At 43.3% G+C, this 72089-nt stretch overlaps 2 protein-coding genes across 2 annotated transcripts; both read left to right on the top strand.

The window, feature by feature from the left end:
- Positions 1–27555: 27555 nt before the first annotated feature.
- Positions 27556–33582, top strand: GSTK1 (glutathione S-transferase kappa 1). The gene is made up of 8 exons (XM_075611768.1): positions 27556–27702; positions 29777–29858; positions 30977–31105; positions 31739–31839; positions 32036–32071; positions 32726–32842; positions 33051–33144; positions 33429–33582. The coding sequence occupies exons 1-8, from the start codon at positions 27634–27636 to the stop codon at positions 33473–33475; spliced, it is 675 nt and encodes a 224-aa protein (XP_075467883.1). The 5' UTR covers positions 27556–27633; the 3' UTR covers positions 33476–33582.
- Positions 33583–36675: 3093 nt separating this feature from the next.
- On the top strand, positions 36676–64467 carry LOC142501628 (Y-box-binding protein 3-like). Its single transcript, XM_075611767.1, has 9 exons — positions 36676–36923; positions 45207–45270; positions 54865–54898; positions 57019–57108; positions 58779–58901; positions 60651–60745; positions 61309–61489; positions 62567–62651; positions 63733–64467. Exons 1-8 carry the CDS (start codon positions 36827–36829, stop codon positions 62624–62626), a joined length of 744 nt encoding a protein of 247 aa, XP_075467882.1. The 5' UTR covers positions 36676–36826; the 3' UTR covers positions 62627–62651; positions 63733–64467.
- The last annotated feature ends 7622 nt before the right edge of the window (positions 64468–72089 follow it).

Genomic DNA, 72089 nt, shown 5'->3' with positions numbered 1-72089 from the left:
AACTTGTCTTTGAGATTTTTTTGACCAAAGAACTGCCATTTTTGACAAAAACTGAAACCTTTCAAAAATGTTCCAAACATAATTAAAATTACTCTACAATATCAATCTTTAAATTCTGTGGTGTTAGAACCCTATTTTAACGCCTGTATTTCAAATGAGAAGATTTTTCCCAACAAGTCTCTGAGATGTTTTTTTGACCAAAGAACTGCCATTTTTGAGAAAAAAGAAAATGTTTCAAAAATATTTCAAACATAGTTTAAATTATTCTATAATATCAATCTTCAAGTTCTGTGCCGTTAGAAATCTATTTGAACTCCTGGATTTCAAATGAGAAGATTTTTCCCAACTAGTCTCTGAGATGATTTTTTGACCAAAGAACTGTCATTTTTGAGAAAAAATTAAATCTTTCAAAAATATTTCAAACATAGTTTAAATGATTCTACAATATCAATCTTCAAGTTCTGTGGCGTTCGAAATCTATTTGGACAACTGGATTTCAAATGAGAAGATGTTTTCCAACTTGTCTTTGAGATTTTTTTTGACCAAAGAACTGCCATTTTTGACAAAAACTGAAACCTTTCAAAAATATTCCAAACATAGTTAAAATTACTCTACAATATCAATCTTTAAATTCTGTGGTGTTAGAACCCTATTTGAACTCCTGGATTTCAAATGAGAAGATTTTTCCCAACTAGTCTCTGAGATGTTTTTTTGACCAAAGAACTGCCATTTTTGAGAAAAAATAAAATGTTTCAAAAATATTTCAAACATAGTTTAAATGATTCTACAATATCAATCTTCAAGTTCTGTGGCGTTAGAAATCTATTTGGACAACTGGATTTCAACTGAGAAGATGTTTTCCAACTTGTCTTTGAGATTTTTTTTGACCAAAGAACTGCAATTTTTGACAAAAACTGAAACCTTTCAAAAATGTTCCAAACATAGTTAAAATTACTCTACAATATCAATCTTTAAATTCTGTGGTGTTAGAACCCTATTTGAACTCCTGGATTTCAAATGAGAAGATTTTTCCCAACTAGTCTCTGAGACGTTTTTTTGACCAAAGAACTGCCATTTTTGAGAAAAAATTAAATCTTTCAAAAATATTTCAAACATAGTTTAAATGATTCTACAATATCAATCTTCAAGTTCTGTGGCGTTAGAAATCTATTTGGACAACTGGATTTCAACTGAGAAGATGTTTTCCAACTTGTCTTTGAGATTTTTTTTGACCAAAGAACTGCCATTTTTGACAAAAACTGAAACCTTTCAAAAATGTTCCAAACATAATTAAAATTACTCTACAATATCAATCTTTAAATTCTGTGGTGTTAGAACCCTATTTTAACTCCTGGATTTCAAATGAGAAGATTTTTCCCAACAAGTCTCTGAGATGTATTTTTGACCAAAGAACTGCCATTTTTGAGAAAAAAGAAAATGTTTAAAAACATTTCAAACATAGTTTAAATGATTCTACAATATCAATCTTCAAGTTCTGTGGCGTTCGAAATCTATTTGGACAACTGAATTTCAAATGAGAAGATGTTTTCCAACTTGTCTTTGAGATTTTTTTTGACCAAAGAACTGCCATTTTTTACAAAAACTGAAACCTTTCAAAAATATTTCAAACATAGTTTAAATTATTCTACAATATCAATCTTCAAGTTCTGTGGCGTTAGAAATCTATTTGAACTCCTGGATTTCAAATGAGAAGATTTTTCCCAACTAGTCTCTGAGATGTTTTTTTGACCAAAGAACTGTCATTTTTGAGAAAAAATTAAATCTTTCAAAAATATTTCAAACATAGTTTAAATGATTCTACAATATCAATCTTCAAGTTCTGTGGCGTTCGAAATCTATTTGGTATACTGGATTTCAAATGAGAAGATGTTTTCCAACTTGTCTTTGAGATTTTTTTTGACCAAAGAACTGCCATTTTTGACAAAAACTGAAACCTTTCAAAAATGTTCCAAACATAGTTAAAATTACTCTACAATATCAATCTTTAAATTCTGTGGTGTTAGAACCCTATTTGAACTCCTGGATTTCAAATGAGAAGATTTTTCCCAACTAGTCTCTGAGATGTTTTTTTGACCAAAGAACTGCCATTTTTGAGAAAAAATAAAATGTTTCAAAAATATTTCAAACATAGTTTAAATGATTCTACAATATCAATCTTCAAGATCTGTGGCGTTAGAAATCTATTTGGACAACTGGATTTCAACTGAGAAGATGTTTTCCAAATTGTCTTTGAGATTTTTTTTGACCAAAGAACTGCCATTTTTGACAAAAACTGAAACCTTTCAAAAATGTTCCAAACATAGTTAAAATTACTCTACAATATCAATCTTTAAATTCTGTGGTGTTAGAACCCTATTTGAACTCCTGGATTTCAAATGAGAAGATTTTTCCCAACTAGTCTCTGAGACGTTTTTTTGACCAAAGAACTGCCATTTTTGAGAAAAAAGAAAATGTTTCAAAAATATTTCAAACATAGTTTAAATTATTCTATAATATCAATCTTCAAGTTCTGTGCCGTTAGAAATCTATTTGAACTCCTGGATTTCAAATGAGAAGATTTTTCCCAACTAGTCTCTGAGATGATTTTTTGACCAAAGAACTGTCATTTTTGAGAAAAAATTAAATCTTTCAAAAATATTTCAAACATAGTTTAAATGATTCTACAATATCAATCTTCAAGTTCTGTGGCGTTCGAAATCTATTTGGACAACTGGATTTCAAATGAGAAGATGTTTTCCAACTTGTCTTTGAGATTTTTTTTGACCAAAGAACTGCCATTTTTGACAAAAACTGAAACCTTTCAAAAATATTCCAAACATAGTTAAAATTACTCTACAATATCAATCTTTAAATTCTGTGGTGTTAGAACCCTATTTGAACTCCTGGATTTCAAATGAGAAGATTTTTCCCAACTAGTCTCTGAGATGTTTTTTTGACCAAAGAACTGCCATTTTTGAGAAAAAATAAAATGTTTCAAAAATATTTCAAACATAGTTTAAATGATTCTACAATATCAATCTTCAAGTTCTGTGGCGTTAGAAATCTATTTGGACAACTGGATTTCAACTGAGAAGATGTTTTCCAACTTGTCTTTGAGATTTTTTTTGACCAAAGAACTGCAATTTTTGACAAAAACTGAAACCTTTCAAAAATGTTCCAAACATAGTTAAAATTACTCTACAATATCAATCTTTAAATTCTGTGGTGTTAGAACCCTATTTGAACTCCTGGATTTCAAATGAGAAGATTTTTCCCAACTAGTCTCTGAGACGTTTTTTTGACCAAAGAACTGCCATTTTTGAGAAAAAATTAAATCTTTCAAAAATATTTCAAACATAGTTTAAATGATTCTACAATATCAATCTTCAAGTTCTGTGGCGTTAGAAATCTATTTGGACAACTGGATTTCAACTGAGAAGATGTTTTCCAACTTGTCTTTGAGATTTTTTTTGACCAAAGAACTGCCATTTTTGACAAAAACTGAAACCTTTCAAAAATGTTCCAAACATAGTTAAAATTACTCTAAAATATCAATCTTTAAATTCTGTGGTGTTAGAACCCTATTTGAACTCCTGGATTTCAAATGAGAAGATTTTTCCCAACTAGTCTCTGAGATGTTTTTTTGACCAAAGAACTGCCATTTTTGAGAAAAAATTAAATCTTTCAAAAATATTTCAAACATAGTTTAAATGATTCTACAATATCAATCTTCAAGTTCTGTGGCGTTAGAAATCTATTTGGACAACTGGATTTCAACTGAGAAGATGTTTTCCAACTTGTCTTTGAGATTTTTTTTGACCAAAGAACTGCCATTTTTGACAAAAACTGAAACCTTTCAAAAATGTTCCAAACATAATTAAAATTACTCTACAATATCAATCTTTAAATTCTGTGGTGTTAGAACCCTATTTTAACTCCTGGATTTCAAATGAGAAGATTTTTCCCAACAAGTCTCTGAGATGTATTTTTGACCAAAGAACTGCCATTTTTGAGAAAAAAGAAAATGTTTAAAAACATTTCAAACATAGTTTAAATGATTCTACAATATCAATCTTCAAGTTCTGTGGCGTTCGAAATCTATTTGGACAACTGAATTTCAAATGAGAAGATGTTTTCCAACTTGTCTTTGAGATTTTTTTTGACCAAAGAACTGCCATTTTTTACAAAAACTGAAACCTTTCAAAAATATTTCAAACATAGTTTAAATTATTCTACAATATCAATCTTCAAGTTCTGTGGCGTTAGAAATCTATTTGAACTCCTGGATTTCAAATGAGAAGATTTTTCCCAACTAGTCTCTGAGATGTTTTTTTGACCAAAGAACTGTCATTTTTGAGAAAAAATTAAATCTTTCAAAAATATTTCAAACATAGTTTAAATGATTCTACAATATCAATCTTCAAGTTCTGTGGCGTTCGAAATCTATTTGGTATACTGGATTTCAAATGAGAAGATGTTTTCCAACTTGTCTTTGAGATTTTTTTTGACCAAAGAACTGCCATTTTTGACAAAAACTGAAACCTTTCAAAAATGTTCCAAACATAGTTAAAATTACTCTACAATATCAATCTTTAAATTCTGTGGTGTTAGAACCCTATTTGAACTCCTGGATTTCAAATGAGAAGATTTTTCCCAACTAGTCTCTGAGATGTTTTTTTGACCAAAGAACTGCCATTTTTGAGAAAAAATAAAATGTTTCAAAAATATTTCAAACATAGTTTAAATGATTCTACAATATCAATCTTCAAGATCTGTGGCGTTAGAAATCTATTTGGACAACTGGATTTCAACTGAGAAGATGTTTTCCAAATTGTCTTTGAGATTTTTTTTGACCAAAGAACTGCCATTTTTGACAAAAACTGAAACCTTTCAAAAATGTTCCAAACATAGTTAAAATTACTCTACAATATCAATCTTTAAATTCTGTGGTGTTAGAACCCTATTTGAACTCCTGGATTTCAAATGAGAAGATTTTTCCCAACTAGTCTCTGAGACGTTTTTTTGACCAAAGAACTGTCATTTTTGAGAAAAAATTAAATCTTTCAAAAATATTTCAAACATAGTTTAAATTATTCTACAATATCAATCTTCAAGTTCTGTGGCATTAGAAATCTATTTGGACAACTGAATTTCAAATGAGAAGATGTTTTCCAACTTGTCTTTGAGATTTTTTTGACCAAAGAACTGCCATTTTTGACAAAAACTGAAACCTTTCAAAAATGTTCCAAACATAATTAAAATTACTCTACAATATCAATCTTTAAATTCTGTGGTGTTAGAACCCTATTTTAACGCCTGTATTTCAAATGAGAAGATTTTTCCCAACAAGTCTCTGAGATGTTTTTTTGACCAAAGAACTGCCATTTTTGAGAAAAAAGAAAATGTTTCAAAAATATTTCAAACATAGTTTAAATTATTCTATAATATCAATCTTCAAGTTCTGTGCCGTTAGAAATCTATTTGAACTCCTGGATTTCAAATGAGAAGATTTTTCCCAACTAGTCTCTGAGATGATTTTTTGACCAAAGAACTGTCATTTTTGAGAAAAAATTAAATCTTTCAAAAATATTTCAAACATAGTTTAAATGATTCTACAATATCAATCTTCAAGTTCTGTGGCGTTCGAAATCTATTTGGACAACTGGATTTCAAATGAGAAGATGTTTTCCAACTTGTCTTTGAGATTTTTTTTGACCAAAGAACTGCCATTTTTGACAAAAACTGAAACCTTTCAAAAATATTCCAAACATAGTTAAAATTACTCTACAATATCAATCTTTAAATTCTGTGGTGTTAGAACCCTATTTGAACTCCTGGATTTCAAATGAGAAGATTTTTCCCAACTAGTCTCTGAGATGTTTTTTTGACCAAAGAACTGCCATTTTTGAGAAAAAATAAAATGTTTCAAAAATATTTCAAACATAGTTTAAATGATTCTACAATATCAATCTTCAAGTTCTGTGGCGTTAGAAATCTATTTGGACAACTGGATTTCAACTGAGAAGATGTTTTCCAACTTGTCTTTGAGATTTTTTTTGACCAAAGAACTGCAATTTTTGACAAAAACTGAAACCTTTCAAAAATGTTCCAAACAGTTAAAATTACTCTACAATATCAATCTTTAAATTCTGTGGTGTTAGAACCCTATTTGAACTCCTGGATTTCAAATGAGAAGATTTTTCCCAACTAGTCTCTGAGACGTTTTTTTGACCAAAGAACTGCCATTTTTGAGAAAAAATTAAATCTTTCAAAAATATTTCAAACATAGTTTAAATGATTCTACAATATCAATCTTCAAGTTCTGTGGCGTTAGAAATCTATTTGGACAACTGGATTTCAACTGAGAAGATGTTTTCCAACTTGTCTTTGAGATTTTTTTTGACCAAAGAACTGCCATTTTTGACAAAAACTGAAACCTTTCAAAAATGTTCCAAACATAGTTAAAATTACTCTAAAATATCAATCTTTAAATTCTGTGGTGTTAGAACCCTATTTGAACTCCTGGATTTCAAATGAGAAGATTTTTCCCAACTAGTCTCTGAGATGTTTTTTTGACCAAAGAACTGCCATTTTTGAGAAAAAATTAAATCTTTCAAAAATATTTCAAACATAGTTTAAATGATTCTACAATATCAATCTTCAAGTTCTGTGGCGTTAGAAATCTATTTGGACAACTGGATTTCAACTGAGAAGATGTTTTCCAACTTGTCTTTGAGATTTTTTTTGACCAAAGAACTGCCATTTTTGACAAAAACTGAAACCTTTCAAAAATGTTCCAAACATAATTAAAATTACTCTACAATATCAATCTTTAAATTCTGTGGTGTTAGAACCCTATTTTAACTCCTGGATTTCAAATGAGAAGATTTTTCCCAACAAGTCTCTGAGATGTATTTTTGACCAAAGAACTGCCATTTTTGAGAAAAAAGAAAATGTTTAAAAACATTTCAAACATAGTTTAAATGATTCTACAATATCAATCTTCAAGTTCTGTGGCGTTCGAAATCTATTTGGACAACTGAATTTCAAATGAGAAGATGTTTTCCAACTTGTCTTTGAGATTTTTTTTGACCAAAGAACTGCCATTTTTTACAAAAACTGAAACCTTTCAAAAATATTTCAAACATAGTTTAAATTATTCTACAATATCAATCTTCAAGTTCTGTGGCGTTAGAAATCTATTTGAACTCCTGGATTTCAAATGAGAAGATTTTTCCCAACTAGTCTCTGAGATGTTTTTTTGACCAAAGAACTGTCATTTTTGAGAAAAAATTAAATCTTTCAAAAATATTTCAAACATAGTTTAAATGATTCTACAATATCAATCTTCAAGTTCTGTGGCGTTCGAAATCTATTTGGTATACTGGATTTCAAATGAGAAGATGTTTTCCAACTTGTCTTTGAGATTTTTTTTGACCAAAGAACTGCCATTTTTGACAAAAACTGAAACCTTTCAAAAATGTTCCAAACATAGTTAAAATTACTCTACAATATCAATCTTTAAATTCTGTGGTGTTAGAACCCTATTTGAACTCCTGGATTTCAAATGAGAAGATTTTTCCCAACTAGCGACCCCCCCCAGCCTTAGGCGGGGGGGTTTCATGACCGGGGGGGGGGCGGCCTTCCCCCCCCCTCTGGCCCGCCCCTGCATCGCCCTCCCCCTGCCCAGGGGAGGGCCATCCGTGGCCTCTTAAGGCCAAGCTGGCGGGGGCAAGTCCTCTTTGCCTCCCGCCAGCGAATGCAGAAGGACCTCCAGTGGATCTCTCCCGCACTCCCCTGGACTTCGGCCAATGTAAGTTTTTCTTCCCCCGGGGTGGGGGGCCCTCCCTTCTCCGTTTGAGAGCGCTTTTCCTGTTGGGAGCGCAGCGCGGGGGGACCCCCCCCTCCCCCTTCCTCCCTTCTCAGGAGGATAGCGTGGGGCCGTGGCGGACGCCGAGGGATTCGATCCCCTCCCGCCCGGCGGGGAATAGTGGTCGGGCCAGGGGGTTTGGGTGCGTGGAGAGGGGGGCTGGCGGAGGCACGCCGTCGCAGTGCGTGAGGCCCAGGGTGATAATCCTGGGCCAGGCAATAGGCGCGACCCGTGCAAGCAGGGCCGGGTAGGGACGGGCCGGAGCCCCGTCGCGGAAGGTTTGGGGAGCAGGCATACGGGAGGCGGGCTGCCCCCCCCCCCTCCCTTTCCTACCGGTGCCTCGGTTTCTCCCGCAGCCGTGGGGCTAACGGCTCGCGCTCCCCACGTGGAATGGATAGGCGCACGCGGTGGGGGGAGGGGGGAGTGGAGCGGCCAGCCATGCAGCGGGAGAGGCGGCTGCTCTCGCGGTTCCCCCTCCCATCCCCTTCGTTCAGGGGGGATTTGAAAAATAAATAAATAAGCAGGGGTATATATGTATGTGGTATATGTGTGGATGAGTATGTATAAGTATATAGGAATAGATTATGTGGGCATGCAGGGGTATGTATATGTAGATGGGTGGACACACATGCATGTATGCCTCTGGGAGGTATAATATATATATATATATATATATATATATAATGTGCGTGCAATATGTATATGGATCGATTAGATGTGTATATATATATGTATATGGATGTATGTATGTACACTTATTTATGGGTGGGATATGTACATGGGTATATTATATATGTGTGTATGTGGTATACGGATATATATATATATATACATGCATATGTATTTATAGGTGGGCGCTTATATATATATATATAGACATAGGTATGTGTCTGGGTGTAGGTGCACAGATAAAGATGGGTAGATGCATGTATATATGTATGGGTAGAGGCATGTATAGGTATGTATACGGGCATTTATGTACATGTGTGCGTAGACGGTGTTACATATGTGTGTATGTGCGCCCCAGGTGTATATTTATGTATATATGGGTGTATGTGTACACGTGTACACGTGTATATATGGTGTGGTTCGTAGAGAGATGCGTACATATGGGTTTGTGATCATAGTTGTATATAGGTGTAGAGATGCAGTTATGTGTATACATATGGGTTTGTGATCATAGTTGTATATAGGTGTAGAGATGCAGTTATGTGTGTGCATATGGGTTTGGGATATGGGGGCACACGGGTAGGTATATACATATATACGTGGACATGGGTATATGTAAATATCGCACGCCGGGCGTTGATGCATATAGGGGATAGGGGGGTTTGTTAGTTGTAAGATGTGGTTATGTGGTATAGGCGGTTGGATAGGCGGGGAGATCGGCAATAAGCTGGGCGTTGGCTATACTGGGGCAGCTAAACATGTGGTCCCAAAAAATTAAAAAAATTAATAAAAAAAGAAAAAATTCTGGTTATCCCCTTTCCAAGCCGCACAAGGATTCACCGCTCTGATGTTTACCGTGGCATGTCTTACTTTTTCAGTGGTGATCTTCGTTCTCCCCCTATTGGAGCTGTGTCTGTGTGGGGGCTGCGTAGCGGCGATAGGCTTAGAACAGCTTGGCAAGCGCACACGCAGCTCTTGAATAGCTCAGGGCCCAGCTAAAGCACCGGAAGTTAATCGAGAATCCCCCACACAGCAGCATGGCATCGATGGCAGAGCAGTTCCGCCTTCTTCAAGCCGAGGCGGAAAACCATGACGAGGCATGGTTGGATCGGCGGCTGCAGGCGTTGTTCTCTGCGAAACCAGCACGTGGCACTAAGGCTGCTCCCCGCGGGAAGGGGAAGCAGAGGGCGCTGCAGCACAACGCGTCAGGCGAGAGTCCTCAGGCAGCATGGCGCACTAGACAGGCGACAGGCAGAGAGGCCGCGCTCCACAGGAAGGGAGCGCGGAGGGTGCTGCAGTGCAAGGCGGCAGGCGATGTTCAGCAACCGCACGCAGGGCGGCAGCCCTCGGTCACGGTACCGCGAGGCAGGGCGTCACAGCGGCCAGGACGGGCCTCAGCGATGGTGGGGAGGACGTCGACCGCTGGGACGCAGGACACGGCGTATCGGCGCGCAATTCGGCCAGCCAAGGAGGGGCGGCGACTTCCAGCCACCGTGACGCAGAACAGGGCGTCACGGCACGCCACACGGCCGCCCGTTGCTGACGCGGGCGGTGTCACAGTCAGGATTTCGCCTGCAGAGTCGGCAGGGCCAAGGAGAACAAAACGGCCAACCGCAACCGCGGTTGGTGCCAATGGGTTTCGGAGAGCAGAGAACCCAGCATGGTTCGACTACGTGGGGCCGGCATCGGGCGGAGGGCGAACCAAGTCGCTGCCCAGGTCTCTTCCTCACGGGAAGCCATGGATGGGTAAGAAACCTGCGGCATTAAAGAGAGGGCGGCTGCGCGAAAGAACGAACGCTTTTAGGTGTTGGCTTGCATCGCAGGTGGTACGCACAGAGCACGAGGGCACAGGCGAGGCCGCTGGGAGGGACAGTTCAGGGGGTGCAGCAGGCGTAAGGCAGGCAGCGCCAGGGCCATCCCTGGACCCATCAACGCTTAGTGCAGCGGGGAAGGAGAACTTCACGGCAGCCTTGGTAGGCATGCTGAAGGCTTTGGAGCCACAGGCGTCAGTCTCCTTCGGTGCAGGGACTTCAACGGGGGCAGGTGAGGCAGGCGCAGCGTTAGGAGTTGCAGCTGGATGGGGGGTGCACATCGGCGACGGGGCAGCGGCATCAAACCTCGCCACGGCAGCCTTCAGCCCGATCCCGGTGTCTCCATCTACGGCCGGGGCCGTCGGCACCGCTGGTTCACTCCCCATTGCAGCCGGGGTCCCGGGTTCATTAGCTCCCCCAGCATCAGCGACCCCGGTGTCTCCTCTCACGGCCGGGGTCACAGAGGCCGCTTCAACACCAAAGGTAGCGCTTCCGGCAGGGGCTTTTTCAACGCCACAGTTGTGCATCACTAATGAGTTGGGCACACATTTAACTAAGGAAGAAAAGGAGACTATTTGGGCGGGGGATTTTGTGGAAATCCTATCACTACTACCCGATTACAGGGAAGCGCTGGCGCGATCTGATAAGAAAGGGGAGGCGAGGAAAGACGACGTCGAGAAGCGTCTCTTCCCGCGCACCTACGCCAATTGGGCCCGTGCCTTTAGAATATTAGCCGCAGTAATCGGGGAGAAGTCTCCCCACTTATGTTCGATGCTTTTTAAGTACGAGGATATGATAGGGGAAGCCCATCAGAGACACGGGGGTAAGGGTTGGTGGGTTTATGACGAGAGGTTTAGGCAGAAGATGGCAGCGCACAAAGGGAAAATCAATTGGGACATGAAAGAGACAGACCTATGGATCGACTTAATTGGCCTATCAGACAGGTCGACGCCCTTTCAGAGAGGAGCGGAGGCGGGACGCGCTTCCGCGAACACAGACAAACAGGGCAATACCCGCCAAAAGTTGTGCTGGGCCTTTAACGACAAGCGGTGCACATATGCAAACTGTCGTTTCAAGCACGAATGCATCACTTGTGGAGGGGCCCATCCGCGGGCAAAATGTTTTAAGAACAAGGGGCTCGATTCAAAGGGGGGTGGGCGGAAGGCTGGACAGCAAGGCGCCTTCTCCGATAAACATTCATAATCTGATCCCCTGGCTGAAAAGCTACCCTAATAGGGAGGCGGCCCGGCTGCTTCTAAACGGGTTTTCCGAGGGGTTCAGGATTCCTTTTGTGCACCAGGCGGGGTCTGGAGTTGAAAGGAATTTAAAATCAGCAAGGACCTTCAGCGTAGTGGCAAGGGAAAAGGTGGGTAGGGAGGTTGAATTGGGGAGGATGGCGGGTCCGTTCGCCTATCCCCCTCTTCCTAACTTGAGGATCTCGCCTCTGGGTGTAGTCCCCAAGAAGGACCCAGGGGCGTTCAGGTTAATCCAGCACCTATCCTACCCTGAGGGCTCATCGGTAAACGATGGCATTGATCGGGAGTTGTGCTCAGTCAGCTATGCAAGCTTCGATCAGGCAGCAGCCCTCGTGGCGGATATGGGTAGGGGCGCATTGCTGGCAAAGGCGGATATTAAGTCCGCCTTTCGGCTGCTACCAGTGCACCCTGAGTGTTTCCACTTGCTGGGTTGCATGCTCGGCGGTCAGTACTTTGTCGACTTGTGCCTCCCCATGGGCTGCGTGCTATCTTGTTTTTATTTTGAAACTTTTAGCACGTTTCTCGAATGGGTGGTGCGTCACAGGGTGCAGGCCGCCGGGTGCATGCATTACCTGGATGACTTTCTTTTCGTAGGCCCGGCGGGATCAGAGCTGTGCGCTAGATGGCTATTTGAGTTTACGGCCATGGCTCGCGAGTTCGGGGTCCCGCTGGCCGACGAAAAAACGGTTAGCCCAACAACAGTCATCAGCTTCCTCGGGATCGAGATTGACTCAGCGAGGATGGAATACAGGCTCCCGCCAGATAAGCTGGCGACCCTAAAGGAGCTCCTACGAGAGTTCGGGGGCCTGAGGAAAACCACGCTGCGTCATTTTCAATCTCTGCTGGGCCACCTAGTTTTTGCAGCGCGGATCATGCCGGTTGGGAGGGTCTTCTGGAGGCGTCTAGCGGCGGCCACTGCCGGCGTCAGACGCCCCAACCATTTCATCCGGGTCACCCGGGAGATCCGCGAGGACTTACAAGTCTGGTCGGACTTCTTGGGGGCTTACAACGGGAGAACCTTATGGCGGGGGCGCCCGTCAAGGAACGCTGAGCTGCAGCTGTTCACAGACGCGGCTGGATCGGTAGGTTTCGGGGCGTATTTCAATGGCGCATGGTGCGCGGAGCGCTGGCCCGCGCGGTGGCAGGAGTCCCAGCTCATTAGAAACCTTACGTTCCTAGAGCTGTTTCCATTGCTGGTGGCGGTGCGCTTGTGGGGTCATGACCTCGCAAACAGGGAGGGGGTTTTCTGGACAGACAACATGGGAGTGGTTGAGGCGGTGAATAGCTTTGGTTCACGTTCCCCACCGGTCGTGAACCTTTTGCGCTGCTTCGTCCTCTCATGCTTGAAATTGAACATATCGTTCAGAGCGCGCCATGTGCCCAGGATATTAAATAACATAGCCGACTCTTTATCCCGATTGCAGATGGGGGAGTTTCGGAAGTTGGCACCAGAAGCAGACAGGGACGGCTTACCATGCCCAACAGAGTTATGGGCTTTGGGGACCCTGCGGTGACTAACTTAGTGCGAGCATCGGTGGCGCCGGGGACGTGGGAAGCTTATGCGGCTGCATGGCGGGAGTACTTGGGCTTCGCAAGTGAAGGTGGGGGACAGATGGAGAGTGTCGAAACAATGATGCAATTCATTGTCGCACTGGGACGCAAGGGACTAGCGGGGAGATCCATAAGCAAAAAGCTGAGTGGGGTGTCTTTTTTCCTAAGGCTGATGGGAGAGTCGGACATCACCAAGGCGTTTGTGGTAAAGAGGGCCCTAGCGGGGTTGTTAAGGGGGGCCCCGACCAGCGATGCCAGGAGGCCGGTGACGCCGGCTTTATTGGAAGGGCTGGTTAAGATGACAGGGTTAGTCTGTTTTTCAGCATTTGAGGCGACTCTTTTCAGCGCGGCATTTACACTGGCATTCTTTGGCGCATTGCGAGTAGGGGAGCTAGTCTGCGCTTCTAAGAGGGGGGGCGGGGGCCTGCAAGCGGGGGACGTGGCCCTCGGTTCAGACTCCTTGCAGCTCTTTATTAGGCGGTCCAAAACGGATCAAGCAGGTAGAGGTGCGGTGGTCCCGCTGCTAAGCGTACCAGGGAGGAGGATATGTCCAGTGGAGGCGCTTAGGGCATATTTGGCCTTACGTCCCGCCAGCGAGGGCCCCTTACTCATTCACAGCGACTGCGTCCCGTTATCCAGGTACCAGTTCTCACGGGTGTTCCGGGTATGCCTCGAACGTTTGGGGATGAAGGCGGCCCAGTTCGGGACTCACTCATTCAGGATCGGGGCCGCAACAGAGGCGGCGCGGGCTGGGCTGGCAGGGGAGGTGATACAGAGGATTGGGCGTTGGGAGTCCAAAAGGTATCGGTCCTACGTCAGGCCTTTGTTGGCAGGCGCAGAACGGGTCTCGCCGGTATGATTCTCTCTCTTTTTCTCCCCCCCCCTGTGCTTCTTTTCCTTCCGAACCTCCCCCCCTCCTTCTCCTCCCCCCCCCCCCACCACCCAACCGCAGAGGCCGAGGCGACGGAGGTCTGGATCATCGGCGACTCATTAATACACTGGGCCGAGAAACGGGCGGTGTGGCGGCCATACGGAGCGGACCTCGGTTTGCGCGGGCAGGCGAGAGTATTCTGGTGGGGGGGAAGGGGGCTACGGTGGGACCAGCTGCTACCGCGTCTATTGGTGCTGGCAAGGGACAGAAAGCCACCACAGATCCTGCTCATCCACGCGGGAGGGAACGACGTGGCGGCGGTGCGGACGGCTGAGTTAATAGAGAACATCAGGAGGGACGTGGCGCAGATGTTCATGCGCTGGCCGGCGGTGCAGTTTATTTGGTCAGACATTGTATATAGAGAGGCCTGGCGTGGGGCCAGGTCGATGCGCGCGGTAGATAAGGCACGGAAAAAGGTTAACAGGGCGGTGGGCAAGTTTGTTGCGCAGTGCGGGGGCTGGGGGATAAGACACCCGGATTTTGATGCTAGCGCAGGGGGTTTGTTGAGGGCTGATGGAGTACACATGTCAGACGTAGGGATTGACTTGTTTAATCTCAGTCTACAGGAGGGATTGGAGAGGGTCCTGGAGTGGTTGGCGGCACGACCCTAGTTTAAGGGGGGTTAAATAGGGCCGTCGGTGGCGGCTCGTGGGGGGTAGGTGCTTGTTCTTGCCAGACTGGGAGCTGGGCCGTTTGAGCCCGGGGGGAGCACGAGTGGGCGAGGTCAGATATTCATGACATCGATAACCCGCTCGCGCAGACGGCAGCGGCGCGGGGCCGGCTGACCCTCCCCTCCCCCTCCTGGGGAAAGTACACTCTGGCGAGGAGGGGCATTTACCCCTCGTAGTTTATATGTAAATAAAATAGCCGCGGCCAATTTTACCTCCAGTTTACCGTCTCCTGTCATTATTTCGGTTATGTAAGGGGACAAAGCGGGCGGGGGGGGGGACCGCCTGACCGCCTCCCTGGTCAAGCAACCCCCCCCAGCCTTAGGCGGGGGGGTTTCATGACCGGGGGGGGGCGGCCTTCCCCCCCCCTCTGGCCCGCCCCTGCATCGCCCTCCCCCTGCCCAGGGGAGGGCCATCCGTGGCCTCTTAAGGCCAAGCTGGCGGGGGCAAGTCCTCTTTGCCTCCCGCCAGCGAATTCCCACCCACCCATCCCCTTAATCAGGTTGGGGCAATCCAGCGGTAATCGTTAACGAAGCGGGGGCGGGGGATTTGTAACATGGGACTTGTACTGTATGTGTTGGTAATACTTCTCTGTTCTGTTGCAGTATGGAATTTTGTTACTCTGCTGATCTCGAAAGGAACAAGGTTCCAAGCAGGAGGGGTCGTTGATCGGCTTAGCCTTGTCGCGGCGGCTCGTGGGGGGTAGGTGCTTGTTCTTGCCAGACTGGGAGCTGGGCCGTTTGAGCCCGGGGGGAGCACGAGTGGGCGAGGTCAGATATTCATGACATCGATAACCCGCTCGCGCAGACGGCAGCGGCGCGGGGCCGGCTGACCCTCCCCTCCCCCTCCTGGGGAAAGTACACTCTGGCGAGGAGGGGCATTTACCCCTCGTAGTTTATATGTAAATAAAATAGCCGCGGCCAATTTTACCTCCAGTTTACCGTCTCCTGTCATTATTTCGGTTATGTAAGGGGACAAAGCGGGCGGGGGGGGGGACCGCCTGACCGCCTCCCTGGTCAAGTCTCTGAGATGTTTTTTTGACCAAAGAACTGCCATTTTTGAGAAAAAATAAAATGTTTCAAAAATATTTCAAACATAGTTTAAATGATATTACAATATCAATCTTCAAGTTCTGTGGCGTTTGAAATCTATTTGAACTCCTGGATTTCAAATGAGAAGATTTTTCCCAACTAGTCTCTGAGATGTTTTTTTGACCAAAGAACTGCCATTTTTGACAAAAACTGAAACCTTTCAAAAATATTTCAAACATAGTTTAAATTATTCTACAATATCAATCTTCAAGTTCTGTGGCGTTAGAAATCTATTTGAACTCCTGGATTTCAAATGAGAAGATTTTTCCCAACTAGTCTCTGAGATGTGTTTTTGACCAAAGAACTGTCATTTTTGAGAAAAAATTAAATCTTTCAAAAATATTTCAAACATAGTTTAAATGATTCTACAATATCAATCTTCAAGTTCTGTGGCGTTCGAAATCTATTTGGACAACTGGATTTCAAATGAGAAGATGTTTTCCAACTTGTCTTTGAGATTTTTTTTGACCAAAGAACTGCCATTTTTGACAAAAACTGAAACCTTTCAAAAATGTTCCAAACATAGTTAAAATTACTCTACAATATCAATCTTTAAATTCTGTGGTGTTAGAACCCTATTTGAACTCCTGGATTTCAAATGAGAAGATTTTTCCCAACTAGTCTCTGAGATGTTTTTTTGACCAAAGAACTGCCATTTTTGACAAAAACTGAAACCTTTCAAAAATATTTCAAACATAGTTTAAATTATTCTACAATATCAATCTTCAAGTTCTGTGGCGTTAGAAATCTATTTGGACAACTGAATTTCAAATGAGAAGATGTTTTCCAACTTGTCTTTGAGATTTTTTTGACCAAAGAACTGCCATTTTTGACAAAAACTGAAACCTTTCAAAAATGTTCCAAACATAATTAAAATTACTCTACAATATCAATCTTTAAATTCTGTGGTGTTAGAACCCTATTTTAACGCCTGTATTTCAAATGAGAAGATTTTTCCCAACAAGTCTCTGAGATGTTTTTTTGACCAAAGAACTGCCATTTTTGAGAAAAAAGAAAATGTTTCAAAAATATTTCAAACATAGTTTAAATTATTCTACAATATCAATCTTCAAGTTCTGTGCCGTTAGAAATCTATTTGAACTCCTGGATTTCAAATGAGAAGATTTTTCCCAACTAGTCTCTGAGATGTTTTTTTGACCAAAGAACTGTCATTTTTGAGAAAAAATTAAATCTTTCAAAAATATTTCAAACATAGTTTAAATGATTCTACAATATCAATCTTCAAGTTCTGTGGCGTTCGAAATCTATTTGGACAACTGGATTTCAAATGAGAAGATGTTTTCCAACTTGTCTTTGAGATTTTTTTTGACCAAAGAACTGCCATTTTTGACAAAAACTGAAACCTTTCAAAAATATTCCAAACATAGTTAAAATTACTCTACAATATCAATCTTTAAATTCTGTGGTGTTAGAACCCTATTTGAACTCCTGGATTTCAAATGAGAAGATTTTTCCCAACTAGTCTCTGAGATGTTTTTTTGACCAAAGAACTGCCATTTTTGAGAAAAAATAAAATGTTTCAAAAATATTTCAAACATAGTTTAAATTATTCTACAATATCAATCTTCAAGTTCTGTGGCGTTAGAAATCTATTTGGACAACTGGATTTCAACTGAGAAGATGTTTTCCAACTTGTCTTTGAGATTTTTTTTGACCAAAGAACTGCCATTTTTGACAAAAACTGAAACCTTTCAAAAATGTTCCAAACATAGTTAAAATTACACTACAATATCAATCTTTAAATTCTGTGGTGTTAGAACCCTATTTGAACTCCTGGATTTCAAATGAGAAGATTTTTCCCAACTAGTCTCTGAGACGTTTTTTTGACCAAAGAACTGCCATTTTTGAGAAAAAATTAAATCTTTCAAAAATATTTCAAACATAGTTTAAATGATTCTACAATATCAATCTTCAAGTTCTGTGGCGTTAGAAATCTATTTGGACAACTGGATTTCAACTGAGAAGATGTTTTCCAACTTGTCTTTGAGATTTTTTTTGACCAAAGAACTGCCATTTTTGACAAAAACTGAAACCTTTCAAAAATGTTCCAAACATAGTTAAAATTACTCTACAATATCAATCTTTAAATTCTGTGGTGTTAGAACCCTATTTGAACTCCTGGATTTCAAATGAGAAGATTTTTCCCAACTAGTCTCTGAGATGTTTTTTTGACCAAAGAACTGCCATTTTTGAGAAAAAATTAAATCTTTCAAAAATATTTCAAACATAGTTTAAATGATTCTACAATATCAATCTTCAAGTTCTGTGGCGTTCGAAATCTATTTGGACAACAGGATTTCAAATGAGAAGATGTTTTCCAACTTGTCTTTGAGATTTTTTTTGACCAAAGAATTGCCATTTTTGACAAAAACTGAAACCTTTCAAAAATGTTCCAAACATAGTTAAAATTACTCTACAATATCAATCTTTAAATTCTGTGGTGTTAGAACCCTATTTGAACTCCTGGATTTCAAAATGAGAAGATTTTTCCCAACTAGTCTCTGAGATGTTTTTTTGACCAAAGAACTGCCATTTTTGAGAAAAAATTCAATCTTTCAAAAATATTTCAAACATAGTTTAAATGATCCTACAATATAATCTTCAAGTTCTGTGGCGTTAGAAATCTATTTGGACAACTGGATTTCAACTGAGAAGATGTTTTCCAACTTGTCTTTGAGATTTTTTTTGACCAAAGAACTGCCATTTTTGACAAAAACTGAAATCTTTCAAAAATGTTCCAAACATAGTTAAAATTACTCTACAATATCAATCTTTAAATTCTGTGGTGTTAGAACCCCATTTGAACTCCTGGATTTCAAATGAGACGATTTTTCCCAACTAGTCTCTGAGATGTGTTTTTGACCAAAGAACTGTCATTTTTGAGAAAAAATAAAATGTTTCAAAAATATTTCAAACATAGTTTAAATGATTCTACAATATCAATCTTCAAGTTCTGTGGCGTTCGAAATCTATTTGGACAACTGGATTTCAACTGAGAAGATGTTTTCCAACTTGTCTTTGAGATTTTTTTTGACCAAAGAACTGCCATTTTTGACAAAAACTGAAACCTTTCAAAAATGTTCCAAACATAGTTAAAATTACTCTACAATATCAATCTTTAAATTCTGTGGTGTTAGAACCCTATTTGAACTCCTGGATTTCAAATGAGAAGATTTTTCCCAACTAGTCTCTGAGATGTTTTTTTGACCAAAGAACTGCCATTTTTGAGAAAGAAGAAAATCTTTCAAAAATATTTCAAACATAGTTTAAATTATTCTACAATATCAATCTTCAAGTTCTGTGGCGTTAGAAATCTATTTGAACTCCTGGATTTCAAATGAGAAGATTTTTCCCAACTAGTCTCTGAGATGTTTTTTTGACCAAAGAACTGTCATTTTTGAGAAAAAATTAAATCTTTCAAAAATATTTCAAACATAGTTTAAATGATTCTACATCATGAGCATATTTTTTGTACAGATGATAATCAGCATGACTTTCACACAAGAAATCGTTCAGGAAAAAATTCCTCAGGGTTACAAACAAACTCTTTTGCATAAGGTAGCGGTGTTGTTTTTTTTTTTGTTTTTTTTACAGAGACTTTCACTCTGAGCCCCCACGGGCAAAGCAGCACTTCCCTGCTTCAGACTAATAGTGGCACATTTTCTGCCAATGACCAAAACCACCACAATTAAAACAGACACCATTATTCTGAGCTATTATTCCTGATTGATTTCTGAGACCAGCATAAACCATTAGTAGTTTATAGAAAAACAGCTTAATTATGACAAATAATTGCAATATTTATACTTACAAAATATACAATTGTAGTTCAGCTAGATCAGAGATAACAGTTCAGTCGTGCACAAAATTTTCTGGACTCTAACCAAAAATTCTGTTTAAAAGGGACTCAAACCCAATTCTTCAGTCACAATTCAGAAATTATCTGGACTCTAACCAGCATAATTCTGTTCAAAGGGACTCTAACCCAGTCTTCAGTGATTATCTGGACTCTAACCAGCATAATTTAGGTCTTTTTAAATTCCCAGAGGGGGTGAAGCATCATATATAAAAATTTACATATATACTCACCAACTTTGTGAATTTCCCACTTCTGGACACCAAAACTAAAGGAAAACCTTAATCCTTCACCTATGCTTCAGAACCGAAAGGAACCTATTCTCTGCCAAGAAAACTGAAACCTTGTGACTGGACACACCATCTGCACCATTTTGCAGCAGACTTCCCCGGAGAAGCTTTCACGCCCTGCCACTGTTATCTTCGATCTTTGGGGAACTTTCCGGCCTGGTAGACAAACGAAATGAAACGTAACGCAAGCCAGGTTTCAAATCCTTTGTCTCAATTTATTACTCATAGGGTAATGACTTTTATACAGAAAAAAGAAGATATTGGTTAGAGGCGTAACATAGGCGTAACATAGGCGTATCCTAGGTGTGTCTTGGGCGTAGCTTTGATTAGAGGCGTGATTTAGGGGCAGGACATATTAGTGGCGTGACTTTTGGGACGTGTCTTTTCCAATACAAGCAATGTCTGCTTATTCATTGTCTGTTATCAAAAGAGACCTTGAGTCTTTAGCAACTATATTACACTATTTTGCTTCTTGCAGAGAACCATTCTATTATATTCTACTAAAACATCAGGAAATTGACAACACAAAAGTATCGTAGTAATATCCTGACCAGGAAGAAAGGAAATGCAATTTGGCAGAAACTGAGTGCATTTAGGAATTATATTTCAGCAAAAGGCTGACTACAGAATCTTAACTAGTTATGACCATACAAAATGGAAGCTTAACACGAGTGCAGATTCTGGCCTGACATACTGGTCCTAACAAGTACAATACAATACATACAGTGAAATACAGTAAAATTCATACAGTACAATAAAATAAATTCAGTATAATACAATACATACAGTACAATACAACCATGCAATACAGTACAATAAATACTGTACAATACATACAGTGCAATACAGCACTATGCTCCACTTTAACATCCGAAAGCTCAGCACAAAAGTCTCCCACTTCTTTGTAGAACAAGAAATGTGGCCGTGAAAACCAGTGCTATATCAGGCATATTGTCCTCCAATTGTGATGAGCATTTTTACTGTAATAGAATTCCACTTTATAATTGTCAAGTGAGTGAACATTTTAACATTAATTTGTAATTGTCCACCTAAAATAAAGAATGTTTTGGGGGCTAGATGGACAGTTCAAGATTAAAAATAAAAAGGTTCATAAGGATGTTTCTCTACATTTTGTTCTGTCTTACACAGACATTTGAAATTGTCAGGGCTTATGGAGAAATTAAGAAGACACCCAACCCAGCACTTTTCCTCTTCATAGAGGAGAGAAAGCAAGACAAACAGCCCGGGTGAAATATTGTACACAGAGAAAACCCAAAGAAAGGGCTCAAAGAACCCCACTATTTGCACTCATTGCCATAAGTCACAAAATAAAGTCTAAATAGCCCTCCGGTGGTCCAACAGCCAGATCCAAAACAGGGTTAATAAGAGCGACCAAAACAAAAAAGTTTAATTACATAAATAATTACACACTAAATGGTTAAAATGATAAAAAAAAATATCCCCACGGAGGAGGTATGGAGAAAAGAGAGTGAAAAGCTTCCGGATAGCTATATTAGGACTAATAGCAAAAACACTCTTTCCTCCTGCGGTCCATTCGGTCATACCATAACCACTATCTCATAGCAGTGGGAGTACTCTTGTACTCTAAATGCAGACTAATCACTCAGATTTGCATTCACCAAGTATTAGCTCTATATATGCAAACAGGCTTGGTTCACAGTGTACCTGAATCAGAGCTTGATAAACCCCATAGCTTACACTGTAAGAATAGGTATGTCTCCCAGGGCTCCAATACAACCTATGCTGGGTTAACTCTGATTCAATTAGACCACAAACATGGTGTACTAAGGAACAAATTACTACGATGTATAGTCACTTGAAACCCCGCTGGTGCTCAGTTATCAGTATAACAGAATCAGAGCTAGAAAAAACGCAAAGTCTATACCGTTGGAATGGGTCTATCCCCCAAGATTATAATCTAGACTATGTCAGGTTAGCTCTGATTCAATTTACCAAAACATGGTATATCAAGGAGCAACATTGCCACATTGTGTAGTCACTAAAAACGTAGCTGGTCTATTGATTAAAGCCACACTGTAGCCACTATAACAAATAGCAATAATACACAAGCGCAGCCTGTCTATTAAGATGCAAAGGTACGCCCTGCTATTTACTGCTGTGTGTACACAAGGGGTTACAGCGAACCCAAATGCAAGCGAGTATAATACAAGCCATATAGTTGAGGTCCGCATAGACCGCACGGATCGCCGCTCCTTCGTGACGTCACCTCCGCGACGTCCTACTCTGCCAACATATGTTTCGCGTGATTAACACGCTTCATCAGGGGAGGGGTCTACTCGTCAGAACCCTATGGTAAGCATTTATCTAGTTGAGTGTGGGGGTCTGTACATGAGTTGGCCAATCAGGAGCCTAATCCTTTAAGTACTCTATCAGAACGGGTCAAGTCAAATGACGAATTGTCACAGACATTATGTGAATTTAGATAACAATCACTCGTTATCCTCTATGTTTCCACTTGTAGCTGGTATGATTTTAGCTACCTAAAACACCTGAACAGTGCCTATGAGCATAACCACAGCTGTGAGCATTTTAAAAGGATTGGTACTGACATGTATATGTATGGATGTAGGAATGTATTGTCCTTTTATGTGATCCGATCCTATGGTCAATACGGATTTTAGCTGTATTTAAGACTGTATACCCGGGTCCCAAAAAAGCCCCATACATCTATCCAAATGTTAACTGTGGATACCAAATAAGCAAATATACAAATAATATGTGGTCCTATCACACAGTTAGCTCACTGGGGTCTACATAGATCTCAAAAATACCATATGTGGGTATGATCCCTATTAGATTTAATTTATAGCATAGGTAAATAGTAGTTTACCCCGTAATTAGGCACTGCTCAGGTAATTGGTGAAACTAGACAGGTGGCTGGACAAGTGAAAAGATCCCCCTACTACAGAGAGGGGATAAATGACACACTGCTAATTGTGACAATTAGTGGTGCAGCAAGTGATTGTTACAGGTACGAGGAGTACATAAATCATTCATTCAATCCAAAAGGAGACTGGGTCTGTAACAAAAATATCCAGCGGTACTCCTGCTGGAGCAATTTTCTGTCCCAGTCCCCTCCCCGTGGATTGCGTTGTACATGTTCAATCGCGGTGAAGCGCATTACATCCTGATTCCCTTGATGAAACGCAATCATGTGTCTAGCTAGGAGTGTATCAATGGCGTTTCTAACATTCCCTATATGTTCTATACCCGCGTCTTGAAGGGCCTATGTGTTTTTCCTACGTACCTTTTGCCGCAATCACAAGTCATAAGATAAATTACCCCACATGTTTGGCAATTCATGAAATCCTTGATTTTAAAGGTTGTTGTTTGTGAAAAATTACTAAAGGTCTTTGTTGTTCTCATGAAGGGAAATGCCTTGCATCTCATACACGTGTAGTAACCTTGTGGTTTTTCTCCCAACCAGGTTTTGAATGGCTGGGACTGAAAGGGGCTACGTACCAGTCTATCTTTAATGTTGCCACTCTGTCTACATCCCGTGCTCGGGGTACTCTGGAGAATTTTACGAAGATCAATATCCTCTAGCAGAACATGCCAATGTTTCTGTAAAATGCGTTTTGTTTCTTGCCATTGGCTACTAAATTTTCCAATAAATCTGATTGTTTCATCTGTTGTCACATTTTTATTGTTGGAACGTAGCCCTGTTCTTTCTGAAGTTAGAGCCCTATAGTAAGCTTTCTTAATGATCTTGTTTGAATAGCCCCTTTCTCGGAATCTTTAAGTCATGTCCTGTGACAGTCTGTGAAGAACAGTTCCGTCTTAGACGCAAAAATTGTCCAATAGGTATATTGTTTGTCATATGTCTGGGGTGATGGCTTGTCGCCATTAGGAGTGTATTGGTGGAGGTAGGTTTTCTATAAATGCTTGTGTCAAGACTACCCATACTGGTTTTATATACTGTGATGTCCAAAAACTCGATCTGGGTTTTACTCACTTGGAACTTTAATTTTAAGTTATGTTGATTGGTGTTCAAAGTTTTAACAAATTCTTTCAACAAATCCTCAGTTCCATACCATACTAGAAGGACATCATCAATATATCTGACCCACATCATAAAGCCTTCCATCATACATCAAAGATACCAAAGATGTACTCCTGAAATTAGAAAACATAATACTGGAGAGAGACACCTTATTGGTAGGGCTGGACGTAGAGGGCTTATACTCAAGTATACCACATGAATATGGGGTTCAGGCTGTAGCTCATTTTCTGAGGGCAAGAGGGGAGGAAACTAAACTACATAATGCATTGGTTTTGAGACTCCTTGAATATACTCTGACCCACAACGTCTTCCTGTTTGAACATCAAATCTACCACCAAGTAAAGGGTACCGCGATGGGGACCACCTGTGCCCCCACATATGCCAATCTCTACTTGGGGTGGTGGGAGGAGACAGTTGTCTTCGTGGAAAACCAGGAAAGTTTCACAGGACATGTGGAGTTGTGGGTCAGATATATTGATGATGTCCCATAATGGGGCCTGTATCTCAGGAAGTAGGGTGTCCCCGAGGCTGAAATCAACGCGGTTCAGCTCAGGAGACCCCTGCTCCCACACACTATTATCAAAATACATATTTTTATTGCATGATCGCCTGTAAGAGCCGTGCATGGAGATGCAGCATCTCCATGCAGCTCTTCCAGGCTGCAATTTTTTTTATCAGTTATCGCGCTATAGGATTTACAGCGTGATAGCACTGATACAAAAAACTGGCCGGACGACAGTGCATTTTTTTATCGGCCTTAAAAAAATTGGCCTTCATTTCTTAGTGAATCCTGTTTTTGGCCTCATGTCTTACAGCGCAATAAATAAATGCATAGTCGGGCTTAAATACACTGATTTTATCTCTGCTTATTGAATAGGGCCCTAAGTCTCTACTATATGCAGAAAATCTGCTCTCGCTGTCACCAATAGAACAGGGCCTCCGACAGAAACTGGCAATACTATAAAAATTCAGCCAGACCTGGGCACTCTCTGTGAACCTAGACAAAACCAGAATAATGGTATTCCAGAAAAAAATCTAAAAAAACATCAAACCATATCGCAATTCACATTGAATGACAATACACTGGAACAGACAGCGAGCTACACATACCTTGGTCTAACAATCAGCTAACCAGGGAAATTCAACCTGGCCATAAATACACTAAAGGAGAAGGCCCGAAGAGAATTCTATGCAATAAGGAAACAGCTGTACCATCTCAAACAACCAATAAGAGTTTGGATGAAAATATTCAACAGCATCATGACACCCATCCTTCTTTATGGCAGCGAGGTGTGTGGTCCTTTGACATACCCAGACTCCACAAAATGGGATACCAGCCCAACCGAAATACTGTATCTGGAATACTGTATCTGGAACACCTTTTCCAAGTACACAGGAGTACATCAAACAATGCATCGCGGGCTGAGCTGGGCCGCTATCCTGTTCTGCTCACTGTACAGAAGAGAGCACTGACATTCTGGGCTCACCTAAACAACAGCCTTCTGAAAACACAAATCAACTCAATCTCCAGCGAAATGAAGGAGCAGTATGTGACTATGTGGGAAAATGATATCCAGCGCTCAAAGAAGCTGGAGACCTACCACAGCCTGCAGAGAGAATACACTCTGGCACCCTACCTACTGAAGGTAAATGACACAACGCAGAGACAGACTTTGTGTCAGTACAGAATGAGTGCCCACAGCCTGGAAATAGAAACAGGCAAACACAGACAGAACTGGAAGAGACTGTGCCAGCGATGTGAGCTAGGAGAGGTAGAAGATGAAACACACTTCCTGCTGCGTTCCACACAATACTCTGAGGTGAGGAGTGCCCACTTGGAGAAACTCACAGCTCTCAACCAGACCTTTAATAATATAGAAGAGAACCAAAAAATAGAGATCCTCCTTGAAGATGAAACCACGGCAGAAGTGGCTGCACACTACTAGTATATCAGCAGCTGTCACATGCTAAGAGACTGGGGCCCCACATCCCTCTGTGTAACTGTTACCCGTGTACTATGTAATCATTATACCCTACTTCCTGTTATTCATGCACTGTGTAATCATTATACTCTACTCCTTGTTATTCATGTACTGGGTAATCATTTTACCCTACCCCGTTATTCATGTACTGGGTAGTAATTTTACCCTACCCCTGTTATTCATGTAGTGGGTAATCATTTTACCCTACCCCCTGTTATTCATGTAGTGGGTAATCATTTTACCCTACCCCCTGTTATTCATGTAGTGGGTAATCATTTTACCCTACCCCGTTATTCATGTACTGGGTAATCAATCATTTTACCCTACCCCCTGTTATTCATGTAGTGGGTAATCAATCATTTTACCCTACCCCCTGTTATTCATGTACTGGGTAATCATTTTACCCTACCCCCTGTTATTCATGTACTGGGTAGTCATTTTACCCTACCCCCTGTTATTCATGTACTGGGTAGTCATTTTACCCTACCCCCTGTTATTCATGTAGTGGGTAATCATTTTACCCTACCCCCTGTTATTCATGTACTGGGTAGTCATTTTACCCTACCCCTTGTTATTCATGTACTGGGTAGTCATTTTACCCTACCCCCTGTTATTCATGTAGTGGGTAATCATTTTACCCTACCCCCCGTTATTCATGTAGTGGGTAATCAATCATTTTACCCTACCCCCTGTTATTCATGTACTGGGTAGTCATTTTACCCTACCCCCTGTTATTCATGTACTGGGTAGTCATTTTACCCTACCCCCTGTTATTCATGTAGTGGGTAATCATTTTAGCCTACCCCCTGTTATTCATGTAGTGGGTAATCATTTTACCCTACCCCCTGTTATTCATGTAGTGGGTAATCAATCATTTTACCCTACCCCCTGTTATTCATGTAGTGGGTAATCAATCATTTTACCCTACCCCCTGTTATTCATGTACTGGGTAATCATTTTACCCTACCCCCTGCTATTCATGCTTTGGCAATACTGAAATGTTCTTTCGCCATGCCAATAATGTGACAGAGATAAACTAAGGCGCTCTCTCTTGCAAAACAGGCAAAATGACAATATAAATAAACAGTGACAATACTTCCGTGAATCAGCGGACTCCTGCATGCACTCAAATGCACAGTGCACTACTGCGGTGTCTGCTGTCTGCAGCTCGAAACCTCAAGGAATCATTCCAGGATCCCCAAGACGGAAAGAAACAAAATGCTAGGTGAGCGCAATATTATGGACACTGAAAAATACTGATGCTGAGTCAATCGGTTAGTATATTCTACACAACCTGTGCATTGGTGGATGCACAGTTGGCAATCAACCAAATGATAGTGTAATCACAGTGAAATGTAATAAGATGTAATATAATCACTACTCACACGGCCATGTGTGAAAAAACTTTGCTGAAATCCACTAAGGAGCTGATGAAGCCATGCCAATAAAGCTGATTTGATTTGTTACCAGTAGCCAGCAGCAGGTGGCAGTAAAACACCCACATTACCAGGTCTCTCAATGACAAAGTGCAGAAACGAACTTTACTCCTATCCCACAATGCTTTGTGATTTTGAGCCCAGGAGAAAGGAACAATGTCTAACCGGAGGTTGGTAGAGCTGTTCTATGATGTGGTTTCGCCTTATTCCTGGCTGGGGTTTGAGGTGAGACTCTGAATATTACATTTTGCCAATTACAGTAAAAAGCAAAATATGCATTTGCCCAGCGAGTTGCTACCCTGTCTACAGGCTGAATGTATATAGCACTGACAATGTGAGCCTTGCAATGATTGTATCTAGTCATTCACTGGTCCCAAGAGCTTACAGTCTAAAATTCAGTAGACAGAACAAATATGAAGTGATTGTCAAAAAGAGGAAGCTCTGGAATCTGAATCACCCCTGTAATGTGTCTGCATTTCCAGAGCAATGTAAGGCTTCAAAACAAATGCATTGAATCTGTAGCATGCGCTTATAGTAGGCGCGACGGAGCGATGTGAATCTCTGTAGTCAGTACAATTTGATTTTTACAGAGACGGTCTCATCATGTGACAGGCTGCAACCAATCAGATAGCTTCTGATGCAGGGAGTGTGAGTGTGAGTGTGTGTGTGTGTGTGTGTGTTTGTTCGTTCAGGGCCGCCAACAGAAATCATGGGGCCCAGGACAAATGAAAGGAGCAGCCCCCCACCCCACCCCACTCATAGCACACCTACCACGGAAATATTTATAAGCGCGTAACTTTTACTTAACCCCCCCAATACATCTACAAATATACCCCACTCCCCCCAATACATCTACAAATATACCCCACCCCCCCCAATACATTTACAAATATACCCCACTCCCCCCCAATACATTTACAAATATACCCCACTCCCCCCCAATACATATATAAAATACACCAATACATATAAAAATCAGGCTTGCCTTGGGGACTATCTCAGATCTGTCCGGTGGCTGCAGGGGGGGGGGGGTGTTGGTGAAGGGGGGCCGGTGTGGTGTGGTGGGGGGGGCACTATAAGCGCAGCCTAACTGGGTGCTGTGTATAAAACAAAGTGGCACTCGCTGTACACAAGCTTCAAGAAAGTCTAAATCTTTAAACTGGACAAATCTTGGAGATTTTTTTTTAGAAAGGTTTACATAATATTTTTGTTATAAACCAACACATAGATTTATCTTTATAATAAACCTATATTTAAGCAAGTTATGCCATCGCACATCAACCACTGCGTGTATCCTTGTTGCAGAGTAATATAGATCTGCAAATTTTCTGTATAATATAAAGTATACATTTTTGGAAACCTGAAAAAAGGAAAATAAATACAAGACTGCAGATACAAGACTTTAAACAACTTTTAATATATAGGCTATTTTTGTATAACTCTTCCCATATGTCCCAACATAAGGCTAAAGAGGGATACTCAGAAGTTTCACTGAAACATAGACGCACTTTTCATGTTACCTCCATTATCATTGGTGACATTGGCTCAAACAAACAAGTGTGCATGTGTAGGGGCCATTTTTCAGGTCCACACACTTCACACGCACATACTGTAGGGCCTTATTAATAAGTAGTGCTATTAGTAAATATGGGCTATAAATCCCCTTATAGACACACTCACACTTAAGCACACAAATATACTCACACTGACCTCAGAACACAAATACACCCAAACACTTATACACTAACACACTAACCTCAGCACACAAATACACATGTTCTCACCACAGCACACAAACCGTACATACACAGACCTGCACACACTCATACACATACAGACCTCCACACACAAATACACACTGACCTTTGTTTCTCCACTGTGGAGTCAATTTACTGCCAAGTGGTAATTTCTATCATTTGATACAGAACCAGTTTACAATCCCTTGCAGGAGAATACCACAGAACATCAGATGTTCACAGAAAGAAGAGATGCACAAACAGATAAATGAGCAGGCTCATACCCACACTATATTTGCTCTCTCTTTTGCTATTTCACCTACTCTCTTAATATTATTTTAATTATTTTTAGAAGATGCAACATATTCTGCAACACAATAGTATGAGGTGATAAGCAATAACAAACATATTACCAAGTTTATGCATATTGAGACAAAAGGTCAAATGAAACTGGGCTCCATCTATCATTTTGTATCTCTCTCGTGCTCTGACTTCCTGGTTTCTCATTCCCTCTTTTCGATCTCTTCCATGTCCCCTGTTTTCTGTCTTCAATTTTGGAGCAGGTTCTGTGTCGGTATCGTAGCATATGGAACGTAGATATTCGGTTACGGCCTGCGTTTCTCGGTGGTATTATGAGTGCATCAGGTAGGTATTACGACACCAAAGAGACAGACACAGATCCGAGGGGGGTCTCTAGATATCCCCAAACCTGTTCCTCACATAGCTGGGTGACAGGCACAAGGAACCCGTCTCCCATCAAATCTGTCCTTCATTCTGATGGAAGACACACAGGGCTAAAATTACTAAGGGGTGCTATGCCATAAACCACCCTCTGCACCAAAAGACCCCTTGAGGCTCATTCAATTGAATTGGCCAGGTGTCATGTACCATAGCACTGTTTAGTAAATATTGCCCAGTCTTCATGTTTAGGGGTCTTGGATATGAACCTACTGTGCAACCTACACCCCTGATGCCACAGAATGAAGGTTGACAGACCTCTGAACATTTCATCTCTCTCACATATAATGGTGTCACAGTGACCACATGAACCTTCAACAAATATATGTTTGTCCTTCATAATTCAGTGTCACACAGAGGAAGAGACCAATTGTCCTTCAGACTTTACCCTCATGCCACTAGATAGTGAGGACCTCTGACTAATTGAGTCTTTTCATTATTACATGCAATATTTAATATTAAAGGAATAGCTTTTTTACTTAGGTTGCACTTCTCCTTAATAGATCACAGATTTCCAGCTAATAATAAATCTGCTAAAGAAATTCTTATGATGAAGCCGAAACTCATGCATTACTGTATAACATTGAATTAAGGACCAAGTAGAGGCAGATACAACATGAAATTGAATTGGTAGATTCATCAAAACAAAACTGGGCTACTTTAAGATAGTTACATAGTAGATGAAGTTGAAAAAAGACGTGCCCATCAAATTCAACCTTTGCTAAATTCAAATTGACTGACTGAGATACTCATTCTATATGTATAGTTCTATATATTATTATAACCATATTACTTATTCATTATCAGTATCAGGGTTTTTTACTTTAAATACGAGCTTTACTTTACACTGCAGACTTATATATTTAATAATGGTAGTTGTAAAACTTGAAAGAGTGAAGCTTCACTGAAACCAGTTCTTCCGTGTATTATTCTGCGCATGTAAATACAAATGTGATCAGAGGAAGAATGAGAGTGAAATTAGGAAGGCGTAAGAGCCCCTTACAGTAACGCGTCTTCTGTTACAGGTAACTCTCCACCTGCACTGGTCCCAAAGAAAGCTGCGTACATGGTAAAAGACCTGGAGAGACAGGCAGAGTTTTACCAAGTCCCTGTTAGACAGCCCAAGGATTTCTTCCAGGTTGTTATTAAGAAAGGTTAGTCCATACTGCATATGACTGCATATGTAGGTCATCTTTCTCTTCTCCCAATGTATGTTTGACTTAGGCCGCACTTATAGTCCTGGCGCGTCAAAACAAGTTTATTTAATCCGTCGCGTGTGCTTATAGTAGGCGCGATCAAAATCCCTGAAGTCAATGAAAATTGTTGTTTTTTTTCGGCGACCGCTGTGTGATGTAAGCGGGCACATGAGCAGTTCAGCCAATGAGGGTGAACCTCTCATGGCCACGCCTCCCGGTCGCCATCTCTTGTCTCCTACACTATAGGCAAAAAAACGCTGCTACAACAGCTATGAATGACATCACGTCGCCGTAGCCAGGACTACAAGCGCGGCCTTAGTCTCCACTTTCAGTCTGTTTTTTTTTGTCTCACCTTGATTTCACTCCATTCTTTTCTCTATGGTCCCTATTTCTGATCCTCTGTAAATCAGTCAGCTTATAAATGCACATTCAGAAAAGCAGCCTTGTTAGTTGGGAAAAATAAACATTTACAGTGGTGTATCTGAATGCTTGATCTACATTTCTCCTCCATTAGTTCAATCAATCATTTGTCCTTTTTCTTCCTACAGTACTATATGTCTCTTCTTGTCTGTGATTATTTCTTCTTTGAAGGCAGTCTCTCGGCTATGCGTTTTGTCACAGCTGTACAGATGTCACATCCAGAATTCTTGGAGCAGGTGTCTCGAGAGCTGTGGCTGCGGATCTGGTCTGAGGTCAGTGTAATCTCCCTTATTGTTGTCTCTAGAGGTAGAAATGAACCTGCTGTAGTACAGAATGCATCCAATAATTCCACAGAACACATGTTGACAAATAGTGCATTAACTGCAAAGCATTGTTTTTATCCCGCTCTCTGAATGGGTTTATATGGTCTAATCTTTTTTTTAAAATTTGTTTTATTTCTCCCCACAGGATAAAGATATCACTGAGCCTGATAGTTTACTAGAGGCGAGTACCTTCCGAGTCCGTCATTTTCCTTTCCCCCCCCCCCCAAAAAAACTACATTAGTGTTGGACCGGGTCCTACATTTTTTAAAAGCAGGTTAACGGGTACCCGGCCGGGAACCCGGCTAACCGGTTGACACTTACCTGGGGGTGGAGGAAGCCCGCGGCGACATGTAGGCAGGTCAGCAGAGGTCCTGTGGCAGTGGCAGCATCAGCAGTCTGTGTTCAGCCCGCGCGAGGGCTGCAGGACTCCATAGCAGTGTGAGCTGGGGAACCATGTGAACGGAGCAGGTGTTCCTATTGGACAGCCGGCTGTCCAATAGGAACGCTTCTGCGCCTGCTTTGGTCACATGGTTCCCTAGCTCACACTGCTATGGAGTCCTGCAGCCCTCGCGCGGGCTGAACACAGACTGCTGATGCTGCCACTGCCACAGGACCTCTGCTGACCTGCCTAGATGTCGCCGCGGGCTTCCTCACGGGTCTTCCTCACCTTCCGTCGCTGACAGCATGTAAGTAATGATGTATTTCCAGGTAGCAGAAAATCCACCGGGTAATTCCGGGTACTCGGTACATCACTAAACTACATGCTAGTTGCCGATTTGCTGTTTTTATTTATGATGCGTTCCCTTCCTCTTTCCCCTAAATTTTTCACACTCAGGCTGCTAGGAAGGCAGGGATGGCTTTGGATCAGGTTGAAAAGCTTCTGGGTATGATCTCATCGCCAGAGGTTAAAAGCAAACTCAGGGAAACCACAGAAGAAGCTTTGGAGTATGGGGTGAGTAGGTGATGAGCGGAGGTATAAGAAGGCAGGGGCTTGTGAAGGTGAGAGCAAGAAAGAGAATAAGGAAGATAACAGTAACACAAATGACTAACCCTCTCTTTGTATCTCTGGTACAAACGTACTCCTCTGTTCCTCCTCTTCCCTACATCCTCCTCCTATTCCTCTGAGCTGTAATCATGTTACCTCCCCTTTCTCATCACAGACATTTGGGATGCCCACTATGGTGGCTCACATAGACGGCAAACCTCAACTGTACTTTGGATCCGATCGCATTGAGGTTTTAGCGCATCAGCTGGGTTAGTATTCGAGGCACACCTTTATACTATAAAGCTTTCCCTTTCAGAGTATCTCTTCTGTAAGCTCTAAATAGCTTGCAGAGCATTAACCATTTCACTGCCAGGAAGCCAACCCTACGTGAGAGGGCCACCTGACAGCAACTTCCCCCCCACCTCTCCCACTAGAGGGAAGAAGCAGCAGATGAATGCTGCATTCACCCACCTGCTGCTAGAGGGACTTGCAAAGTGTTACCCCAGTACTCCAGATTACTCCAGTAACCCATTCATTTCTGTTTCATTTGCAGGTGAGAAGTGGTTGGGACCTGTGCCTCCTCAGAAGTCACGTTTGTAATTTGTAGAAAGGAGACAGCCATTAATCATAAATTTGTGGAAGTGGAAAATGTGCCTTTATTGCCAGCATTCCTGGCCATTTCAATTAATAAATTCCCTGAATTTCTATTCTCATATTTCTATTATGTGTGGAATGCAATTATAGAGGTGTAATGTTTTTTTTATCAATGGTTCTAAACATCCATATTCATCAATCCACATATTGGGCAAAGTCCTTTCTGGTGACTCATGTTCCTGCCACTACCAGCCTTTTCAAAGGTCAGTTTTTCAAGAAGCTATAGCTTATATTCTGCTAAAGACCATATGGGGTTTCACGCGGTTTCAATCACATACTACTGTAAGTGGAATCTCGGTCACTTTCCTCACCACTTTTATATATTTTTCAAATATGTTATGTTTCTCAGAGACTCAGTACACAGAAAACAGTCATTTTAAAACAGCAAACGTATTTATTAAAAATAACATTTTACTGGACCCAATAAAATATATCCAGTCATGGTACATAGAGCAGGTTGAAACTGGACAGGTGGGTGAGATCAAAGAAACATTTATTTAGTGCCATACAAAGATAGCATGAGGGCTGTTACCGTACTCTACAGCCCTACAGTACTGTATGTTCGGAGAATGCTTCTTGTATGTTCCATGATCCCATCATGATAGTGGAAATATCTGAGGCCATGTATATCTGGATTACAAGATGCTAATTTTGAGTGTTTTACCAGTTAGACGAATTTATATGATTATGGGCAATCCATGTGATAAATTTTAATTTTCGTTACAAGGAAAAATATGGTGGACTATCTTCGTCCCTCAGTTTCAAGACCTTCATAGAGTGGTAAAATCGAACCATCTCCCTTCTCCCACCTACCAATAGAAGGCAGATGGGCTGGAACTTGTAAAGAGAACAACCCAGAAAATGGCAGCAAGAGAAGGGCTTGTAACAAAGCAGCACTGTTACTCAGTTCCACGGATCCCTCCAGTGGTTACTTCACATACTGTAAACCACACTCTATAACAGTGATACATAACCTAAGCTAATACATGTATGACATGGGCCTGCAAGGGCTCCTTTACCACAGTCACATGCCAAAGCTTGAATTTAAAAGAACAGTCACTGGAAAAAAATTATTTTGAGATTAACTGTAAATTCAAGCCCTTTATTCAGTGCTCTGTTTTGCCACTTTTTTTTTTTTTTTATTGCACATCAACATATAAGGTCTTTGGAATGTTTTGAACAAAGTGGTCGATTGCATTGCGAATAGCTGAAAATTGCCATTCAATTCAATGACTGAATCATATTGATTAATGACCTATGGGAGATAATCACTAATGTCTCTCGGGTTTACGCACCCAATTTGCTTTTAATGCCATTGACTTCAATGGGCGTTAACTTTGGATCGAGTGCGTAAACCCACAGAGGACCTTAATGAATTACACCGTTAGAGAAAAAATGTCAGACTCTTACAACCTACAAAGTAAAAAATACAGACAGTGTTCCACACCATATTAGTATAAACAAGCATAAAGGATACAGATCACAGATTGCATCTTCAAAAAAAAGAGCTACAGATGTACTGTAGCAGAGCTGATAGTTTCCTCCATGGCGCAGTTCTGGGTGGTATATAGCATTTTCCACACCATAAATTACTCCAGAACTGACCTACCACTTTCAACGCCTTTTTTTTAATTTATTTTTTTAAACTTGTATATCTTCTGTTCGGGAATCGCGACTTTACGCTATTTGTATAGCCGAAAATGCTGACTGAATTCCTAGCAGTCAGGTTAGGGTTAATCCTAATCCACGCCCTACCGTAGTCCTGTCACTAGTTTTAAATACCTGGGCTTATGGTTTGACTCCCACTTAACATTCGGGATGCACATTGATACCCTGACAACCAAGACCTATGCCAAACTAGGGGTACTTTACAGGAACAAATCCTCCCTAAGTCTCCTGGTCAGAAAGCGTATTGCACAGCAGATGCTAATGCCAATTATTGACTATGGAGACATAGTATATGGCTCGGCTCCTCAAACCCACCTTAGCAAACTTGACACCCTCTACAATTCAATTTGTCGTTTTGTTCTCCAATGCAACTACAACACACATCACTGCGAAATGCTCAAAGAACTAGATTGGTCATCACTAGAGTCTAGGCGCAAAGTTCACCTTTCCTGTCTCACCCTCAAATACTTTCTGGGCAAGCTACCCAGCTACCTGAACAAGCTCCTCACCCCTACCACATGCAGTACCTATCACCTGAGATCAGACTCCAAAAGACTATTCATGGTCCCAAGACTCAACAAAGTATCCGGACGTTCCTCCTTCTCCTTCCGTGCACCCCAAAACTGGAACAACCTACCAGAGACTCTCATATCCACCACCAGCTTAAGTTCTTTCAAATCTAAGGCTGTCTCACACTTTAATCTGGTCTGTAACTGTTTCATAAGCTCATAATATATATTTTCTTTAACTGTGCATGCAATGTCTTGTATATAAATGTATACCTTGTTCATTTATGTAACTGTATTTGTAACCATGTATTATTTGTTTTACTCTGTGCCCAGGACATACTTGAAAACGAGAGGTAACTCTCAATGTATTACTTCCTGGTAAAATATTTTATAAATAAATAAATAAATAGTAGTGTTACATTAACTACAGTACGTATACTATCATTCTCAATAGGGACCCTGTAAGCATTCGCTGCTACCACATTGTCTACAGAGTTCCTATTCCTAAATGGAAATTACACAAGAATTTACGTATATTGTGGAACGTTTGGGGAAAGAGTAACATTTTAAAAAAAATGCTTTTTCTTTAATACTTGGCCTTTACGGCAGTAAACGCGACACTGCAAGCCATGGCACAGACGTAACAGGAGCTACATCTGTATGAAGCATAAAGGAGGACAATAAGATGAATATGTTACTTATGAATTAAGCATTAAAAGGTACTTGAGCAGGAAACAAGAACCCCACAGTTAACAATAAATAATTTGAAGTATTTGATGAGAACCTACAATTGATAGAATGTTAATTGCTGTTTGTAGAATTTACACCTATTTTAGTGTGATGCCAACTCTGGCTAATAATTCGTACCAAGGAGCCGCAGACAGCAATTTAAAGAGTGTGTTTCTTTAAGAGCTACAAGGGGGAGGTGGTGATGCACACCCTCCATATAAAAGGTCCTGCAAGTCCATTTTTAGGGCAGTAAGATCAGTGACAAAAAGAGAGCAAGAAAGATCGAGGATTGAGATCCCTCGAAATACCATCTGCAACCCTCCCTACCTCTCCTCCCCTGTTCCCCCGAACCATTTTACCAGGGAAAGAGAGAGAGAAGGGATTCTGAACCATGAGTGAAATAGCTGAAGAACCGAAGCCCAAGACTTCAGGGACTGAACCAAGCACTGTTCCCCCTGCTGCAGGTGAAACCGAGAGGGAAGTATTGGGTGAGTAAGAAGTGTATGGAGAACAAATCAGCACAAGAGGATATTCTGATTTTGTGAAAACATGTCCCTACAGTATTTCTCTGGCTAACTCATGTTTCTTCGCTGTCCTATTGCTTGTCTTTGACTACTCATGACCCTGTCACAGTCTATTTCTGTTCCTAATTGATTAGCTCATCTGCTCATTCACTCAATTGCTTTCCCTTAAATAAATTGTACATTTGTTTCGGCCAAACTTTTCATGCCAGCTGACCATTTTATTGCAATTTTTCCCCCTTTATATTATTGCTATACTCAGTTGATTTACTAGTTAAAATGCAATGGAGACAATTTTTCATGCAATATTTTCGTGCTTTAAAAAAAAAAAAAAATGTTGGTACTGTACATTTCTTCTACTGTAACTCGCATAGAGAAGAGGATTATGAGATCATACACTTTTAGTTATACTGTTATATTAATAAAAGGGGGTGTGTGGTGAGCACACGTAGTTAAAGTGAAATTTCTTTTTGTTTTATCACTTAAATTGTAATTATACTCTGAAAAGTCTTTCTTTCAATCAAAAACATAAAAAATCAAAATACAATTTCAGTGACAAAACACAAAGAAGTTTCAGCACATACCCCAGTTTTTATTTATTTTTTACATATACTGTAGGACTCAAAAATAACAAGGTTCAGAAGGCATGCCATATTCTGTATTCTTAATAAAGCATACATATTGTAGTGCATCCGCTTAATAAGATAAGATAATTTTGCTTAATACCTATTTCCACTTGTACATGTACAAACAAATGAAAGAACATATTATCAGCTGTTTGTTTTCTTAATTTTAAGATTACTCGTGTGTGTCGCACGCTGGATGTGGTGCGTGCCTCTGCGCATGTGCTGGATGTGGAGAGCATCTCCGCGCATGCGTTGGCGGCATGTAGACGGCCACGTGGCTGCTTCTAGGACTCTGCGCATGCGCTTAAGAGGCCAGACACCTCTGCGTATGTGTGAGGAAACGGATGGTTCTGCACATGCGCAGAGGCTGCCGCTCCTGTGCATGCGCACGGCAGTAGCCGCTCCTGCGTATGAGCGCAGTGACGGCCGCTCCTGCACATGCTCACAGCCATGGCTGCTACTGTGCATGCGCACGGGAGTATGATTGTTGTGTTTTAGCCAACGGGGGTGCAGGAGCACACTCTAGCGTGCACACGCCTGGCAGTAATGGACTTTTGTCTCCATGAAGCAGTTTCAGTCCTATAAGATTTTGGTTTATGGTAGGTGCCAGCAAAGAAGTTTCACTTCAAAAACATAAATCAAGTTGTGTTGACCTCATACGACATAAAAATATTCAACATTGTAGATTTACGAGACCCTAACATTAACATTTTACCCAACTCTCCTTGTCATTTTACTATAATTCTATCAGATATCCTATGCATTCATGGCATCTGTAACCATAAACATTAATGCATTGTTTTTTTATTTTTGAACAGTAAATTAAAATACCACATGTGGTGCATTTGCATGTCTCAACCAGGTCTGCAACCCTGTCTTTCACCATTATCACTTAACAGTGCTTCCACTGCAGCTTGGTATTCAGGGCAATGACATGAAAATGAGCACAGTGTCACGCTTTACTCCTTACCCATTTTAACATGGACCCCCATAAGCACATGCCTGCCGCATTGCACAGCTTTAAAACACAGCCTGGGTTAAAGACTTGCATAGCCTATAAACTTACTTACAGACAGCTGTTTCAGCCTTTTGGGTCTCATCATTGTGAGGCTGGTTACACTGCTTCTGGAATGTGAAACTGGAATAGGTTTGAACCACACATTAAATAAGTTATGATGGGTTCACAAGTGACACAAAACCTTCCACTGTACATTAAATAAAGATAATACTTGTGGTGCATTTGCATGTCTCAAACAGGTCTGCAACTCTTTTCCCATTATCGCTTAGCAAACAGTGCTTCCACTGCAGCCAGGGATTCAGCGGCCTTGAGCCCTAAGCGAAGGCCAACCTTGACCAGAGGGCCAGACTCCCCTCTTACCGTCACATTGGCTCCCTCCCACCCCCCTCGTCTTCAGGTGACAGGGGTGACGTGGTCATGGGTTGGGCGGAGAGGGGCGAGGGAGGTTATTTAGTTTGTCAGGGTTAGTCCGCGCCCTGCCAGCAATTCAACAGCCTCAAGCTGTTTGTCAGCTCCGGGCTAAGGCTCCCACCTGGCAGGCCGCAGCAGCAGCAGCAGCAGCAGCCTCTGCGGCTCAGTTGTTCATGGGGGCAGGCTGGACTGCCGGGGTTGGGAGTACTGCGCGGTTGGGGAAGTCGGAAGTCCCGTGCGGTCGGGGAAGGTGCAGCATCGCATGTGCAGAGCATGCCGCTGGCAGTGGCAGCTGTGGAGGTGCAGGGACGCATCTGGGGGGACGGGTCTTGGCCCCTGTGTTACTTCCCTAGCAAGACCCCGTTCTCCTTCCCCTCCTAAGCTACTGGGGTAGGAGGGCCCAACATGAGCCCCCACTGGGGCGGAGGGACCCAAATTGAGCCCCCACGGAAGCAAGAGGGGCTATACGTGAGTCCCCACTGGGTTGGTGAGCCCCCACAGGTGGGGACTCACTTTAGCCCACACTGGGGCAGGGGGCCTACTTGAGCCCACAGTGAATCTGGGGGGTCTTACTTGAGCCCCAACTGTGGGGGAGAGGAAAGGAAACTACCTAGGGCCCTAGGGGAACCCTTACTGGGTTGTGGAAAGGGGCAAAAGCCCCCCTTTGCCCCCGAGGTGGGGGGTCCAACTTGAGCTCCCACTGTGGCTTTGGGGGGCCATCTGATTACCCACTGGAGCTTTGGGGGGCTCATTTGAGCCCCCACTTAAGCTGGGGGGGCCCCACTTGCACCCCCTCTGGGGAGATAGAGGGGGTACTGTGTTGTTCCTTAGAGGAAAGGGGAAGTCTTTGAGTTGCTGATGGGGGAGGTGCCAGGACGCATCCGCTTCCATGGGTAAGTAGAGGGCGTTAGCCCCTGCGTACCTCCCCTAGCTACAGGCCATGTTTTCCTTCCCCTCTCCCTTTTTAATGTGCCACCCCTAGAGCAGGGGAGCCCCACTTGAGCTCCCACTGGGAGGAGGAAAAGGGGGGAGTCTCTGCGGGTCTTCCCTTAGAGGAAGGGGGGAATCTCTGTGAATTGCCGGGTGGGAGGTGCAGGGACAATTCCAGGGGTAAGTGGAGGGTCTGGGCCGCCAGCATACCTCCCCTAGCTACAGGCCCCTTTCTCCTTTCCCCTACTAGGGCATGGGGGATGGGGGGTTAGACAGGGTAATTATAACACTTGCGCTCACAACGAACAAGGTGGGAAAGTATGAAACTGCACCCACAGCTGTGGGGTCACGCCTGGAGGGTGGATAGTCAAGATCGCTGTGTCTGGGCTGGAGAGAGCGGGTTAGTCTTAATACTTGCCGAGATCGTAGGTATTTGCCAGGAGAGTAGTCAGTGTCGGGAGTGCCGTGGTCTGGGGTTGGAGCCAGTAGGAAGGTAATTGGTCCGATAGCCGTGGTCAGGGATGGAGAAAAGCGGATGGTCAGAGGCAAGCCGGGGTTTGTAATCCAGAGAGAGGTCCTAAAATCAAGCCGGGTCGGTACACAGAAGAGGTAAGCAGCAGAGGGCTAAATCACAACAGGAACAAGGCAAGGCAGGGACGTGGGAACACAAGGCTACCATGAACTATGCTCAGCCAAAGAATGAAAGGAATGGCTGAACATGTATATGAGAGCTGGATGAATAGGACTGAGGGGAGGAGCGGAGGCGTGGCCTCCGCGGAAGCAAGGATAGGCTGCAAGGTGCGGGAGGCTGTACAGCAGGAGGCAAGGAGGTAGCACGCCACGAGGAACGTGCTCACCCACCGCTTGCAGCGGGATGCTTTGCTGAAGTAGGTAAGGAGGGAACACGCTGCAGGGGATGTGTTCCCCGATTCCTAACAGTACCCACCCCTTGAGGAGCAGCCTCAGGACGACTCCAACATGGTTTGTGGGGGTACCTGGCATGGAAGTGCCTCAGCAAACTGGGAGCATGTACTTGGTGATGGGGTATCCAGGATCTCTCTTCAGGTCCAAACCCTTTCCAGTGGACCAAGTAGTGGACGGATCCCCTTGATCTTCTAGAGTCGATGATGGACTGTATCACATACTCCCCTTGACCTTGTATGATCACCGGCTTAGGATTAGAAGAAGTGTTAGGAAATTGAGAACTTTGAAACACAGGCTTCCCCTTGCCATCTAACACTAAAAGGGTTCTATATTTTATTGTGTAATCATTTTGCTGTTAAAGTACTTAAAAAAAACTTTTTAGGGTTCTTTCTTCCTATTGCAATTCTTTTTTTAATTGTCTGTTTTTGTTAATATAATTGCTCTTTTGCAACTTGTTACATTCCTTATCATTCTGATATGATGCCTCTGTCAATTATGTCTTCAAGAATCTAAACACCTGCCTCTTTTCCATTTCCTCCCCTACCTGTTTATTTAGCCTCATTGGTTTACTTATTTATTTTATATTTATTACCAGAGGTATTAACTATTTCTGAAAATGCTACCTTGGAGGTTCTTGCCTTAAAGCTTTCAGCCTAGATCCCCGAAATCATTTTTTAGTACCCTACATCGTTCACTAACTTTGTCATTGGTGCCAACATGTACCAAGACTGCCGGGTCAGTCCCAGCCCCTCCCAACAATCTGTCTGTCCGATCCACAATGTGCCAAACTCGAGCCCCTGGGAGACAAACTGTTTGGTTCATGCGGTCATGGCAACATATTGCCCTATCTACAGTACCCTCCTAATAATGGAGTCCCCTACCACCACAACCATTCTTGGTCTCTCAGTATCCAGAGACCCCTCTGTGCTGAAGAAACTATTACCCAGGCTGCTAGAGGAATCAGTCTTTTCCGACTTGTCATTTCTGCCCTGGCACTTCAAGCACTCTTAGCTCAGAATTGGCCTGCCTCTTCCTCTTCCCCTTCTGTTACCCAGCTACCTACCTCTGCTTGCTCCTCACCTCACAGCTCCACCATCTGCACCACTAGTCCCAGCCTGGCCCCGCTTAGTGAGCACTAAACACCTTTCAAGATTGTCAATGTCCCTCAATATTGCAAATTTCCTCTTCAGATCAGCAATCTGAGACCACGCGCTCACACTTCTCACAGCGGTATTCTCCCTGGAACAGCTGTTCCAAGTGCACATACATGTGGCAAAATGTGCATTGAGTGGCAATTTAAATCCTGCTCATTGTTGCAATTATGGAATTATAATTATTAACAATTTACTGTACTTCTATATACTATACCTTTTTTCACCCCTTCCTTGTTCCCACTCCTTCTGGTTCTTCACGGACTCCCCAGCCACACACCCATTTTGTGGCGCAAGGGAGTCAGTGTTCCACATTTATTTTAGTTGTGCCAGACTGCAGCCCCTCTTGTCATTCTTGAGGGGCCTCCTCTTGCATTTCTGGTTGCACTTCTCCCTACACCTTATTTTTGGGTGCCCAGTATCCCGGAACACTAGGGCCAGGGACCTCCTCACCAACCTGCTCTTGGCATCAGCCAAGCTGGCTATATATAAGTCCAGGAAGCAGTGTTTGGCTGGGGAGGTATCCCTTACCTGCTAGGCTCTGTTCCGGGTGCTGGTGTGCTTCTGTATCCGAACAGAGTTCACCCACGCTGTGGCCACTGGGCAAGTACCTGTGTTTACCTCCCAGTGGGCCTTAAGCGGGGTACTCTCCACCACCAACCCCCCATCTTGTTTCTTTTCAATTACACCACCTTCTTTAGTGCACTTTATTTTTAGTTACAGTGCACTGGCTTCAGTTTTATTTTTACTCCGTTTTGAAACCTTTTCTTTTCTGGTTGGTCTGTGACCAACCAGATGTCGTATTTCACTGCCAGCCAATCAGTTAAAAGGTTTTAAAAATATATCTGGTTCTAACTCCAAACTTAATACAACCAGCATTTGAAATCAAACAATAATCCAGTCACACAGAGCAGGACATGCAAACTCAGGATCCGTTACAAACCTCTGTTTTAAAGAGGGGGACACACCAACCAGGCACAAAAATATAGCGCAATTTCAGCTATGGGATCATGGCCAGATTAACCCAGCCAACCACCATCCAATAAAGTTGTTACCAAATACTGACTCTACTTTTGTAACCATGATTCCATAGCTAAAATTGCACTATATTTTTGAGTGTTACAATTTAATATTCCCAAGAGATTTCGAACTACTTAAGAAACATACCCTTTCTTTTTATGGCGATCTAAAAATTCTAGATTAAGCTACTCAACGCTCCAAAATACCACTAATTATGGAGAAGTGGTCCTGTCAAATTTCTATTATCTAGCATCTCGGCTTCAGTATGCATATTGGTGGTTGCGAAAGAACTCTCCAAATACATCAACCAAATTGGAGGCAGCAATATTCAGCTCTGCCCACTACGCACAGGGGTTAAAATGAATTTTAATCCATTTCCTGAACAACATGTGGAAGAAGGCTCATCAGTTAGCGGAAAAGATTAGTGTGGTCTCTTTATACTCCACTCTGGGATAATCCTGAATGGAGTGTTAACCAAGTTTCCCGATCACTCTGTGATAATGAAATAAATATGTTATGGGATTTGTATCATGCAAAAATCCAATGTTGGGAAAAAACAGGGGCTAGACACAAACCAAATTGGTTAAAAATAATTTATTAAATAAAAGGTGACAGTATGGAGGAAGGCATAGTGGAGTTCCTCCACTATGCCTTCCTCCATGCTGTCACCTTTTCTTTGGAGAGTTTTTCTGCTGTGCTCCGGTTTTTCCAACATTAGATTTTTTTCTACTGCACCACACAATCGGATGCAGGCCCCAGTGGAGAGACCAAACAGTGATTAATTCTACAGACAATTTCTTTGTTTCTTTGCTCCCATATTGGCATGAAGATGATACACATTGTTTAGCTCTAGGAGTATTTTGTCCCAGGATACACGAGGAGAACCAGTCCTTGTTGCCAGCTAGGCTATTACTGGCTGTATTATCCCCTCTAATAGGTATACACATACCCCAACATATGAGCTGTTAGCATTCAAGAATTCATCATTATTTCACCATTACTCTCACATTTATGGGTCTCGCCTAAAGCAATCAATTACAGCTTTATTTAGATCCTGTTTATGCCCAATACTGGGAAGCACTGGTCAAGAACTTTGTTCTATCGCTTTCAATGTAATGAGAGGTCCTCTGACAAACTTTCAGAAGAATTCTCTCTTCTTGTAGATCTTCTTTTTTTTTTTTTTTAAAGATATTTGCAATTAAGGCAGCATCAATTTAATAACAATCCTCCCCGAATTGAGGTATCGCCATTGGAATTTTTTTATTTTAGATAGAAGCAACAGTCCAAGGTAATTTTGATGACATACTCCTAGACCAGTTTTATTCTCCAGAATTGCAGCAATAGCCGGGAGGCAGACATAGGCCTTCCTGGGGGAAAGTCCTCATCCTACTTAAGCATGTCTCAATTAGTTTCCGGCATAGGCTTTTAGAAGTTATTATACACCTAAAAGGCTATTTCAAGTGGGTTGTAGGCTCATTGCACTTTGACAAATGTATCTTAGAGGGGGTGCCTCCTTCCAGATAGTTTGGTGGTAGAGATATTTTAACATTTCTGGGAGATTGTTTTATTTACCAGAAATACTGGATCCCAGGGTGTGAATCCTAGGTTTATTTGGGGACTTTGAACTCAGTCATCTTTAGAAAATTATAACGGAAGCATTATTGCATGTCAGAAGGTTTATATTTTTTAGATGTAAAGCAAATGTACCTCCAGATCTAAAATTGTGGTTAGACTTAATATTCAATATCAATATTTACCTTGCCAAAAGATGACCCCACAGTGGTTGTCCTTGTAAGTTTTAAGTCACGTGGTTGGAATGGATTGATAGTCCTCTGTCAAACTACGGGCCCTTCTAACCCTAACCCTTCTACATTCATAAATGTGTCATTTATCTGTTGGCGCTATAGAATGAATTGTAAATCTAGTCAGGTGGCCATATATGATCTGGTTTAAACTTGACTTTGTATATGTGGTGCATAAAAATATTTTAATTCTTAGCTTTTTGCTAATTTATGTAATACCTTTTGTATTTTAATGTTTGGAAGCTGTCAATAAAAAGAATACAGCGAGACATTCTCAGAGGACACATGCAAGTTCTGATCTGCACCATATAACGTGTAAAAAGACACTGTACAGGGATCAATAAAATATATTGCCTTTTTCTCTTTAGCGACAAAAGTCCAGGGAACGGTGAAGTGGTTCAATGTGAGAAACGGCTATGGGTTCATAAACCGGTAAGTTTTTAAATTCAGATTAACATATTATAAACCCTTTCCTTGCTACAGAGCGTCTTAAATACTTATGTAACCCTGCTTCCTATCACTTGGCAAGCTGTTACTCTGTGCTGTGTTACCTGCTGACTCACAGGGCCTGAGCCTCTGCCACGGAGAGCCCGGGGTGCATACAATATATATATATATATATATATAGGTTCGGTGCAGCGCCTCCACCTGCGACAGATCCCGCCAAAGGGGGAGTTAGTCTTCGCAGGACCTCTATACAACAACCATGTTATAAAACCAATCTCGTTTACTGATAAATCAACATTACGATACATTACATGCCATGACATTCCAGCACGCTGGTACACAACATTTAACACGCCACGGAGGACGTCCACATCTATGCGCCTCGGCGGATGCCAACAATAACTTGCGCCTCGGCGGACGCCAACAGTACTTTCTCCCCAATCCCGCCACCGAGTGTTCCCACCCCGTGTCCAAATACGTTATTCAGTTCTCTCGCTCCCAACGGCCGTGTGTATGTGTAGGGGTGACTGCGCAGCCACTAGGTCTTGGGTGATTGAAAGGGTAAAGTTGGTGCACTTGATGAAATACCTGCCGAGCACTCCGGTGCTCGGAACTGCTACGGTTCTTCAAAAAGAGTCTCTGAGGATCCCACGCTACGATATGGGGCACTTCTCCTCGATAGGGTAGTCCCGAACACAGTTATAGTTTAGGGGGTAAAGCCCTTACTAAGGGTGTCCCTATCTCAGCTTGTCTCTATGGTGACTCAGAGCTAACTGGGCCGGGGGCACCTTGCCTGCGCCTGGGGGGAGGTACAACCTCCCAGCGCAGTATCTCCGTCTCCTCGTCTCTCCACAATGCTCCTCTTCACGTGCGCGCCACCACTGCCTATATCTCTGGCAACTCCTCCGCCCATAGGCTAAATGTGCTCACCTGACCCTCCCCGTGGGGGCTGCTGGGTCAAGGGACTGCTCCTTTCCCGCCAATATGTATTCTCCTCCTTCGCGGGCTTTTGCAACTAATCCTTGCAAGCGCAACCTCTCATTACTCGGGGTGAATCGGGGGTCACGGCTACATCCTTCCCCCATGTGGATTCCAACGTCCCCGCTTGGAGAACGACAACAACATAGCCATTTATATAATGAAAAACACTAATACATTGGTTCCTCTATCAACTTGTACATTTCACTGAACATGATAATCACTGATTGAACCCGGCTGCAAGCCCACTGCTGAGACTCGTAATGAGGTGCCCCGAACTGATCATAAACCAACCTCGTGGGAGGTTGGCCGGCTCTTTGGCTTCTGCGAATTGGCTCTTCCGCTACCTCCTTGGGGGAGTAGCAGGACTCATCGGGAGTCTCCAACTCAGCCCTTGAGGGGCGGGGTAGATCTGTAAAGTCTGTTTGTGATACAAAGTGGGGCTCTGGGGATTTAGTGGCGGACTCACTGGAGTCAGTGTCTCTGTCATGGGGCCAAGGGGCTCTTTGCCAGTAGCTCCTTCGGGAGATGCCCCCGCAGCCGGAAGGCCCCTTTGAGAGGTTTCTTCCTGTGGATCGTCCAGACTATCATGTCCGGATGACAGTTCCCCACTCAGGGGAGATGTAGGCCACTCTAACACTCCTTCTTCTAGTTGGGGAATGGGGAGCAGATGATTTTGATGCCACGTCTTTATCCGACCCTCGAGTCTTTTATCCGGTAGACTGGAAGGCCAGGCATTTGAGAAACCACTTCGTATACCCCTTCTCGCCAGCGGTCAGCCAATTTATGCTTTCCCGGTACTCCCAGGTTGCGCAGCAGTACGGCGTCGCCAGTTTTAATGTCTCTATGTTTTACTTTGTGATCATAGCGCCTTTTGTTCCCGGCATTCAACTTTTCAGTGGATCTTTCGGCTTGCCCATAGGCCTTCTGCAAATTCTCTCGTAATCTTTGTACGTAGCAAAAATGGTTGGAATTGGGCACTCCATCGGTGGAGACTCTTATATCCACTGGCAAGCGGGCTTCATGGCCAAACATAAGAAAGTAGGGGGAGAACCCGGTAGATTCGTGCTGGGTGCAATTGTAAGCATGGACTAGAGTTTCCACATGGCGACTCCACTTAGTCTTCTCGACACCTGTTAGTGTGCCCAGCATGTCCAGCAGAGTGCGATTGAAACGTTCAGGCAAAGCATCCCCTTCTGGATGGTATGGAGTAGTACTGGACTTGTTAATGTGCAGGAGGTTCAGCAATTCTTTTATTAGTCTACTTTCAAAGTCCCGGCCCTGGTCGGAATGCAGGAGTTGAGGTTGTCCATAATGCATGAAATATTTTTCCCAGATGAATTTAGCCACCGTAATAGCTTTTTGATCCTTGGTCGGAAATGCTTGGGCGTAGCGGGTATAATGATCAGTGATGACAAACACGTTCCCTATACCATGGGTGTCAGGTTCGATGCACAAGAAGTCCATGCAGACTAAATCCATAGGTCCCGTACTCTTTAGATGACCCATGGGGGCAGCTCGGGTGGGCAGAGTCTTGCGTTGGATACACCGCACACACCTATGACAGTGATGCTCTACGGATTCTCTCATTTTTGGCCAAAAAAATCTCTCACTAGTCCAAAAGTCTTGTCCACCCCCAAATGTCTGTGTTCATCATGGAGAGCTTTCAGCACTAAGTATTGTAGTCGTTTTGGCAACACTAGTTGGCGGCGATCCGGGTGGTCGTGATACTTCACTACTCGGTATAACAATCGATCTTGAATTTCAAATTTGTCCGCTTCCCGCATTAGGATACCTCCTACATCCCTTGGAGCCTGGCAAAGCAGTTCCCGTCGCTTTTGTCGAAGGGCCTCCCGGATTATTCCTGCGACCGGATCCTGTTCTTGATAACGTACCATATCTTCCCAAGCAATGATCTGGTCGGGGGCGACATGCATCCCACTCGGTTCTCGATAGGCTGCCGGTATAGCGGTGGGTGCACACCCTAGGGAGTCAGCCACTCGTAACTCCAAAAAGGCTACTTGCTCATCTATGATGGCTGCCGTGCCGCAGAGGGCTCTTATTCCCGGTCTGGGGATCTCTTCCCACTGATCTTCGTCGTTGGCAGGGACCAACCCCGGTCGTCTCGACAAGGCGTCTGCCCCAATGTTTAAAGGCCCAGGTTTGTATTTTAAGGTGAAGTTGTAATTGAAAAACGCGGCCAACCAACGATGTCCGGTCGCATCCAGTTTGGCTGAGGTCATGATGTAGGTTAGAGGATTATTGTCGATACGTACTTCGAACGTCACCCCGTACAGGTAGTCCCGCAGTTTATCCACTATGGCCCACTTAAGGGCCAAGAATTCGAGCTTGTGTACCGGATAGTTCTGTTCACTGGGGGTGAGACTGCGGCTGATGTACGCTATGGGCCGTAACCCCTCAGGATATTTCTGATGCAACACGGCTCCTAAGCCACTCAGGCTGGCGTCCACGTGCAGGATGTAGGGTTGATCGGGGTTGGCGTAGGCCAAGACCGGAGCAGCCGTCAGGCTCTGCTTCAGGTCGTGGAAGGCTTGGTCACACTCGGGGGTCCATTTATCCCCGAAGGGCTGTTTGGCCGAGTGGGTCTTCTGGCCCGTTTCAGATGGGTATATGTGGAGCAGACTGTTGAGGGCTTTGGCCCTTCGTGAATACCCCTCCACAAAACGCCGATAATAGCCGCAGAAACCAAGGAACGAGCGTAGCTCCCCCACATTCTCGGGGCGAGGCCAGCTAACGACAGCTTCTATCTTAGCGGGATCAGTGGCGATTCCGGCGCCGGACACTATGTGACCTACATACGTTACTGAGGTCCGACAGAACGGACATTTGTCCAGAGAGTTTGAGGCCTTCTGCGGACAGCCTATCTAATACCTTCATGAGACAACTCTCATGCTCCTCCAAAGTTTTTCCGAAGACTATGATGTCATCTAGGTATACCAAGCATTCTCAGGGGTTGAGGTCACCCAACGTTTTTTCCATTAGTCGCTGGAAGGTGGCGGGCGCTCCGCATATGCCTTGAGGCATGCGAGTGAACTGATAAAACCCAAGGGGGCAGACGAAGGCAGTCTTTTCCTGATCTTCTGGACTAGATAGTATCCAGACCGTAGGTCCAGTACGCTGAACCACTGGCTCCCGTGTAGAGCATCCAGAATCTCTTCTATACGAGGGAGGTTGCATTGATCCGGCACCGTCCGATTGTTCAACGTCCGGTAATCTACACACAGCCTCACAGTTCCATTTTTCTTTCTCACCACCACTATGGGGGAGGTGTAGGGGCTTCGGGACTCAGTGACAATTCCGGCGGCCTCCATGTCATGGATAGCAGCTCTCACATCCTCCACATCCCTCGGAGCGAGTCGGCACGAACGTTCTCTGAAGGGCTTCTCATCTATCATGCGAATGGTATGCTGGGCGTTGTGGCTGCACCCCACATCCATCTCCTCGGTAGAGAACACGGACCGTCTTTTTTCTAGCTGTTCCTGTAACCGATTCTTCCAGGTTCCCGGCAATTCGGCCAAGCCGAAATCGAAGTCCAGGGCCGTCCCTGTTTCTTTCACTCGAGTCGTGTTTGCTTGTACTGCCTCTTCCACTGAACTAACCGGATAGATTCTTCCTATCTGCTGGCCCACATCAATGGCCAGGGGGAAGGGTGATAGATTCTGCACCATCACATCAATCCGCCTAGGGATGGCGCCCTGCCAATAGCGAAATTCGGGTACGAGCCGATATCCTCGCCTCACATCTTCCCGGGAGTACTTTCAAGTGAGAATTGTTGGTCTTCGGCTAGAAGCTCTGCATAAGCACACCAGGCGGACATTCTTTGCGTTTCTCCTGGACGCAGCTTTGTCCACCCCTTTCGCCCACAGAACAGCTGTCCGTAGTCATCTGGAGGAGAGGAAGGCTGGGCTGGATCGGATTGAACTAATTGCAGCTGCAGACTGGACATGGGGAGCTCTTTAGTTTAGTGTAGATAAGCCCGGATGACCGCTTGTATAATATCATCATTGGTGCCTAGGATAATAGGGTACTTGGGGGTGTCTCGGGGTTCTGGGCACACCAAGGCATCTACCTACATGGGGTGAGACTTGCCCGTGTTGAGCTGTTGGATTTCCAGATCCACGGTCACTAACCCATCGATGGGATAGTCGTCGGTGCTCAGCCCGCGTACCTTGATGTGATCTGCCGGTCGTAGTGGTCGCTTCTGAAGATGACGATCATAGAACCCTCGGTATATGATGGTGACTTGGGATCCGGTGTCTAGTAGGGCAGAAGAGTAGATTCTATCCACTAAAACTCAGATCAGCGCTACCGGTCCCACTCGATTCCCATCTTCGAGGGATTCAGCCCCTCCAGACGGGGGCCCGTCTGTATCAGCATCCGTCGCATACACCCCACAGACCATAGACTGGGGCAGAAACTTCAGGGATGCAGGGCTCTGGGAGCGAGAAGTGCCCAGGCGACATTCGTAGGATAGATGGCCCCGCTTCCCGCACTTGTAGCAGGGCATATCTCTGGGGATAGCCCGGCGATCCAACGGAGGGGACGACCATCCCACGGAAGGCGATTTCTCAGAACCAGGCTGGTCCGGTGGTTCCTCTTTCTTCTCTGTACTTCCTCTGGATTTAGCGCCGCCACTAACTTTTAGTTTCGGTGGGGAGTGTAGCATTAGATGCGTCTCGTGTTCCTTCACCTGTTGCAGTAGTTGGATGAACGAAGGGGGAGGGCCCCGAGTGAGGTGATCTCGAATCATGGTGGCTATTGGGTGAGACGGACTGGATCCGCGGAGGTACTGCTTCCGGAGATACTCATCCATCTGGGATGGGAGTACATACTTATAATTCAGTAGCAGGCCGAGAGATATTTGCACACGGTGTATATAGGCGGATAGCTCTTCTCCATCCTTCTGGTTTACGGCATAATACTTGGCCCACAAGGCCCCGTCATCCTCCTTTGCACTATAGGCTTCGGCCAGGAATTCTATCATCAAGCGAGAGGTTAAGTCGGGGTACTGTTCGCGGTGTATTCCGATTAGCGTGGCAGCCGGGGGCCGCAGACACTCCATGAGCCGCTGGCGTTTTACTACATCTGTCCAAGACCACTCTTCCATCACCCCCCGCGTGTGCTCTTTCCACGTCTCTACCCCATCTTCCCCGGCAGGCACCGGGAGGGTCCCCGAGAAGGCTTTTAGCTTCCGGTAGTTCTGAGCGTGGGTGGCTAAGGTAAGCACTTCGACTAGCGGCGGCAAACTGGGGGGACTAGATAGCAGGTCTATTTTGTCATTCAGTTTCTTTAGTAGGTTACTACTCACTCCCGCTTCCATAGAGGCGCTGGATGCCGGGTTACTGGACAGAGAGCGGCAGCTACCGAGCTCACTCTTGGCATAGTGGATCAACGGAAGGGTGGGATCATCCTCCCCCAACGGGCATACGAAGGGGCTTCGAAGGGGGTAGACGAAAGGACTACCGCCGGGCGGTGCGTCGGGCAAGACCAGGGATTGTGGAACTGCAGTTTCTAACGCCAACAGTCTACAAGTAAGGTATTCCACTTGGAGTCGTGGTCTATCATTACATCTACCAGGCGAGCTTTGGCAAACCCCGGGAGTTGTCGCAAGGCCATCTGTAAAGTCTCTAGGGGCAATGCCACGGAGTGCGGACTTGGCGGGCCCAGTCTCGTATCTCTTGACGGGTGGGTAAAGCCATGGTGATCACAATTTAGGTTCGAGGGGCACCCCAGGTCTAAAATCTCAGCAGAGCCTCCAAATGTAACCCTGCTTACTATCACTTGGCAAGCTGTTACTCTGTGCTGTTACCTGCTGACTCACAGGGCCTGAGCATCTGCTACGGAGAGCCCGGGGTGCATACAATATATATATATATATATATAGGTTCGGTGCAGCGCCTCCACCTGCGACAGATCCCGCCAAAGGGGGAGTTAGTCTTCGCAGGACCTCTATACAAGAATTTCTCTCACACAACCATGTTATAAAACCAATCTCGTTTACTGATAAATCAACCTTACGATAAATTACATGCCATGACATTCCAGCACACTGGTACACAACACTTAACACGCCACGGAAGACGTCCACATCTATGCGCCTCGGCGGACGCCAACAATAACTTGCGCCTCGGCGGACGCCAACAGTACTTTCTCCCCAATCCCGCCACCGGGTGTTCCCACCCCGTGTCCAAATACGTTAATCAGTTCTCTCGCTCCCAATGGCCGTGTGTATGTGTAGGGGTGACTGCACAGCCACTAGGTCTTGGGTGATTGAAAGGGTAAAGTTGGTGCACTTGATGAAATACCTGCCAAGCACTTCGGTGCTCAGAACTGCTACGGTTCTTCAAAAAGAGTCTCTGAGGATCCCACGCTACGATATGGGGCGCTTCTCCTCGATAGGGTAGTCCCGAACACAGCAATAGTTTAGGGGGTAAAGCCCTTACTAAGGGTGTCCCTAGCTCAGCTTGTCTCTACGGTGACTCAGAGCTAACTGGGCTGGGGGCACCTTGCCTGCGCCTGGGAGGGGGTACAACCTCCCAGCGCAGTATCTCCGTCTCCTCGTATCTCCACAATGCTCCTCTTCACGTGCACGCCACCACTGCCTATATCTCTGGCAACTCCTCCGCCCATAGCCTAAACGTGCTCACCTGACCCTCCCCGTGGGGGCTGCTGGGTCAAGGGACTGCTCCTTTCCCGCCAATATGTGTTCTCCTTCAAGGGCTTTTGCAACTACTCCTTGCAAGCGCAACCTCTCATTACTCGGGGTGAATCGGGGGTCACGGCTACATTTATGTAACGGATTTTCTGACCTGACTGACCCACCCAATCTCACATTGGCCAGTGGTCTAACCAGTCCCCATTACATGGTAGTGTCTGGTGGTGCACCTGTTGGCAACAGGACTCCTGAGTTTCCCGCATGATGTTGTATGGGGAATGCCAACCCAGACAGGCAGCTGAGGTAGTGTGCTTGAGTCCTACCTATATCCAGTGCAGCGCCTCCACCTCATCAGGATCCCTGCGTCCGCAAGGGGATGATTCTGATGAGGAACTCCTCCGTGGTGCCTTCCTCTGCAGATTAATTCCAGACTCACACATGAGGGTGTCTTTAATCAAGGTCATCTTTATTGGTTGTGATGGTATGGGCCAGCTGCCCCTCACAGCTAGCAGCTTAGCCGCTCATTCCTTTGCTGCACTCCATTAGGAAGGTTCCTTCTCCTCTAATAGAGTTGCTCTCCACCTCTCCCCTTAGGGAGATTCACCAGCTTGTCTCTCTGCTTTTAGCTGCACAGCCTCCAGCTATTGCATCAGCCTCTGCAACACTGTTGCAGACCTGCACATGACTCCCCTGAACAGAGTCAAAACACCAACAGGACTGAACTACTAACTTTAGGCAGTGCTGTGTCTTATATCACCTCCAGAAAACAGACACCCTCTGTGTCACTAACCGTGGACACTCAGCATGTTGTCACTTCCTTTGGGACACATGACACCTCACCAGGGTTTGAGGGCAAACCTCCATGATTGTTGCTGGCAATCCTGCATACTTACCAGGTTTACTGCCAGCATGAGAAAGAGATATGTACACCAATTTTACACATGGCTACACTTATTTTGTGATATAGTGATCTACAATGTACTATTGCTCAGTCCCATCTAGCAGGAGGTGTAATTATTTCTGGTACTATAGTTTCAGTGAATCCCTTTACCTTATGACACTTATCCAAAATCACAGTTAGCCATTAACCTCGAAAGTAGTGCTCTGTTAACATAACAACCTACATGATCCATATGAACAAATTGCTTAAACAATTAAGCTGCAAAATGTCTCCATGAATCATTCTTTAATGAATAAATCTAGTGTTGTTTCCTTTACAAACGTTTAAAGCATTTTGGGATTTTTTCTCCGTCGCTGCATATTACACCAATTTTGATAGAAATCTGTGGGGTCTATGAATTAGGAAAAAGTGGTGCAATTCAGGGGCAAAAATGTTTTACCAGATGTATAAAAAAAAAATGAGTCTGATATTCAATGGGATTTTTTTTCTTTGAATAGTGCTGTTATTTTGCACTAGAATTGTTCAATATTTTGCCTTGATACATAAACCATTATAGCTGTAGCTACTCCCTTTCAGATTCCGTGCAAGTGCTTGGAATGTCTGTCTCACATGTGTTTTGACACAAGCTGTTTGCTGTCCAAGGTTCCCAATTGTCAAGTTTAGAAACATCATAAGCTCATACTATTTTACTTTCTCTTCATTTGAACTGCGCCAAACAAATTCCTCCCATTTCATACGATCCGCCTGAAAGTTGTACAACTAATCTGTTTTTCTACAGGACTGATACGGCAACTAGAACTTTGTATTATTTGCCTGTAATTTAAAGCAGTACACAAAACTGCAGGCAAAAAAATACTATGAATACATTGTAATTGAAAAACACAGGCTTGACGCAGCGTCACGGATATATTTTCTAAACGCGCCTCTTTCCTGCTTTGATTCAAATCCTCTTACTGATTTCCCAGATTTCCCATGTTTTTCGTTGATTCTCTTTATCACACACTAACTCTGTTTATCATCATAGGAATGACACCAAAGAAGATGTCTTTGTTCACCAGGTGAGTGAAGAAATAGATGCTGGATCTTAATATGCATATGATTGTTATATAACCAATTATTACTTCCACAGGTAGGAATATGTAAGAAATGTCATTGTAATAAATATTTTCTTCCATGTATGATCTTTATTTGGAGGTTGAGACTAGTGCAGCAGTCACAAGGCTGTAATTACTTCATGGTTGAATATAATTATGGATTTATCACTCTTTTTACACCCCCCTCCTCCCTTCTGTTTGGGCATCTAAATGCATTAGTACTGATCAACTAAAATAGAACAGTCATCTCCAGCCAGACTTCTTCAGCTGTAACTTAAGAGAGAAACTAACACTGACCCAGTTGTCCAGCATTTAGAAAGAAGTAATTTGATGAATCAATGGGAACAGACGGCAAACAATCTTGTACAGATAGTAAAAGCATGTTTCTTAGGCCTCGGACATGGTCATGCATGCTGAGGCGTGCTGAGGGGAAACATTATCCCTATCAGCGCGGCTTTAGACGGTGCTTCCGCATGCGTGCGGAGGCGTGTGGAAATGCAGGAGACAGGCAAGTTTAAATTTTGCCGCTCATGCAAGCGCAGGGCCGGTCACGTGACTGCCAGAAGCCAATGGCAGTCCATGCCGTAGGCGCGGTGAAATGGCGCGCTAGCCCCGCCTCCCACCTGGCACACAAGCGCGCTCGCTGACGCTCATGCAGGGACAAGAAAAATCTCCTGCTTGAGCAGGAGAGCATGAGCGTCAGCGCTGCCCAGCGCCGCTCCCTGCACCATGTCCCAGGCCTTAAATGTTTGCTGACATGCATCAGAAGTGTCTTCTTTAAGGAAGATAAAGAAAAGTGTTTAGGGAATCTGAAGGGATACAAAATTTGAGAGCAGTTGCAAAAGAAAAAAAGCTGCGAGTCCCATAGCTCATAACGGAGCAAACCAAAAACTAAAGAAGGAATACTGTAGGTACGAAGTGTTGTTGGAATAAATCTGTTCTAAATTTACTGTAGCATACAGTCCCTCAGTGGCACAGAGACCATCACTGCTGCTTGCTTTATGACAGTAAGGCATCTGTTCCCATTGCATTCTGCAAATCTGCTGATGAAGCCGAGTTTATGGTTTGAATGCTATGATGTGGGGGAAGGGCCCCAGCTTAGTGTGAGTAACTGCATGTACTTTAACTCTTCCAATCTCACCAATAACATATTCATGTTCAGTTTATCGCTTTCACTTCTATCATCTCACTAAAGCATGTTATATTTCATTTACACTTCAAATGTGATGAATGTGAGTGGGGTAGAGGTGTTATTTTAGATGACTTTCGTATTTAAGTTTTTAACTTGTGAGACTACAAAGCTGTTGTGGTCACATTGGTCTTTAGGGAAACTAGATTTTGTACATGTGCAGTAGCTATTAAACTATGAAGGGACTAACAAGATATTTATTCATATATGTATTGTATACATGAGCTTACAAATCTCAAGTACACACTTGTGAGGTCTTGATAACTCAAGTACACAATACATCCATTAAGAATTCTCATATTGGTTTATTAATGTATCACTACTTACAAGATAATTAAGTAAGTCTGAAGAAATGTTCAAAGTGCCAAGCAGTGTGCAATAACCGACACCCTTCATCACCTCTCAAGCCCAGAAGATAGATATCAGTGATATCACTATCCTACAAAAATATACAATTGGTATGATTCTCTCTAAAATGACTTTGAAACCAATACTGTACCTCAATAGACCGTATACAAATTCAAATAGCCACCATATAATTCCATGATATTAGCAGTTCATTTATTTTGAAATAATTTACCTCTGACTCCAGTGTTGAGGGTTGCACAATATATCACAATATCAAACAATGTATGCACTGTCCAACGTAGCAAATTCCTTCTTTATTTTAAAGCAGGGTACTGGTTCAACTACTGTAGATTAGAAGGTCCCCTTACAAGTGCAGGGTAGTTTTTGGTGGCTTTATAAAGTACTGTTACTACAGGTATATGACATTGTGATATACTGCTTATTTTTATTGTAAATACAATAAGATTAGAATGCTTTTAGTCAGTACCTGAAAATTCTACCTGCTAACTGACCATATCCCTGGTAATGTATATTTCTTGCTCGGCAGACCGCAATCAAGAAAAATAACCCTCGCAAATACCTGCGGAGCGTGGGGGATGGAGAGGTAGTGGAGTTTGATGTTGTTGCTGGGGAAAAGGTAAGAGCTCGGTCACAGATTTCTGATCATTATGTCTCCATTGTTAAAAATATTTTTTATCACAGTTTTAACATTTTCATATTTGCAACACAGGGTTTAGATAATCTGTACAATAAGAAATGGGCTCTATCAGGCCAAATAAAACTAATTAAGATTAAAATACATACATAATTGTGATATTTGATGAACCATACCACTTACAGAAAAGTTGCTACCACTCCTACTTATGGACCAAAATAACTAAAGCCTCATACTAGAAAATTATTACAAGTACCCACCATTCATTGACTAGTTGAATTAAACTCTAGCTGTGCCCGATAGTAAGAAGGTTCTGTAAATGGAACCCCTTGTGGATCTTGTTTGTTTTGTTTTTACTCAAACATATGTCCCAGTACTCAAAATGGCTTAAGCATAAAATAAATGGTGAAGATTAGAACCAGGGCTAATCTTTATATCCTCTGTGTCACGTACAGTACCCCTGTAAGCATGTGACAATTGTTAATATAGGGGTGCTCAACTCCAGTCCTCAAGCAGGTTTTAAAGATACACACAGCTATATAGCTGATTCAATCTTCACTTCGTAAGGTTCCTCAATATTATCTCCTGTCAATCAGTCCCAATATACCATCTGTCACAAACAGAACACTTTTGACTTATATATGCAACCAGGGTTAATACACACAGCTACTCTAGCCAACTCACCTTTCTCCTTAACAATGTACTTCAGATGAGCTAATATTTACCCTTACTCGTCACAATATACAATTATCCGCTGCCACCACCACCACCAAGGAAATATCAAATATGTAATTATTTGTAGTGTCCAGTCCCGGTTTATTAAGAAAAACAATGCACTTGACACACAAAAAAATGTTTCTGAATGTAATTTACTCTACAAAATGTGCAACAGTTCAGTCAGAGCCCAAAGTATTACTTATTAAAGTTTGGCTTTAATATATAAAAATACAGTGCTTGGATTACAGAAAAAGATTACTGTACAAGAGTATAGTTATAATGGAGACAGTTTCTTAAAATAACAGGATAACATAAGCAGCAATCCCTATAGATTTATATATAAAGAGGTCACTGGCGTACGAAAGATGAGAATTCACGTGTCTGATCCCAAAATGCACCTCTGTTAAATTCTGATTTCATAACTTCCTGGCAAGACCTATATACAATTCCCCTCTCATTGAAAACAACATAAGACCACCCCTTTCATCAATCCGCTCTGGTTGACTTTAAAGATTCAACAGGAAGGTTTTTATATTTAAAGTCTGCCTCAATATCTAAAAGTCTTCAAAACTTTTTTTCTATAATTCTTAGATAAACGCCATTTTTACTGTTGCGTCTGTGCACTCCACATATGCGCCTCAACATAAACCATGACCACATAACGTGTGTGTGTTAAAGAGGCCTTCTGCTGAAGCTAGTGGTTTTGCTAGTATATTACAGAATTATTATTATTATTATGGTTAATTATTATAACATTACTATAGCTGGAAGCTGCGTTAAGTACAAAAGAAATGTGGTATTTTTATATAGTATCAACAACAAATTCCGATAATTGTTTTGTGTTTGTAATTATCATGTATTGACATGACACCACACTATGATGATTTCACTTTCATTCTCTTGCTTCTGTTTTCCAAAACCCCTTTGTGTTTTAGGGGGCTGAGGCAGCTAATGTAACCGGGCTGAAAGGAGCACCAGTTCAAGGCAGTCGTTATGCTGCAGATAGACGCAGATATCGCCGTGGTTACTATGGGCGCAGGAGAGGATCCTCAAGGGAGGTAAGCATTCAGTGAGTTATAGCAGTAATACCTCCCAATTACTTTATTTATTTTTACCTTAGAAGATATGAAGTTATTCAGATCTACTCCTGTTTCCAGAGTGCTTTCTATCAGTGACACTGATGGCGGCTATATTTGTAGTTTTTTGCCTAGCAGCCATACCAGTCTCCTGGATAAGGTTGAGCTCACAACACTCATTTGCTATGTTCTTTGGGAGTTTTCAAACAGAAAACAATCCCAGGCGGCGTAGTGCTGCGTTGTTGCGGCTGTGGCTTAAGCTTTCAGCTGAAGTTGAAATTTCAAGCAACAGCCACATCACGTGCACTTCTCCAGCCAATCAGAAATATACACACGTCCGTGAAGCAGCCTGTCTCAGCGAGGCCTAAGTGTTCTGGCCCCCCACCGCCAAAAAAAATAATTGTGCAGCACGGGTTGCTGCTTGGTAGTGATGGATTAGTGCACAGTCTTTTCTGTAATGTTAATTTCAAGCAGAGTGCTCAGAGCTCCTTCCTTAAGGGTAACTAGGAAAGAATTTCAAGATTACTATAAATTAACATGAAAAACAAACCTTGTGAAGCGGTCATGACAGAAAGTAAAGATTTATAAAAGAATAAAGTAAAGATTAGTGAAATCGTGATTGCTGTTATAAATCCCTTTTGTGTTAGATTTGTTTATAGAATCATTTGTAATGAACTTTTTAAATATCATGCTATAATGGTAAACTAAACCCCAAATTAGCAACATACCCCTACAATGGCTAAATAATATTTCTAGTAATTAGCCACTGAATATTCGTATCTTCGGCTGCAACTGCTCTTGCTCTTTATTGCCTTGCAATTCTTCCTGGAAGTGAAGGAGTACATGGAAACATAACCACGGCAGCTGCTGTTGTTGAGAGTCTAAATTTGGCTTCTGAATTTCACTATGTGAGAGAGAGAGAAACAGATGCTCAGGATTATAAGAGAAAAGGGAGGAGCTTCAGAGAGAGAAGTCTCTGTCAACTGGAAAGCTCGGATAACAAGCATACTGTAGGTATAACGGGCCTGGCCCCACAAGGACTTATCCTAGGAGACATGCTCAGGAATACAAATCCTTCTGTTATAGACAGACAGTCTGAGAAAAAAGTACAGGCACAGATTTATCCATTGTTATTGCAACCAGGGGTGCACTCTCATGGGTGAAAGAGCGCAGTAGCCCCACCCCCTTCTCTCACGCAGCTGATCTGTGTCACTGCAGTGCGCCACTGGCAGCAATAGTGTGGCCTACATCTGCATATAGCTTACTTATAACAATGGGGCCGACACGAGAAAACGGCAAACAAGATGTAAAAAGGGATTCAGATCCAGCCATTTCCAGAACAAGAATGCCTAAGAAAAAAATGTAAAGCATAAAACCCCTGAAACCTTTACAGGACGGTTATTAATATACTAATTTCCAAGAATGTCTTTTAAAACAAAATGACACTACTGGCCATTATGGTTGGATGCGTTGTGTTATTACATTTCATTTTCGGTTATTTAGAACAAATGTCAAACTATAAAAACTGTAAGCAGTCATTAATTAACAAATATTGGCATGAGCCGTTAATGAGTTACGTGCGGATTTCTTTCAATCTTCCCTGCTTAAGTAATAATACGATTAATAATAAAAATAATGAATAAATAAAATATTTATATGTTCTTGTCTGGGCTTACTACAGCCTGTGGGAGAGTGTTACTAGAATAGCTAAATCGCTCTGCCTCCATACAGGGAGGAGATGGTGAGATGAAAGACGGGGTGCCAGAGGTAGCGGAAACTCAGCAGCCCATGCGCCAATCTGCCAACTACCGCCCACGGTATCGCCGGTATGTGTTTACACTAGTCCATCTTACATTAGCAATCTCTGACAATAGTTATCCTTTCCTCTCTTTTTCGTTTGTCTAAATTTCATTCATTTTTTTTTCTATTGAATTGATCTCCAAACTTGTTGGACCTCTGCAGACATGCGTAACAGAGGGACAGGGCACGGGATGGTCAGGCAGAGTTAAACTGCCTGACCATCCCATGCCCTGTCCCTCTGTTACGTATGTCTGCAGAGAGGGGAAGGAAGAGTGGAGCTGGTGTGCCATTAGCAAAGGTGTTGACCTACAGTAGGTGGGAATGTTCCTGTGGCAAAGTTGTTGAACTAGGGTTCCAGCGTACAGGACTGTACCCCAGAAGCAGGACTTGCCATACCCCTTCAGCCACAGGTCATCATATATAGCTGCCCTGCTTGTCAGTTGTAACACTTATTCTCTATTTTCTGTTATCTAATCTACTCCTCCGTGCTTTGCTTAAACCTCTGCTGGGTAAAGGTGTGGGTATTTAAATTAAGAAAAACTAAATGTTGTAACCTATTATAATATTCACCATTTCCACCTTGTCATAGACCCATGTCTCAACCAAGACCTGTTCCACCAATTGGTGAGAGTGAAAACAAGGAGAATCAATATGAGGCAGGAGCCCCCGACCAGCAACAAAATCGGCGTGGCTTCCGAAGGCCATATAACTACCGGCGTCGAGCTAACCAAGGAAGCGCTCCCACACAGGGGAGCAAGGAGCCAGCGAAGGTCTGTAATACTCACGTACAGGACAATCTAATCAAAGAGCCCTCAGTGGCAATGTGATAGTAACACCCCCTGCTACACAAGGTTTCATACATTTAGTCTCTGTGGTGGTGTAGAAAACACAGCCGTCTCTAAGGCCTCGGCCATGTTCCCTGCTTGCTGGCGGAAGCGTGCTGAGGCGCGCTCCCGCTCAGCACTGAGCCCCTACAGCCGCAATTAGAGCGGCTTTAGTAGGGGCTCACCTATGCTTCCGCAAGCGCGCGGAAGCGCAGGTCTTAGGGGAATTTAAAATCCCCCGCTTGCCGGCACGACAGGCCGGTCACGTGAGCGGTTTGCCCAATGAGGGCGAACCAGCTCCGTGACGTCACTGGCCCGCCCCGGCCAGTGACGTGCCCGCCCCCTGACAGCGCGTGCGGTAAGCAATCGCAAGGCCAGGGAAAGCATACGCTTTCAGTGAGCCTCAGCGCGCCTCAGCAAGCAAGCAGGGAGCCTGGCCGAGGCCTTAGACAGGTTTCCGACACCAGCCACAGTTGAGGTTTATTCAAAGCAGTAACAAACACAGAGCATGGGGTTTGCATGTCTTTGTTCTCTATACCAAATAGATGAAAACAAAGGAAACAAGAAGCCCATCTATCCACAGGAGAAGTTGCTAAATGTGGCTAGGCTTTGCCAGCCCAGATTCCCTAACAGACCACAGGTACCTCGCTAATCTCAGGCAACTGAAAAAAAAAAATACCAGCACAACATAAAAGAAAAACTCATTTAACACCCTGATTCTGTGCAGCATCAGGTCAAAGGAACATGCACTTACCTCCACATCTTCCTCTGAAGTGATCAGCCTTTATAAAGCATCTGACCACACGCCACAGCTAGTGACTGAAGGAAAGTGTAACACAGAATAGAATAAGGGGAGTGGGAGAAGAGATAGGACTCACGGTCAGTATTAAACACAGGAAAAAATGGAAAACAGTAAGTATTTTTGTACCTGGAGATATAATTGACCCCCGTTAATATTCGAGGTTGGAAGCTAATTTCCCTTGAAATAAGCAAGTTAAAATATCCTGTATTTTTCAATCCCAGATGGCTGAAACCCCAGCTGAGAAACCTGTGCCAGTGAGTGAGAAAAGCAATGCTGTGTAATCCCAGTGACCCAAGCATCCATCATGTGAGTCAAAGTGAAAAAGTCTGCAGTTGCTTTTGTGTTCCTGGCCAGATGATTGCTGGGACTGGAGAGTTTGCGTAATGTTATAATGCACCAAACTTAACCGTAGATAAATACAATACACAGAAATCACAGACCTACTTTGCCTTAGTATTTTAGTGTATACCCCCTTTTATACCCCCACTGTGGATCTCTCCATCCATGCTGTTTTACTCCCACAGAGATTTCTCTCCCACACGTGTTTTTAAAGGATCTTGTAAGTGCATTTCCTTGGGATCATTGTTTTAATAAATTTGCCATAGTTTTTATACAGAAGGTAAAGGAAAAACGGCGGTGCATCTGCTGCTGTTGAAGATAAATTGTAACCACAAAACTGCAAACTGCAAGGATCTAGGTGCAAAAATTTATTGTAGGCATATTAAAAACAGCCAAAAGATCACTCTGACGCGTTTCACTCTCTTTGATAAAGAGTGGTATACCACGTGAAACGCGTCAGTGATCTTTTGGCTGTTTTTAATATGCCTACAATAAATTTTTGCACCTAGATCCTTGCAGTTTGCAGTTTTGTGGTTACAATTTATCTTCAACAGCGCAGATGCACTGCCGTTTTTCCTTTACCTTCTGCAGTTACTCCTGGGTAGGAGCACGCCGACAGGACCAGGATATCCTCCTAGGTCAGCAGTGAGTAATGAATTTTACTTCATTTATGTGATCAGTCCTTCACATGACCCAGATTACCACATAAGATATACCTATACAGGCTAGTGGCAAGTATATGGGAGTGTGTTTATTATTGGACAATTTGGATTCCTGAGTTTTATGAACTGTCTCATGCAATGAAGATGTTGATATATTATACCAAAGCATAGTCTGCTCCAGGTTAGCATCACAAGAGAGGGCTCCCCCTCCTCTTTCCTTTTGCATATTTTTTATACAGTCATGCGCCATGGAGTTTGCGCTTCTTTTTGTTTTTTATCTATAGGTTCATCAGTGGGATGCTACACCACTTGTTTTGAAGCGGCATTATACTCCCAGGATCTCATCTAACCGTTTTCTTTATGGGCTTTTTTAATTTTTTTTGCAGGCGCAAGGTGAGCTGAGGAGAGACACCAGAAGTGGCCTTAAACTATTATTCAATTTGAAAATACTACAGTTGCTTAATAATTGGGAGGGAGACATACTGCCTCTTTATTGCTCAATAAGTCTGCAATTAATTTCTGTTCCAGATGCCCAATGCTTTCCTCCTTGTAGCTGTAAATGGTTTGTAGTGTTCCGCTATTACAAGAGACATTAATAACGTTGAATACCTGATATCCACGGCTATTTATTTTAGAACCAAAAAAAAATGTAGAATGTATAAAAACTTTGCTTACACTTTGATGCCAAACATGTCACCACTCATTGATTTTCAGTGGTTCCGAATTCCAATGGAAGTTGACATTTCTGCCCTTAGTCACCCTGTTTTACTGTTATTCCTAACGATTTATGTTTTGCCAATTTAGTACGCGCAGTTTTGGAAAATATTAAATAATTGCTATTAAATGTAGCAACCTGTTCATACAAGGGGTTTTAATCACCCACCAAGGAGGGGGTTAAAATGATACATTTTCACTGCGAGAAAAGTATCTGCAATCTTTTCAAAACAAATACTGTATATCTCCCTTCCAAGCTGTTGCAAATCTGGTGACATCATGGCCCATTTAACACCCTTGGCTCACAGATGCATTATCGTCATGTTTGTTTTTTCATACTCAAAGAAGAATCCACGGATGCCTTTGAAAAATCAATAGGTGTAAAAGAACATAAAATCTGAAAAAGACTCATGGTTTTTGTGTATTCATTATTTCTGAATTGGGCCTGTGTGGGAGTGCCTTAGGATATGATCAGAATGTTTCAACTCTATATTCAGTTGGCCAATTAAAGATATATACAGGTAACCCCTTGCTTTCTGACAAGCAACTGATGTATAGCATAAGCCATTAGAGGCACTCTTAGGCTGTGTCCATAGAGGGGGGGAGCCGCGCTCCTCCGCGCTGACGCTCGTCTGAGCAATCAGGAGTGATTGCAGGAACTAGCAGACAAGCCAGCGTGCATGATCGGGAGGCAGGGCACTGACGTCCCTGCGCCTCAGCACGGGAGACCCTCGCGGGAGGTGCCTCTCAAGACATCCTCATTGAGGATGACGGGGCTCATCGCGGAGCGTCCACACAGCTCAGCGCTGACTGTCCTTCAGACTAAAACAGCAAGCTATACGAGTGCATTTATTTTAGAGGAGGGGTGCGCAAACTGGGGGGCTCGAGATTCTCTGCGGGGTTGCGATGGGGTTTACAGAGGCTCTACACGCTCCAGGAAAGCATGTCAATTAAATGCGGAGGGAGTGGCGAAGGCATCTGTAAACCTCACTTACCATGGCTCAGACGGCTTCTGAAGATGTGTTGCCATGGCAACACGGCGTCAAATGGGGTCACGTGCTGCTGCTGCATTGCCGTGACGTCAGAATGCCGGAGACAAGGTAAGGGGGGGGGGGGAGGAGCTGGCAGGGGGGCACAGGGGAAAAAGATTGTTTTAGAGTATAAACATTTGCATCAGCCGGTTTCTCTCTTAGGCCCATGTTAACTCCCATTCATTTAAATGGGAGGCAAAGTGTGCTAAAGCATTGCACCCTTTAGTAATATGGACCCTAGATCAAGACAGGAAATGTATAAATAACAAAACCTGCTGAGTACTTTATAATATTCTTTTTTTCCTTCTTACTCCTGTGCACACAACATGTAAGTACTGTGGATTGTATACTGAGCTCTCCAGTGTGTAAATGAGATAAAACGAAAACCGACTTGTTTGCCTGTTTTGCCTGATCCACTGTGCAGCACTCTCACAAGTAAAAGCAGAGCCCTTTCCCATAGCAAGATACTTTCTTTTAAAAATATTTTAGGTCTTTATAAAGTTATCAGCAGCTGTCATTATTGGAGGACTCCAAAAATATTTTCGGATCACTGGTTTTGAGAAGAAAATGGCTTGGGCAGTTTAATATATGTACTGTAGTGATATTCAGACATCCTCCAAAGCAAAAAGGAACCGGCGCTCCAGGGGTCTTAGAGGAAAATGGCTTTAAATGTTATTACTTTTGATGTACCGTATTTCCTCGATTGTAAGACGCACCATCGATTTGGCCCTTACAATCAAGGAAAATTACTTTTTCACTTACCATGTTTCAGGAGAGGTCCCATGTCAGCGGAGTATGAAGTGGGCAGCGGTCCCATGTCTGCAGATGGTTGAAGATGGACAGTGGGCGGGAGTGCGGTGGCTGGACAGGTCCCAAGTCTGCTGGTGAATGAAGCTAAGAAGTCAGAGGGCAGGCGGTGACGGAGGCAGGAGAGCTAAGCAAGAGCAGAGCAGCATTGGGGAATGGCTGGGGTGGAGCACACTGTAACCAGAAGTCAGACACCGGTTAACTTCCGGTGTTAGTGTGCACCTCCCAAGCTGTTCCCTTTTTCCACTCTGCTCCTGCTCAGCTCTCCTATTATGATCTCCTGCCGCAGCCGCCACCACACGCCAACCCGCTGTCTTCTTATCTTCATTCACCTGCAGACTTGGGACCGTCATGCTGCCGCCGCACTCCCGCCCGCTGTCCATCTTCAACCATCTGCAGACGTGAGACCTCTCCTGTCTCCTCCCGCTTTGTCCTATGCTGACATGGGACCACTCCTGAAACATGGTAAGTGAAAAGAGGGGGCTAGAACTGTCGACACTTTGTTTTTCTTCCTTTTTTTAATACATCGATTCTAAGACGCACCCCGATTTCAGACATGTGAAAATCGGAAAAAAGGTGCGTCTTAGAATCGAGGAAATATGGTATATCCGTATAACATCTTTCCTTTATCGCAAGCTCACTATACCTCTAATTATGAATGAATAAAGGTAAAGCAGTTAACATTTATTATTCTACAATAAAATGTCACCACTGCAACATGAAATCATCTTCCTTATGCTATGGTCTCAGAATGTGAGCATCTGAAATTCTGCTTGACTTACTACCTTACAATATTTTGCGATTGTAATAACAAAATAGGTTATTTAAAATCCTTTCAACCTCCCTTATACTTTTGCCCAATATAACTACAATTAAGGACACTATGGTTTCTACCTCGCAATACATTCCAATTAGCACTGTTTATTTCCTCCAAGCCACATATGACAGAAGGGAGTTACTCTGTGTGAAATTGAGCTCCTGCTGCCCCCTGCCTTTCCCAAACACCTCAATGTTCCACCTAGTTCTTCCTTAGGCCCTCTAACCCAGGTTCCCTCCAGGTGCCTTTACTTGCCAGAAGGACCTCGTGCCTGCCGCATGACTCCCTTGACACCCTCCTGGAGAGAGGAGGGGGCACTCAACACCAGAGGCCACATGGTCCCAGCACTTCGGAATGTGCAGAGTTAACCCTTGGTCTTGGGGTCTGGAGCATTTTGTATTGGCCAGCGCAGCCCCGACAGAACAAGCCTGGTCCTGGTTGGTGGCTCATTGCCATCCTAGTAGGTTGAGGCTAGGATTTTTGATTGTTTGGGCACCTTTCTGCCATTGCCAGGTGAGATTCCTTTGCGGTCAGTAGGACCAAGACGCTATGCCGGCTATCAGATTGTGTGCCAGTAATTTGCCTCTTTTTAGGTGCCGGTGGTCCGACTTTACTGTACGTTACACCACCATTTTGGCTATTAATGTTCAGCATGATTTGCCCTTCAACTTTTTCATCTCATTTGAAGAATGGACAATATGGAGTTAATATTTATGCACATCAGTCACACACACTCACGCACGCACACACACACTTTGTTATGGTGAGTGAAAAAGGCGACCAAAAACCTGCGTTAGCATATAGCCAATAAAGAATATCACTTGTGAACACATTCATGTCTTAGCATGCATGTGCTCATTTGCATGTCGTTTCCCAGAATCACTTGCTGCAGTGGAGGTACTGTATGCTAGATGATAATGGTGAAAGGCAGGATTGCAGACTGAGTTCAGGGTGGTTACTATGCGACGTGTCCACACGTTCGGGATGAAGTTGTGAAAGAGAATATCTGTTTTCAGGGTAGAAACGACCCTTGGCAGCAAAGTATAGCATTGACGTTGCTACATTTTGCCGACACAACCGAAATTAATTTTTCGGGCAGCGGTCACGTCACGAACCAGCTCTGTGACACATTTGCCAAACCCCCGCCATGCCCCAACTCCTGCAGCTAAGGCACAGATCGCTGGGCTGCAGGAGCGCGTGGCAGAGGCGCGCATGGAAGCTTGCAACCGCAGTATCCATCCTTAACTCAGCCTAAGACATGTGAATGTGTTCACAAGTGATATATATATAATAATATATATACATATTAATGCTCCTACCAGCATTAATATTATAGCATTAGCAATACAAATTTATTGTGCTTTATTGCTGGCCACTGCTCCCTACTATCTCCCGTCGACGGACTAAAGAACTCTGCCTGACGTCATCTCTGCGGTTTTCGCAAGACTTGGAAGATTGGGAGTAAGAGACTGGAGGCAGCTGCGATCGTGTTCGGCACAAGTTTGGCATCTTGGCGTTTTACGTGGAGACCGGACAAGCTACAAATCTACACTGCAGCTAGGAGAGGATTGTTTATCCCACATGCCTGTACTATCTGCTACTTGTAAGTAGCAGTCTTCCTTTGCTCTGTATCACAGGACAAGCATATTTCACCATATTTGCTTTTTCTTCTCATGTTTCAGATTCATCGCTAACTTGGTTACTTCACTATTAATTTTCAATTTTGTTGGTTCCCTGATACGCTGATCTGGTTATTTAAGTTGCCTTAACATCAGTTGCACCTGTGATAGAGGTGTGTGTGTGTGTGTGTGTGTGTGTGTGTGTATATATATATATATATATATATATATATATATATATATATATATATATATATATATATAGACAAATTACCCAAAAAGCTACTCGCCCAACCAAAAAAGCTACTTGCCACCTGGCCCCACCCCCAGCCCCACCCATTTTATTTTTTGCCCGCAGAAACAAAAAGGAAATCACCAATTATGCTAAATAAAACTGCACCACAATTCTAACATACAGCTTCTCTGCTTTGTTGGTATTGATCCCTGAACACACACAGCACTTCTGTATACTGTAATTACCACACCTTCACATAGCTATCCCGTTTACATTACTCCCAAGCCCAAAATAGTTGTCAAAGCACCTCCAGCCTGCAGGTTATACACTTTGCAATTAGGACTTGTTCCTAAGTAAACCTCAGTAGTAGCGAGACCTGTAATATAGCCTACAACATCAGATATAGCAAATACCTGTTGCTCAGCCAACAATGCCTCCGAGGGCTCCATCTGCCTCGCACACGGTGCATAGCAGCAACACGAGCAGCGTAAGGGGACATGTGCAGCAACCAGACCACACATAGTACCGCACCTGCCCGGCATCCCATGGCCCTTTTCATATAATACACCATGTGGGAATTGAACCCCTGATGCTTCATATGCTAGTGTGATTCTCTAACTGCTACACGACAGGGTATCTAAAGATTGTAACTCTTTAAAAAAAAAAAAACCTTAACATATACTGCACAGTGCAGTCAATCACCCAATTTAGAGAGGAAAACCATGCATCCACATTGTGGTGTAGAGCTTAGAGCAGTGGACTGGTAAATGAAAGATCATGGTTCAATTCCTGCATGGTCTATTATATAAAGTATATAACATAAATTATACTGCACCATGTGGGAATTTAACCCGTTACGGCATATGCAAGTACAATTCTCTAACTGCTATGCCACAGGATCGTGTGATGAATCTGACTCTTTTAGCAAACTTAACATTTACTGCACCGTGCAGTAAAATCACCCAATTAGAATACACCATCCAGACAACCATAGTGGTGTAGTGTTGAGAGCAGTGGACTGGTACCTGTATATGAAAGGACAAGGGTTCAATTCCTACATGGCGTGGTAGAATATTTAAATTTCAAATGAGCAGGGGAAACACTGAAATTTGCAGAAGACAGCGGCCAAAAAGCACAGTGCAAACCCTGTATATGTAAACATATATACTAAACATGCATTTAGTTCTGCCTAATAAATTCTCTTTAGTTCTCTCCTGTAAAACTAAGGACTCACCCTGTTTTAGGAAGCGACTCTCTGTAGAAATCAGCATGGAGGCTGCAGCAAGAAGTCTTTTCAGCTTCTTGCAGCTGATCGGGCTTACTCTACACAGCATTCATGCTGCATATTGTTTTACATTTTCTGAGGTCTTCGCTCCATTGTCATCGTCAGTTTGCCCAGAGCGCTGAAGGCATCTCTGCACAATAGTGCTTGCACCTGCGTGTGGGAGCGCATGCAAAAAGACAGGTGCACGTTATTCAATCACATGGTACGCCATGACAGCCATGGCTGACTTGGGTGGGGGGCTGCTGACATGGGGGGGAATGCTACATGGGAGGGAGGATGCTGACATGGGAGGGGGAGAGAGGATGCTGACTTGGGGCGGGATGCTGACATGGGGGGGAGGATGCTGACATGGGAGTGGGAGGGAGGATGCTGACATGGAGGGGGGATGCTGATATGGGCTGAGGGGGGGGCTGCTGATATGGGCAAATTAATTTAATTTGAATGAAAGTATTTTAAATGTAATTTTGTTTCAAGTAAACATCGTAAATAAATGTGTTATTTTGAATAATAAATGCTGTTTTACCCGTGCAGCCGACTCTGTTTTCCTTGTGAGGTGTAGGGGGGGGGGGGGGAGTGTGATGTTAGGTGCAGGGGGGGGGAGAGTGATGGGAGGTTTAGGGGGGGGAGAGGGATGTGAGGTGCAGGGGGGGAAGAGTGATGGGAGGGGCAGGGGGGAAGAGTGATGGGAGGTGCAGGATGATGATGAGAGGTGCTGGAGGAGAGATGATGATGATTTTACCCGTGCAGCCCAAATTTTTTTTTTCTTGGAGCAGTTCGGCCCTTCTCACTTTACGAGTTGTGCAGGCCTGCTGTAGGACATGAAGATAAAAAAAAGGACTATCTGCAGGTACTAAGAGGTGCCTTCTAAGGCTGGACTTAACCCTACGCTGCCCACTGTAATGGGGAACAGGAAATATATATATTTTTTTAATCAGTTCTGTAGTATTAGATAATACTTACTGCATTATTATTATTCAACTCAATAACATTTTTTTTTTCAAACTTTATATTTTATTCGTTTTTTTTCATAAGGCATAACAGTCATCTATCTATACATTCTGTTACCCTCGCTGTATTTTGTAACTGCCATGGCTACGATTCCTGACATTTAAACACACAAGACAATGTTGGGGGTAGGGAAAAATAATGGGGGAAAGGAGGGGAGGTGAGGGTCGCTAGTTTCTTCGCTGCTGGTTCTTTGGCGGACACTGCTCTTCGTCTTCTTCCAATTAATGGATACTCCGGTGTAGCCTTCTGGCTTTATGACTAACCCTATCCTTGTGTATTAACTCTTTATTTGTCTCCATGGAAAGCCCTAACCTGACCTGTCCCGTCTCTTCCTTAATACGTACCATCGGAGGAGAACTCATCTAATCCTATCATAGCTAAACAGTGGCATTGCTCACCCCTGGGATGTCTGTCTGAGCCAACCAAGGCAACCAGACCTTTTGGAAATTTGGGTCAGTCGTTAACTAAACTTGACAACTTTTCCATCTGGCAGACAAACCAAATTCTGTTCTGAATCTTTTCAATAGATGGAATTGTGTTCTGGTTCCACAATGCTGCGGTCTCGCACCTCATAGCAGTTGAAAAATAAGCAATTTATTCCCTCGCCTGGTTATCCCTTGCATTGGTTTGTTTAGTAAGAACAAGCAGAGGTCTAACTGAATTCTGAGGCCCAATATCCTCTGCAGCCAATTCCGAATTTGTTCCCAAATAGGGTCCAATCGGGGACAAGACCACAGCATGTGCAACAAATCCCCCGGCTATCCACATTGTTTAGGGCACAAGGGGGAGTAACCTGGTACAAATTTAGATAGTTTGACTGGGGTGAGATACCACCTCATTAAATACCTTGAGTTCTCCTTCAATGTCGTACAAATAGAGATTTTGGCCACTGTGTTAAATATCTCTGTCCAGTCTTCGTCTTCTAACGTCCTACCCAGATCTGACTCCCACAGGGTCATGTAGCTTAGCTTCTGTTTGTAGTCTTTACCAGAGCTGATCACTTCTCTGTATATTCTAGAGGTTAGTCCCCGCGTGTCATTACCCCGCATGCAAAGTGTTTCAAAACTCAATTACATTTTTAACGACTTATAAAGCATTTTTTGATTTCTATAGAAGGGTTTAGCCCACCTCCCAAGCAGGGCAAGATCTACACAACACTTGTTTGTGATAATTTGTTGCCAATATTACAAGCAGTTGGAGCTCTAAATTGTAACAATAGATGTTACC

This window comes from Ascaphus truei, chromosome 8, assembly GCF_040206685.1.
Source record: "Ascaphus truei isolate aAscTru1 chromosome 8, aAscTru1.hap1, whole genome shotgun sequence".
Classification (NCBI taxonomy): domain Eukaryota; kingdom Metazoa; phylum Chordata; class Amphibia; order Anura; family Ascaphidae; genus Ascaphus; species Ascaphus truei.
Note: the sequence above shows the minus strand (reverse complement) of the source record. Positions and strands in the feature narration are given on the sequence as shown.

Coding starts and splice junctions, on each gene's coding strand:
- GSTK1 (XM_075611768.1), top strand. CDS start 27,634: ATGTCTAACCGGAGGTTGGTAGAGCTGTTCTATGATGTGGTTTCGCCT. Junction 29,859..30,976: donor TGGTATTATGAGTGCATCAG/GTAGGTATTACG, acceptor CTTCTGTTACAG/GTAACTCTCCACCTGCACTG. Junction 33,145..33,428: donor GGTTTTAGCGCATCAGCTGG/GTTAGTATTCGA, acceptor TTTCATTTGCAG/GTGAGAAGTGGTTGGGACCT.
- LOC142501628 (XM_075611767.1), top strand. CDS start 36,827: ATGAGTGAAATAGCTGAAGAACCGAAGCCCAAGACTTCAGGGACTGAA. Junction 36,924..45,206: donor AACCGAGAGGGAAGTATTGG/GTGAGTAAGAAG, acceptor TTTTCTCTTTAG/CGACAAAAGTCCAGGGAACG. Junction 57,109..58,778: donor ATGTTGTTGCTGGGGAAAAG/GTAAGAGCTCGG, acceptor TTTGTGTTTTAG/GGGGCTGAGGCAGCTAATGT.